Here is a 72089-nt window from a genome sequence, read left to right as displayed (position 1 = left end):
TGGACTAATTTCTCGTCTCACATACTATTCCCCTTTAGTTGGCCATTTACTCAAAATAGCATGGCAATTACCAGTTAATAATGCATGGAAATGGTAATTGTGAGAAATTGGGATGTTAGTTGGGGGGAGTGTGAGCCCTTCTCAAGCCACAGCCTATGTTAGGGTGAACCACAAATAGTCACTAAATTAACCTGTACTTCACCCACTGGTAGTTTGGCACAAAAGCAGTCAGGCTTAATTTAGAGGCCACGTGTAAAGTACTTATACAGCGCACACACAATAATAAAGTAAAAACACAGCACAAGAAAAATCCCACACCAATTTAAGAATGAAGAGTACAATTTAATAAATTATTTGACACCAAAATAACAAATATCCAAGCGGTAGAACCGGAATTGTGATAGATTTAAGGCAAGTATAGCACCTAAAAGGACAAAGCTCCACTCGTAGTTATCTGGTCATGCACCACTGGGTGATAGTAACAAGTTCAGGTCAACTGCGATGGAGCGTGAGGCAGATGCAGGGATCAGGCTAGACAAGCTGAAAAAGTTACCTTCTTAAAGTCCGGCATGAAGAGTGCATGGTGGAGGAGGCTGCGACAAGCATGGAGAGTGACACAGATGGTCGTCTGTGTAGCACAAACAGCTGGCCGGTCATCGCTGATGTTCGTTGTAGCATAAAGAGTCAGGTTCACGGGAGCTTTGCAGTCAGTGGCGGTCAGCACGGGTAGCAAGATTTTGGAGTGAACCGGCCATTTCACGTTTGCGAAGAGCCCAAAACTTCAGGATTTCTCCTTTTCTTCCAGGAGGAGCTCAACAGTTGTCACAACAAGGGTTCAGGACATGAAAGGCACATCTTTGGGAGCAGGAACTCACTCCAGCAGAGGCCACCAGGGCTCAGGTAAATACAGTTGCAGTAGGTCAGCCGGGCAGCTGCAGAGAGGCCTCTGGAGCTTGGTGTGTCCCTGTAGTTCAGAAGAATAGAGGAGGTGAGCTAACTTGACCCAGGAGCCACTCAGGTAGCCTAGGATGAAGTGAGCAAGTCCAGTCTTCCTTCTCATACAGCAGGGCAGGCTTCAGACTGCTGGGCAGTCCTTAATCTGTAGTGTCCACAGGTTCAAGAGTGTACAGAAGAGTTGATCCGAGGGTCTGTTATTTATACCTGATGCTAGCTTTAAAGTGGGAGACACTTCAAGACTTCCCCCCACATCTGCGTCTGGAACCTACTGCCCCTGCCCTGGCTCCACTGGGTCTGGGATCACAAAATGCTAGTGTGAAGTTCTCTTTGTTTGGGCTGAGGGAGTGTCTTTGAAATGCAAGTTTGACAGGTGACAGCTCCACCCCTCCCAACAAGTCAAGCTGGCCCATCATGCCAATACCCAATTTCTCTATTTTGTGTCTGTCTGGGAGGAATGCACAAAGACCAACTGCCAACTACACCTTGCCATGTGACCCAGAAACAGACTCCAGGCACCAAAGGGATAAAGCAAGAAATTGCCAAATTTCTAAAAGTAAAAAGAACAATTGATGGGCAGAATTCAGAACAATGTCATACATTCAACCCAGTACAGAGATTTGGACCAAAATCCATTGGTTTTTTGCTCCCCTTGCCATTACAGTTTGAACCCAGCCATATGCAAATCAGTCTTGACTCTGCTCCCTATGGGAACACGTCAACCCAAACTGCCAGGCCAGGTCCTCCATGAACTGGAAATAAGCATCCCGGGACCGGTTTCGGAGTTTCACCCCTCATCAGCCAGGCTAGCTTGACTCCAGTGGCATGGAGAGCACAGGGACCCACATCTGGGCATACCCGTCCCACTCGGGGTGACGAATGCAAAATTAACAATTGATGGACAGAATGCAGAACAATGTCATACATTCACCCCAGTTCACAGATCTGGATCTAAATCCATCATTTTTTTTGCTTTCCTCCATGCCATGTCATCTGTGTCTCTTTTGCTTAACTTTCTAAAAGTGGGATTTTCAATATTGTGACTTCAAATCCGACTTCACCATTAAATAGGGTTTTAAATTACAATTCGTTTGAGGGTAAACATGATATTTCTACCTGTTGCCAATCAAAAGTTATCACTTATTAAATGTAGTAAGGTAACTCAATGCTATCCTATGGGAGAGGTAGGCCTCACTGTAGTGAAAAATGAATGTGTGAGTTTTTCACTACTAGGAAATGTAAAGCTTAAAAATGTATGTCCACCTTTTAAATACAATGCACCCTGACTCGCGCTTACAATGCACCCTGACTCGCGCTTTTTAGGGCCTAACCTTGTGGTGACTTAAATGTATTAAAAAGGGAGATCTAGGCATGGTAAGGGGTATATTTTATTCCACAAAAGTAACCCACGATCAAGTGAACGATGTTCACTAGTTCTTATACTTAACCCTAGACGGTTAGGTATGGGAAGATCCTATATGAAGCGATTAGTTGTTAACCACTAGACAGTGGGGAAGTGTGGTAAATAAATAATTAATTACCGGTACTATTTTTCTATGCATTCAATAAAACAGATAGCTCAATAAATAAGAGGCAGGATCCGGGATATCTGAGTTTAACAGGCTTTAATCAGGCATAAGGGAAGGGACAGGATCGGAACAGCCTGAAATAGAATGGCACGAGTGGCAGCTGCAACGTCTCATTAACAGTACATAGTATATATAGGAAAACATTATAATTGTATTGAATACAGTAGGCGTAACAAGTGACAAACGTAAGATAAGAATACATGGGCGTAAAAAGAAGGCATGTACAAAGACATGTGATGAGAACGTCACAGAAGTGTCATAAAGTGGGTGGATACATGGAGGGGGCTACCTGGGCAGCTGGAACCTTTAACCTAGTGGTGCGCGCAAACGGACCATGACGTGTAACTGGGGAGAACTGGGGGCTCTGACTTCTGCACTAGAAGAGGAGACTAAAGTCTGAGATGTCAGGACGACATGTACCTATAGCATATCTGGTATCTGGTGTTTGGAGTACATGTTGATAGAATCTAAAAGTTATCAGAGCAAAGGCTACTTGACACTAAGGCTGGTGCATGCATATATTCTACATGTATTGCGTGTGCTATGAATCTTATATGGATATTAATTCAGTAATTCTCTTACATGGAGACAGGAACACTAGACTATAGCTGAAGATGTTTATGCGGTTCGTTAGCTTAGGAATGTGAAGACGAAGAGCTGAACTGATAACTAGAGGCATAACATATTCTTGGCAGACAGGCAGGCAGAGCCAGGCCGGGCACCGCTCTGCGCGGCAGGAAGTAAGTGAAGGGTCAGGGATGCAGGTGGGGGCTGCATCGCTCCTCGGAGTGACTTTAGGAGACTGGAGCTTGAGTCTGGTGTTCAGGCCCTTTGAGGCCTGGAAACGGGGACAATGCGGTGAATTAACGTGCACAACGTAAAACGTTGGCAACATAGGCCTAATACTCGTTGCTTTCAAGAGAACTGGAAACTGACATACTAACGTTGGACACAACTATAATTGCGTCTTTAATCGGTCATAGGGGGATATATGCATATCGATCATGCACATATAACATAGGATGGGGAACACGTAGGCACATATGACAAGGCAAAATTCAATTTTCCTCATTCCCTCCTTGTGCCGTACGTTTCCATCACGAAACATCAATATTCATGATACCATCTATCTGTTCATAGAGCATCATTTGCTCGTCTCGAATTGTCTTGGAACGGGACTTTGGACTTGGAATACAAGAGGTAGCGCACAAGCCGCAAATCGCAGGGCCACATTGTAAACATAGGCAACAACTGAATATGACTATTACTACTATACCCATGAATGACAATACTTTCCATCCCCAGGCAGATATTATACTCCAGAGCCAACCGGACCATGTCCAGGTGCCTGGATTCTGGTGTAACTGATGGGCAATTTTATGAAGTCTGGTTATAGCTGAATAAACAGACGGTGCGTTATTAGGAATGAAAATGCAGCAACTAGATCCGATGACTCTACAAGCTCCTCCCCTATCGGCCAGTATGACGTCAAGGACGAGACGATTTTGGAGCACGACAAATCTCATAGCAGATTGCTCTTCAGTTAAGTTACCTAGAGCGGAAGTAGTCTCATTCACTACTGCTTCAAGGGTTCTGGTTAACCTACGTATTAGCTTACTATTCTGGACAGGACCTATGAAGAAAAAGAAACCTTTATTGAAGTCTTGATATTGTTCTAATGCAGTTTCAGTTTGATCGACAATTGGGGACTCGATCTCCCTTCTATGTCTGACGTGTACTAGATGTGTATTTCTGTGATAATCGGATGGGGCTAGGAAAACTGGTGGCAGTAGGAAGGCAATGTAACATGTTCCATCCCAATCTTGGGGCAGACGAACATATGCGGTCTGACCACATACAAAATAAGAATGACGTGAGGCTTTGAAAGTAGATTTCCCACTGTCACTATACTCGACCATAGTAGTACAATCACTGTGTCCTACATGTACTGTACCATTCTTTCTGACACATAATTCGCCTTTCACTGGTAGAACTGTAATAGCAGGCAAATCTGGAGTAGTCTCGGACTGAACATTCAAAACCATGAAATTCGAGGAATAATTACCTAGATCATATACTTCATTTTCTAGATCTAACCCTGTTCTATGGGAAAGACCTTCCTTGTCTGGGAAACATGTTCTATTCAGAAGGGACATATCGTTTGAGGATGACGTTAACGTGGACCATGCTCCACACGAACCATTATGTGAAAACGGATAGGGAAAAAGTGGCAGGACTCCCTTCGATGTCTGAAAAGGGGGGAGTCGACCACACTCCCAACAATTAGTGGCATTGCTAGTCTGGTGTGAATAGTGTAACATACGAATAAAAGTATTGTTGCGCATGGCAAGACGATAGGATAACTCGTGAGGAGGCAGTTCACTAAATGTGTGCTCTACTGTAACATTAGAAAACATATGTACATGTGAATCAATAGGAGGAAAACATATATATAAAACATAACTTATGCCTGTAATCGTGAAACTCAGAAATAACAAAAGTAATAGAGTAACAATGCATCGACTTCGAAGATTCTTTCGATAACGTATTCTCTTAGAGTTTCGACTAACTCTCTCACTATGCGGGTCTATGACTCATACATGTCAGGAACCTGTCTAACCGCTTCACCCGAGAGGGACTTAGACAATTAAACTGGCTGACTTACTAGACCTTAACTTTTCTTTATACTCCTGCTGCGGAGTTTTCTCTAACAGGGGAAGTTTAGAGTCAGTGTCTGGGCAGTCCTTGAGAACGGGGCAGTCCTTGAAAAAAGTTTTTGGACGGAGTCCATGAAATCGCTTCACATGACTGGAGTGCAACCACCCCTTACGACCTTCGACCTTGATTGCCGTCCTTGTTGTTAGCAGAACGAGTTTTGGTTCTTTCCATCGGGGCTCCAGCGGACTTGAACGATCAAAATTTCTAACCAAAACGAGGTCGCCTGGTATGACCTCGTGCGGTTTCACTTGGGTGTTGTCTGGAAAAGCAGCGGCGACCTGTGAACGACAAGAGAGTAGTGCAGACATCAAGGAAGCCAGGTAATCTGTCAGCATATTACTGTCAACATCAGTAATTGTACGGGGCCTAGGTGTACCCCACATGTTTGGGGGACGACCGAAAACTACCTCATAAGGAGACAGACCTGAACGGGAGTGAGCGACCATTCTCATGTAAAAAAGGGCGACTGGCAGTGCTACCATCCAATCTACGCCTTTCTCTGCGCATACCTTTGCAATGCGGATTTTCAGGGTCTGATTATGTCTCTCTACGAGACCAGCTGCTTCAGGATGTCGTACACAATGGAACTTCCACTGGTACCCTAACAGAAGGGATACTTGTTTCATGAGTTCGGAGGAGAATGGCTGGCCGTTATCTGAATACACAACTCTCGGTAATCCATAGCGGGGGAAAAACTCACGAACCAACTGCCTGGCAGTGGTCGCGGCAGTGTAATCTGGGACTGGATATGCTTCTGTCCATCTGGACAAAGCGCATACAACTACGAGGACATACTTGAAACCTCGACATCGATCCATCTGAATATAATCCATCTGGAGGACTTCAAAAGGGTGGTCAGGAGGATGGAATCCACCTTGTTCCACCGGGACACCTTTACCTGGATTGAACTGACAACAGATCATGCAGGTACGCACTTTCTGCTTGGCTGCTGCTCGTAAATGCTTGTTAAACCAAAGGTTCTGAATACTGTCTAACATGGCTTTTTCTCCCAAGTGTGCTGGACTATGTGCGGTGTTAATAATGACTTGAACCATAGAGTCGGGGAGAAACCAAGTGGCTTTTCCCTTCGTCAACCATCCCTGATCTGTCTGGACCCCTCCTTGTTCAGACCATTTCTTGATTTCGTCTGGGGTAGCATGTAACTGTATATCTAGTACGTCTTGTGTAGGGTCCTTAACTGTCATACAAGTCGTCTGAACTGGGACGTCTGTCTGTGTCGTGTTAACTGGAAGGTCTGGAGTCTGAGCTGTAAGCTTGGCTGCTCGATCGGCCAGGTCGTTACCCTGGGAAATGATGTCAGTGACTTTCGTATGTGCCTTGCACTTCATGATAGTGATAGCTGTCGATAAATGTATTGCATCAAACAGAGCTTGAATGAGGGGGCCATGCTGAATCTTGGTTCCATGAGAAGTCATGAAACCTCTTTCTTGCCAGAGTACTCCAAAGTCGTGTACGACTCCGAATGCATAACGTGAATCTGTGTATATGTTTACTTTCAGGTTTTTAGCTCGTATGCAGGCTTGGGTCAGAGCGACGAGCTCTGCTGCTTGAGCAGACAGGGTGTCAATACGATGTGTTTCTATAACTTCAGTGTCAGTAGTCACTGCATACGCGGCTACTAGTTCTCCTGTACTTGTCCTCATACATGAACCATCCACATAAAGTGTCAGGTCGGGATCAGGTAATGCAATGTCTGTCAAGTCTTGTCTTGGCTTCGTCATGGTGTTAACAACTTCCACACAGTCATGTGTGGCAGGATTTGAAGTAACTGAGGGTAACAGTGTAGCGGGATTTAAAATGTTGCAGCGTCTGATTTCTATGTGTGGCTGAAACAATGTCAGTTCATAACCTGTTAAACGTGCAATTGTCAAGTGCTGTGTCTGTGTTCGATTTAAAAGAACTTCCACGGAGTGTGGAACTTGTACTGTCAGGGAGTGTCCTAACACTATGGAATCACTCTGTCTGATAGCTAGAGCTGTGGCTGCAACCGACTTGAGGCACGCAGGCAGAGCCTGGGCCACCGGATCTAATGTGCTAGAGAAATAAGCACAGGGCTTGTATTGTCCTGCTTGATCTTGTGTGAGAACAGATAATGCAGTACCATCACGTTCAGTGACAAAAAGTGTAAAAGGCTTACTGTAGTTTGGTGTCGCTAAAACAGGTGCTTGGCATAAAGCTTTCTTTAACTCATTGAAAACAAGTGTATATTCCTGGGTCCAAGGGAGGACAGTCGATGTGGCTGCCTCCTGTGTCGTTAACTGTATCAGTGGCTTGGCTAGATATGCATACTGAGGAATCCATTGTCTGCAGTAAGAAGTGAGGCCGATAAAAGCTCGTACCTCCTTCTGTGTCTTGGGCTGTGGAAGATATGCTATTAACTGGATACGGTCTGGTGTCAACTGCCTACCCCTCTTGGACAGTAAGTGTCCAAGGTAGACCACTTGCTGGACACAGAATTGCAGTTTCGAAGGGGACACCTTGTGCCCCATCTCGGCCAGGAAATACAAGACTGTAAGTGACGCACGTTCGCAGTCACGTTCAGAACGGGCTGTGATCAATAGATCATCGACATACTGGAGCAGAGCAGTGTCAGTTGGCATGTGAATATTGTCTAGTTGTCTTTTAAGTGCTTGACTGTAAATACTAGGACTTTCTGTGAAGCCTTGAGGAGCTCGTGTGAATTTATAGCTTCTTCCATTTAAACAGAATCCGAAAAGAAACTGGCTATCTGGATGAATGGGGACACTAAAGAATGCGTTCTTGAGATCAATAACAGTAAAGAACGTAGCTTCGGAATCAATGGCAGTCAATAGGGAAGAAATATCTGGAACCACTGGGTACTGGGGTATGATACATTTATTAAGTTCTCGAAGGTCAATCACTAATCGATAAACTGGAGGTGCATTGGGATCTGTACGTTTTAGAATCGGAATGATAGGAGAATTACATACATTGGAGTCAGTTTCTACAACCACTCCTTGAGCAATGAGCTCGTCAATAATTTTTGATAAGGCTGCTACAGCCTCAGGTGGCAATTTGTACTGTCTGATTCGTGGTAATACAACACCTTGCTTCAGAGTGACACGATAGGGTGTAATGTGCATACAACCTACATCAGTTGGACCTTGCGCCCATAAATGCTGTGGTACATTCAATAATCTTGGATCAAAATCACGTAATACATAATGACCTTTAAAATCGCGTAAGAACAGTCTCACTCCTTCTGGGGAGCAGCATATGACTGCTCCTAATTCTTTCAGTGTCTTTATACCAAGTAAATTTTCTGGACATGTTTTCGTGAGTAACAAGTCTGTAGTTCGGGACAATGGACCAACTTCTAGAGTAACTGGTTTCGATATTTCATTAACAATAGGCTTTCCTGAAAATCCAAGGGAAACATTTCTAGAGCCTGAGAGTGGAGCCCCTGGAACCTCGTCATGACTGATGGTAGTCCTACTTGCCCCTGTATCAATCAAAAACTTTCTGTCTTTCCCTAATACTTGACTGTGTACATAGGGACCCTCTTGATCTACAGGAATCTCGATGAGAGGCAAGCCAACCTCCCTCTCTAGGCTGTTTCATGAATACGGCTGATAATCTGGATACTCTGACTGGGCATACTGGTACATCTGCTGGGTAACGTGTTGTGTGGCAGCTATAGGCTGCGGTACTGTAACTGTCTGTTGTGCGTTCTGCGGTGGCTGGGCATTCTGCGGAACATGTTCTTGTCTAGGAGGACGTGGTCTCTCTTTCGTTTTACCTGTAGCTATATTGTGTTTCAGAACTGTACATTCGTTTATATAATGACCTGGCTGTTTACAGTAATTGCAGGTCCCCTTAACGGGAGCTGTAGAATGACTAGCTTGATTCGGACCCCTCTTCTGACTGTCTTGTGGAACAGACTGTGCAACTAGTACTTTCATTTTCGTGTCTTTCATACGTCTCCTTTCATGTTCCTGCTCCTCCCTGATTCTGTTCTGGTGATATTGTAGCATCTGGAGCATTTGTGACGGAGTATTAGCTTGCCAGGTACTTTCGACTTTCAGTACTCGATTTTTAACTTGTGGTAAGGAATTCTCAACTAGTTTGGTAACAAAAAGATGTGGATACGATTCACTACTTGTTTTCAGACCACTATTAATAATGAAACATTTCTCAAATCTAGAATAAAAATCACTAGTGTCTTCGTCTTGTTTCTGTTTACAGGCTGAGATGGCATCCCAGTCTTCCTTTTTCGTGGCTAGTAATCTTGGCAAGACTTGTATTAACAATTCGGGCAATGCTTTAGCTTTATCCCCAAGACCGGTACCTGGAACTCGTGTATTATCTTCAGTCTCTAATGCGGTCCAATCTATCTTTTTCTCCCCCACCTCCCATTCTTTTTCTTTGAGTTTTTCATATATGCCCGCAGGCAACAGGACCTTTAACATTTTAATGATATCAGGATACGTGTATTCTCCCATACGGAGCATGTCTTTTAATTCACGGTGGAACCCTGCTGGATCTTTATCGTGACAGGGTATTAACTTTTTCATTTCTAGAAGTTCTATTTTCGTGATAGGGGTGTAAACAAATACTCGTTCTAGATCACCCCCCTCTCCCTTAACTGGATGTACTTCTCGCAACGGATTCTGTCTGTCTATGTAGAATGATTTTCTTTCTGGGGGTGGAACAGGAACAAAATGTGGATTCAGGAACGTTCTGTATTTGTGGCGCTGTTCTAGAATGACACTAATTAAATCGGTACCTAGACCTTTCCATCTGTTTAGTAGTAACTCGTTCAGTACATCATACAAAGGACCTGGATCAGAATGCTGATCCTCATACAGTGTAATGAGGTGCTGGATCATATACATACCCACCAGACGCTGCTCGGCTGGGGGCAGTTTCAGAAACGTTTGGGCCACTATTTCATCTGGAAACGTGGCAGAATCACTAGTCCATCGAACGGCTGATCGGGCTAGTTCTTGTTCATGCATGGTACTAAGTTCACTATAACCTATTCGTAGTTTCAGAATTTTATCGGTGGCCTGGAATACTTGTTCTAGAGAACACTGTTCTGGTACTGGAGGAGGAAAAACTTTCTTGTAATCTAGACGTGAATGTCTGTCGGAAAGTCTAGTTCTACCTACATACGCTATTCTGTCGGGATTCTCGCTGTCTACCTCTTCACTTGAAGAGTCATTCTCTTTCTCGGGTGCTCTTTTTGCTTCCTCTTTCTGGTGTATACTTATAATTTCTTTACGGATTTTCCTGTACATACTTTCTATACAACCTTGTGTCTTGTGTTTTCCCTCGGCTATATTGTCGCTCCACCTAGTCAGGGCTTTCATCTCGTCTTTGTCTTTATCTGGATAATCCTGTTCTCTTATTAAACAGTTAACCAAGAACTGTAAAATCATACTTTGAATCTCGGCTTTTCTGTGTGCCATAGCTTCGTGAATACTTCCTGGATTCTCCCCTGTACGGATAAAATGATATATTCTGTCTAGATGTTCTTTCATGTCCGGCAGGGAGGCCAAAAAGTTGGCAACCCGTCTTAAACGTACGGAATATAATATCATGTGACCTTCGCCTGGTACTGAATCATATATGCAGTCAGTAAGGTGTCGCTTGAGTTCTGCGTATGTAGTCACTTTTGGCGTACGCTGTAACGCTGCGTCTCTCAGCGTCATTCGTTTTACTTGAGGCGGGGTGGTAGGAGCACCTCCCCCCGCTCCTCCTGAACTGGAATCGTCAGTTAATACTGAACGGGCTGGTAAAGTAACTGGCAAAACGGGCACACGTAATGTGGGCTGGTCCGGGGGTACTGGCACATTAACGGGGTCCCCGGGACCAGTGGCTGGAGGAACAGGAATTACATTATTAACAGGGTGCTGAGGGTGAGCAGGCGGAATAGGATTTGCATATTCTGGGACTGTATCGTCCAAATAGGACGAAAGGAAAATTTCAGCTGCCGTCGGTTTATGACGTAGCTTAGTCGGGACCAATGGTGGCGGTAAATTACAGGGTACTTCCGGGGTTGCCTTCGGCAAGCCCTCGGCAAGAAGAGGATACATACCTTTAATAAGGGCATTTCTCTGTCTGTCAGACTGTTCTGCTCTAACTCGTTCACCTTCTTCTAGAAGTTCCCTTTCTTGGGCTTTTTCTGAGGATTCCCTACTTAATTCTGCTTTTCTGAATTCTTTTTCGGTTCTTCTATGAGATTCTTTGCGCCATAACTCGATGGCATCTTTCTGGGACTGTCTGGCTTTCTTTTTCCATAATGCTTCTTCTACTCGCATGATGCATTCGGCATCCCATGTACCTGATACAGGCCATCTATATTTCTCTTCAAGATTCTTTGTATAATCCACCCATAAATCTAGATATAATATGGCATCTAAGCCATGCTTGTGATACATAAAGTGTCCAGGACTGTCCCTAGGAGGGACAGGAACTGCTTCTTCGAGTAACCCTTTTCTGGTTTTTATCTGACGTAATTTTGAAAACAGAGGCATCTTGGAGTCGTACTTGGACTAAACACAATACACAATAATCACAGTAATGAAATGACAAACAAATCACTCATACCACGACATAGAAATACATTAATAACAGTTTGAACAGAATACTACCTGATACACTGAAAACATAACACTTGAATTTCTCGAGAACGGACTTACTAGAATTACTGGATGCACTGCTAAAACAGTACAGAACATACCGGTCTCATAAAGAGACACGTCATACCGTATCCACCTAGGTGAATACTTCGGACTGGATCTGTGTACCCAAACCCATCGGACCAGGGACAAACTAATGAACCTGTCTAGATACTTCCCCCGCAACGGTACTCACCGGGAAGCAGAAACTGAAGGCCTCGGACTGGACTGGACTGCTACGACGTCTGGTTACTACGCATGCGCTTCGAACTTCGGGCTTCAGAAACAGGTGGGCCTCCGGATACCTCGGACCTTGCTCTCTCGGCTTGGGCTCTGGTCGGGATGAACCGCATTCCTCACCGCCTCGTCTGGATGCCGGACCGCAGTCTCCGTCTCCTCCGTGGGCCTGAGGGAGACTTGATGAATCAGAAATATCTGCACGTGCACGGTAGAGTTCCGTCACGGCTGTAGAAGGGTCAGGGGGCCTGCGTTACATCGCCGGCGCGTGGGGAAGGGGCTCGTCCCTGTTCGGGCGCCATTATGTGGTAAATAAATAATTAATTACCGGTACTATTTTTCTATGCATTCAATAAAACAGATAGCTCAATAAATAAGAGGCAGGATCCGGGATATCTGAGTTTAACAGGCTTTAATCAGGCATAAGGGAAGGGACAGGATCGGAACAGCCTGAAATAGAATGGCACGAGTGGCAGCTGCAACGTCTCATTAACAGTACATAGTATATATAGGAAAACATTATAATTGCATTGAATACAGTAGGCGTAACAAGTGACAAACGTAAGATAAGAATACATGGGCGTAAAAAGAAGGCGTGTACAAAGACATGTGATGAGAACGTCACAGAAGTGTCATAAAGTGGGTGGATACATGGAGGGGGCTACCTGGGCAGCTGGAACCTTTAACCTAGTGGTGCGCGCAAACGGACCATGACGTGTAACTGGGGAGAACTGGGGGCTCTGACTTCTGCACTAGAAGAGGAGACTAAAGTCTGAGATGTCAGGACGACATGTACCTATAGCATATCTGGTATCTGGTGTTTGGAGTACATGTTGATAGAATCTAAAAGTTATCAGAGCAAAGGCTACTTGACACTAAGGCTGGTGCATGCATATATTCTACATGTATTGCGTGTGCTATGAATCTTCTATGGATATTAATTCAGTAATTCTCTTACATGGAGACAGGAAGACTAGACTATAGCTGAAGATGTTTATGCGGTTCGTTAGCTTAGGAATGTGAAGACGAAGAGCTGAACTGATAACTAGAGGCATAACATATTCTTGGCAGACAGGCAGGCAGAGCCAGGCCGGGCACCGCGCTGCGCGGCAGGAAGTAAGTGAAGGGTCAGGGATGCAGGTGGGGGCTGCATCGCTCCTCGGAGTGAATTCAGGAGACTGGAGCTTGAGTCTGGTGTTCAGGCCCTTTGAGGCCTGGAAACGGGGACAATGCGGTGAATTAACGTGCACAACGTAAAACGTTGGCAACATAGGCCTAATACTCGTTGCTTTCACGAGAACTGGAAACTGACATACTAACGTTGGACACAACTATAATTGCGTCTTTAATCGGTCATAGGGGGATATATGCATATCGATCATGTACATATAACATAGGATGGGGAACACGTAGGCACATATGACAAGGCAAAATTCAATTTTCCTCAGAAGGAAACCCTTCCTTTTGTTTATATTACCCTCACACACCCACGTGGTGTCATGCTTCATCATCGAGCCACCTTGACCCCTATAAGTCAGGGTGAGCTCGACTGTATTCCAGGGAGCTCTTGGTGAAAAATAGCCAGGGGGAGTTAAATATTAAAAATCCGCCAGCAGATCCCGGTATCCCTTTATTCGCGGATCAGCTAGGGATATTAAAATGCTCAACAAGGGGGGGTTAATGGGATTTTTGTGGTCCTATGACCCTAGTGCCAACATGTTTCAGTTCTTACTTGGTCAAAAGGTCCTGGACTTTTATCAGGGCAAACAAGGGATATCCTCCCTGGCTCCCTATTCTACATTTATATCTTAAGGACAGAAAGCTGCTCCTTAAAAACGAACCAACCAATTTGTCTTTTAGAAATTTCTTTACTCCATCTGTAAGTGAAAGAAAAAGAGGAGATTCTAGTATAATATATTTAGTATAAGCTCAACACTTCCCATATGTGATGTGCTAGTGGTGACACCCATGCTGTCAGGATGATGGGGTGTGCCAATGACATCCCTCAACATATCTAAATAGTATGTGTTTCCAGTAGCATATATCAATACCACACGCAACTAGGTGGTATATATAGTGATGTGGTGATAGATATCGCAATCTGTCAGTACTCACACTCCTTTGCATGCATGGTCACATTTGAAAATCACTCTTGTGTCACTCCAAACAAACCACACAATGCTTAAATCAATCTCTATGGTTATTCATTCATACACAATTGAGAAAAACAAGGACCCCCTGAACCATAGATAAATGATTCCTAGGACAGGGAAAACAATATTTGAGAAATAACAATCCTAGGCAATGCACATATATAAAGTAAACTACAACAATGTAATCAAAAAAACTACAAACAATAATTATGAGATACCCAAGTGTGCAAATGTATATACATTTAATAAAGAATTAAAAAAGACAATTTATACATTTCATTATAGTACAATACTTAATATGCATTTCCATATAATAAGGACATTAAAAAATATATAGTGGCAGGTAGAACAAAATTCTGTATCCGACGCGCATTTCGGCGTACAACAAACGCCTTCTTCAGGAATTGCCACACAATTCTACAAGAATTAAAAATACATAATATTAAAAATCTTTATAACAATACTACAATTCACATATTTAAATGCATTATATAAGAAACAGAAACACACAAGAGGGCATCTCAAACTTGAAAATAGATATATTTCTTTAAATATGTAAGAGAGAACAACATATATCTATGTAGAATATAGATATATGTTGTTCTCTCTTATATATTTAAAGAAATATATCTATTTTCAAGTTTGAGATACCCTCTTGTGTGTTTCTGTTTTTATATAATGCATTTAAATATGTGAATTCTAGTATTGTTATCAAGATTTTTAATATTATGTATTTTTAATTCTTGTCGAATTGTGTGGCAATTCCTGAAGAAGGCGTTTGTTGTACGCCAAAACGCGCGTCGGATACAGAATTTTGTTCTAAGTCCACTATATATTTTTAATGTCCTTATTATATGGAAATGCATATTAAGTATTGTACTATAATGAAATGTATAAATTGTCTTTTTTAATTATTTATTAAATTTATATACATTTGCACACTCGGGTATCTCATAATTATTGTTTGTAGTGTTTTTGATTACATTGTTGTAGTTTACTTTATATATGTGGATTGCCTAGGATTGTTATTTCTCAAATATTCATTCATACACTTCATGCGCAGCTTTCCCCCTTACCCCTCTTTGGGAGAGTATGTACATCACTGAGGACTCCAGGATCAAAGGGGTAGCCCTTTAGTCAAACTCTGTTGGTGTTTAAGACATACTCCGTAGGAAACAGTGACCGGAGTGGGCGAGGGAGAAAAACAAACAGAGCGGCATACAAAAATGCCATGAATGCATTGTCTCGTAATTCGGATCGATCAAGCCGTACCTGTAAAGTAGGTTTTGTTGCTGCCTGTCCCGTATACATAGAACATATTTTAGATGTTTTTATCCCTTTTAAATGCATCCACAAACAAGCATTGATCAACAAAAAGTAAGTAAACTTTTAAAATGTTTCAAAGAGTCAGTGCGGGTACTCCGCACAGGGTTGTGGGATCAAATCTGGCAAGGAAAATTTCTAGGGGGTCAGAGAATATACTATGGACAGTAACTGGCCACCAGAGTGTTTTTAAATCAGGTTACAAGCTTTACAGGACGACCTCCATAGACATCAATGGAGTGGTCCTGATGCTGCGGATACAGGCAAAAGATGTTCAACGGATGTTCCTGGTGCTATGCTGTCAATGGGGTGAATTGTGGTTGATCCCTCGGTCCACAGGTGCGTTGAAGCAACTTTTACAACAGCACTTGGGGTCCCGCAAAATTCTTTTTGCAACAGTAAAATGTCAGCTACGGCTGGGCTACTCCTCTCGTGACACAGTGGTCACAGCAAATATCCTTGGTGGGAGCTAGTATCCCTCTTGGTGATGAATCCAGACTCTGATAGCACTCCCTGTCTGGCAGACAATTCCTGAGAAGTGGCTGTTGCTTTGCCAGTTTGGACTTCCTCAACGGTGATGTCCCTGGTGGTAAACTGACCCTTGGAGTCACTGCTTTGATCTGGGGCTGGAAAACAACTTTTCCCCAGGCCAGAAGCCACATCACATTCCAAACTCACTAGCCCAAAGTGAAATGAATGAAATGAAAATGTGACTTGTAGAGCGCTACAGCTGCCCTGAGGCATCCAGGCGCTAAATCAGAACAAAGCACTCTTGAGGTTGTTTTTTTTTTTTATTTTCTTTTTCTTTTTAAGCATTGAACAGCAGGGTTTTTAGTTGTTTCCGGAACGTAGTCAGGTTGGGGTTGTTCCTCAGCTGCAGAGGGAGGGAGTTCCAGAGTTTGGAAACATTATACGAAAAGGAGCGTCCTCCTGTTCTGGCTCTGCGTATTCTGGGGATTTCGTCCAGGAATGCTGTTGAGGAGCGAAGGGATTTGTTGGGCCTGTAGGGAGAAATCAGGGGGCGATTGATGTGTGGACCTGTTTCCCAGAATGTCTGGTGGGCGATGCAGAGTGATTTAAATTTTACTCTGTCCCTAATAGGTAACCAGTGCTGGGTCTTTAGACCGGTTCTTACTGAAGTCCTCTGGGGGATTCCCAGCAGCGCTCTGGCAGCACAATTCTGGGTGTGTTGGAGCTTCTGTAGGGTATAGTCTGGGGCTCCCAAATAGAGGGCGTTATTGAAATCCAAACGGGATTGGATGAGGCCCTGTATAATTATCTGTTTGGCCTCAGAACAGAGGAGGGGAAGGACTTTCTTGATCACCCTAAGGAGGCCAAAGCAGGTAGCTGAGATCTTAGTGGCCTGTGTGTTAAGACTCAGAGACTTGTCGAGCCAGACGCCCAAGCTTTTAATGTTGTCTCTGGGGGGTGGGGCCATTCCCATGCTTGATGGCCAGATCAGCTCTATGGAGGCGGGGGAGGCTGGACCCAGGATCATCAGCTCAGTCTTATCGTCGTTTAGCTTTAGGCATGAGCTCATCATCCACTTCTTTACATCCTCCAAACAGGCCGCTAGGTCTGGTGGCGACTGGAGGCCGCTCTTCTCAGCAAGGGAGACCACCAGCTGGGTGTCGTCCGCATAGGAGATGATCTTGACACCATGCGGACGAACTACCTCAGCCAGTGGCTTCATGTATGCGTTGAAGAGCGTAGGACTCAAAGAAGAGCCCTGGGGAACTCCACATCCCAGGGGGCGAGTTGATGAGCGGGATGTGCCGTCGAAGACCTGAAAGGTTCTGTCAGATAAAAAAGAGTTGAACCATATCAGGGCGTCTCCGGTCACTCCTAAGTCGGCAAGGCGGGTTAGCAAGATTTTGTGGTGTACCGTGTCAAATGCGGCACTTAGATCGAGGAGGATCACTGCAGCAGGTTATGTCCTTCCCATGGTGCTGCCTCTCTTCGTGCAGATTCAAAGGCAGCAGGGAAGTCCTCTTCAGGTCCCCTCTCCAAATCCATGTCCATGTGTACTGAGGTTCAGGGTGTGAGGGGTACCCGTTTTATCCCAGGAAAGTGCCCCAACAGGACAATTCCGTCACTAGCCAATGGGCTAGTAGGTCCCCTCCACTTTGGTGACAAAGTTCCAGTGATGTGTGGTATTTGGCAATCTCTGAGTTCAATATTCTTGCCCCTCTCAAGATGTCTGAACCTTCTCTTGACTGTCAGGAGCTTGGTAGCACACTCCAGAGGTGTTGCTTTCTAAGGAGTACACCATCCTAGGGAAAATTGGTTTCGGTTTGGGGACAGGTTTTCCCTCTCTGCCCCAATGTCTAGCTTGTCTGGAGGAACAAAAGGCATCTGATTTGGGTGTGTTGTTACAGAAGGCCCTTCAAAGGCAGCTTTCCCTTTTAAACTTGCCTTGTGGGCTAACATCCTGAGTAGCCTTCCAGGGAGATGAGATCACAGTATGGAGCTTGGAGTTTGGAAAAAACTCAGCTAGAGTTTACAAGCGCGCTCATCATCCCAACTTTGTGCATACTGGAGGGACGACCTGCTCATGTCTCAGCGAGTGGGTGGTGTTCAGTAACTTCCGGTTATAGAGAGGTGCGTGTCCATAACTCCCTGTTTCATTATACATGCTCCCGCTGTCAGACAGTCAGGGTGATGTCCACTCACTGCCGGTTGCATTGGTCATGTGGTCTACCTATGTCTGGGTGAGTGGCGTTCAGTGATCAGGGCCCTAGAGCAACACATCTGCAGGATACAATTTCAATGGAAGATGAGGTGATCTAATCTTGAGGACATGGGCTGCCACTGAAGTCTTTACTGCAGCGTGGTGCTCGCCTGGTATGTGCTGACTGCTTTATCATAATTTCTAGTTGCCAGACTGCACCGTGTGTCCTTGCGATGTGCTTCCCCCATGAACAGCACCATTGTGCAGCGGGTGTGTTGATTACATGGGTTTCCTCGAAAGTGGAGAAGAAGTATCCTAGGTGCTAGAGCTGACCTTGTCTCAAAATCCTATGATTCTGGGCAAATTACAAACTGTATGGTACTGCAAAGGGACCACTGTCAGTAGTACCGGCTCACGAAGTGTTGTGTTGAAAAACGAGCTCTATTCCTCACTGAGTGCGGAAGGTGCTGTAATAAAAGAGCACTGCCCCTCCCTACCAGCTCTATGATATGTTGTGCTCACATAGCTTCCCCCCTTTTGTACAAGCCAAAGGAGGTGGTGTGCTGAAAGCGTCCCGTCCTCTACCGATTTTACCAGCAACAAAGAGTGCTGTGCTCAAAGCGCTTTGCCCCTTCCTTATTTTACCGGCCACACGCTATGCTCTTGATCCAACCTCTTCCCTGCCCTGTAGTAATGACTTCAAGTGGTGCTGTGCTGTCTTTAAAGCACTCTGCCATCTCCATATTTTACCCGCCACGTGGGAGACTACATTGGAAGAGGCCTGCCCCTTTTCTGTACACATTCTCCTGGGAGGGTTATGCTGACGTGGCCTATCCCCCTCCCTCTTGTAATTACCACAGGAGGAGCTGTGCTGATGGTGGCCTACCCATCTACTATTCTGTACAGCATGTTATACTCTCTATAAAGTCCGGTGTTGAAAGCGTCCTGCTCCCTTTCGACATGACTAGTTGTATGGCATGTTGTATTCACACAGCCTACCTCTCTCCATTTTAGCGGCTCCATGATATATTGTGGCCATGTAGTCTCCCCAGGGCCGGTTCTAGGATTTTCGGCGCCCTGGGCAAAAAGGGACTGCGCGAGGCCCCTGAAATTTACATAAGTGACACCTTCTGTAGGGAAAGCTGCTTTGTGCAGACTCCACCCGGGCTGCAGCTCCTTCTTTCAGCCACCCTCAAGCGCCTCTTATACAGCCCATTTCGGACTGAAGGTGTGAGAATTGCTTGGGGACTGAGAGTTAAACCTGTGTGGGTTAAAGTGCTGACAAAGGGCGTCCTGCAGAGTCTCTGAATAGGCAGCCTGAGAGGTGCCCCCCTCCCGTAGGCCCTCCCACACCATCCCTTAGAGGCCCAAGATGGGGGGCACCCTCGAGCCCAATTGTAAAGAGACGCATTTCTTTCACTGTGATTGGCAGGGATGGTGGGGTGTTACCATTGTGCGGGGCCCCATCCTGGTAGGCAGAGTGCAAGGACCTGGGCAGCTGCGCACTCTGCCCATGCCTAGTGCCGGCCCTGAGTCTCCCCCATGTTGTACATGACACAGGGGGTGCCGTACGGAAATCGCCATACTCCCTCTCTATTCTAACAGCCACAGGAGGTGCTGTTCTCGCTCGTCTTACCCACTCCCCATTGTACCGACCGCATGAGACAGTGTGCTGAAAGCGCCCTGTCCTCTCCCTCCTTCTCAAAGCGCTCTCCCTTCCCTTTTACAGCCACAAGCGGTGGTGTGCTGACAGAGGCATATCCCTCTTTACAATGCATTTTACCTCCATGGAGTGCTGTTTTGAAAGTGCTCTGCCACCTCCCTGTAATACCAGCTGCGTAGGGTGTTGTACTCAAGCAGTCTGTGCCCTCCATGTTGTACCAGCCATAGGAGGCACTGTGCAGATGGCGGCATACCCAACCCTGCAGTTCAGTAATCAGTACTCCTCCGTGAGCTCCTGTGCTGACAGGTGCCTATCCTTTCCTATGTTGTCTACTCATGAAGGTTCTCTTCAAAGTGGCAGAACCCTTCCCTGCAGTTCCAGCGCCGTACTAGGGGTGGCCGAGCAATGCTCTGGATGCTCGCTTAACTCTGCGGAATTCAGTGGAGTGAAACTCCGCGAACTTCGCCTAAGCCTAGGTCACACATCACTATGCGGCAAATGCCTTTGTTCCCGAGCCTGGGACTCTTTCACAAGTCTCCCCAGGTGACGAGAAAGCTGTCTGTTGGCCAGGGCTTGTGCAAAGTCACTGAACCAGCTGGGGCACAGAGTGGCAACTTTTTAAAAGTGTCTCAACTGTAATAGTGACATTAATCTGGACTTGGACATAAAGTTGGATTTAACGCCATCATTAATTCGATACCTTACAGTACCCAGTTAGGTAGTCCCATTCAGTAGTTAGTATGCTGGTAACCCTGTGTTGGCCAATGGGGCTACTATCATTCATCAGCAAAAGGACAACTTTTAAGGTGTTTTGCTGCTAAAACATATACAATCCTATATGTCTTGCTTAAGAAGATAAAGCTCTCTGCCAACGGGCTCAAAAGGACTTCTTTAGGGGAGACTTACATATACTTTAAAGGGAAGGGTGGATTTTCTGATAATAGTAAGGGCAAAGTCAAACTAGCAGTGTACACACTGCTCTTCCAGTCTGCAGTTGAAGTCTGGTGACCATTTTGTCCTTTCTCACACTAAGGGTAGCACAAACAGTGCTGCAGCCCTGGGTGGACACCCTGCCTTCCAGGGTGCCCTTGGTACCCTGGGTACCATATACTAGGGACTTCTAAGAAAATGAATACTTGCCAATTGGGGACATTCAATTTGACATACCTTTTGCAATGGGTCAGAATATTGGCACTGCGGTCTGGTTAGAAGGCCTCAGTGCACTATCAGAGTCGAAAAACCAGTAGCTAATAGTCCAGATGGGGAAAAAGTTGAGGGAAACCTGCAAAAGGACCTGTTTTCTTACAACCTCCACATAATGCCACCGATTACCAAACTCTTCATTAGTAGCGAGAAGCACTTTATCATTGATTGTATAATTGGGTTCTGCCTCTTATAATGTTCTGGAATAGTAAGCCGTTGGATGTAGATATCCAGTCAGTTAATTTCTTTGAGACTAAATAGCACCAAGGTTGTTGGCTAAAGTGTTGAGTCCACTATAAATGGTTGATTGCAGTGAGGATACTGTAGAGTAGGAGCAAAGGTAAATGCATTTTTTAAGCATTTCAAATTCTGTTTTGGGTAATATTCCAATTGAATGGGGAACCCCTTTATTTAGGTCAACGACAAAACAATCTCTGAAACAGTATGCATAAATAGTTGATGGAAATTCAAGAATCCAAAAATCTCTGTATATCTCTTACACTCTTCTGATGAAGCCAGTCTTTTATGGTTGAGATCTTCTTCAGGCCCATTTGGCTTTCAGATCCAGAAATACAAAATCCAAGAAAGGATACAAATGCCATTTCAAAGCAACATTTTTGTAGTTTCACTGTCAAAGAATTTTCTCTCTGTCGTTGTGTTACCTCGGCCACTTGCTTCTGGTAATCCTGTGAAGTTTCAAAGAAGATCAAAATGTCATCAAGATATATAACAACAAACATGTCAAGACTGTCCTGAAGTTGCAGGGATGTTACACAATTGAGCTTGAATGCCATCTTCCATTTGCCGTCTTTTCTTATCCTCACCAGGTTGTACGTCCCATGCAGTCCCAACTTAGAAAACACCTTTGATATCTCAATTAATTCAACAATAACTGAAATAAATGGTAAAGGGTAAAGGCTATTCTATAATATTTCAGAACTCGTGATAATCCACACAGGGGTGCACATCTCCATCAAACCTTGGTACAAAAATAAAAATAGGTGTCCCTGCTGAAGAGTTACTAAAAGGTTTTCATTCAAACAGTCCCAAAGGACTGCAAACCACCTTGATATTTAAAGGGTATATCTACCCCGGAGGAATGGGAGCTTAGGGTATCAAATCAATAGAAGAATGTGAAGTGGTCCTGTGTCCTCAACGTTTTTACCGAATGAATCCCAAAACTTTTATAGGCTAGAGGACTTTTACGCTCTTCCTTGGTAGACCTTACAGAACAACATAATAAGGAGTGACCATAAGATAGTCCTTGTGACCACTGTAGAGTGCCTTCTGGCCTGTGCTTTACAGTGTTGCCGCACATCACCTCGAGGGCCGGGTGAGCATGAGGGGATAAATAAAGGGGGAATGCCCCCTAAAGGCCACTCCCAGGATACCATCAGTGTGTCTCTGGGTCCCGTATTTCCCGTGCTACGACTGAGGCCTACCTGCATGTCCACATCAGAGTGGACGCCTCAAATGGCAACGAGGACGGTTACAACCCAGCTGATGCCATCTCTTGCAGCTCACCCGGAGAAGTGTGAGAGCTGGTCAAGCTGTCAGCGAGGCAGTCCCTGAGTGGAGTGTCGGCCCCGAGATCTGGCCTCCGTGTCAGCCCTGCGATAAGGCCTCTGAGTAGGCCCTGCCTCCTGCTTCAGAAAGACCTCCCTGCTGCAGCAGAGCGATAACGGTGACACCTGACTCCCTCCTGAGGTGCACGATGGCAACACTCCTGTAGGCCCCTGCACCAACGAAGGGTGTGATGCTGCACCACCTGCTGGTGCATGTGTGCACTGCACTGTTTTCTTCTGGATGTCAGACGCTACCACATGTCCCGAGAGTGTGCTTGGGGACAGATCTACACGTGTGTGCTCCTTAAGTGGCAGGACGTAAGTGAACTGCAGTGTACACGGTTAGGGAGGAGCATCCAGAGTGCCTTGCCTACATTGGACAGCTTGTTGGTGGGCATTTGAAAGGTGCTTGGCAAGTGGACTGGGTGGCTGCAGTCTGGACAAGCCATTGCGCTGAGAGCAGGGTACCCTCAGTGAACACTGCTCTGTCAACCCCTGCAGTCTTGACAGTCCATTGAGTGGAGAGCAGGGTACCATTCGTGAACACTCCTCTATCAACCCCCAAGTAAGATTGCCATGCGCAGTATCCCAGGCCCAAGGCTAAGGGAAGCCTCCTGCCCATGGGGCAATGCTTGCACAATGTCTGAGCAGCAACAGGACTGTGTCCCTCCTCCACCCGGTCTCTATGCCCACTCATCAGTCATAGTATTCAGTGAGCTACTGGACCTGGCGACTGCTGTACCCTGGGTTCGGCAGCAGCAACACTATTTCCATACCACCCACAAAATGGTTGGCACGGATATGAGATTGCTGTGGCTCCACTTTAGTGGAGTGGAACTGTATGACCTGTTTGAACACCTATCCAACACAGGTGGAGATGAGGTCTTTGATGCTGCTGTGGTATCCTTGAACCAGCATTTTGACCCCCAGCTCAACACTGAGCTATGAGTGGCTTAAGCTGCAACTAGTTCGACAAATGGAGGATGAGTCAGTGGACGTGTTTGACGTATGCCTCAGACAGCTAGTGAGAACATGCTGCAACATTGACCAGCCAACTGATACAGGGCTGCAGGACAACGATCCTGTGGCAACTCATTCGGCTCCAGCCGGGGATCACCCTGGATTCCAACCTGGTCCTGGCATGGTCGCATGAGCTAACGAATAGCTGAGCCAATTGCATGGAAGTGACTTTATTGAAGGGGCAACCCCACCTGACATGGCTCACATTGTGAAGGTGAAGGAGGAGTAGAAGGACATCATCCAGAGGCAACCAGCTCACCCACTTGATACCAATGCTCCACATCAAGAGGGCAAGTGTGGTAACTGTGTCCTTGAGCACCGAATGCTAGACATCCGCACCAGAGCGGGGCGTGGGTCCTCTTGCTATGGGCGACTAGACCACTTCATTTAAGCGTGCCAGAGCGATGGGAAAGGGCCAAAGATGGAGTACAAAGTCAAGGTGAGGGCAGCACTGCAACAGCTGTTGATCACAGAAGAGAAGCCTGAGGGACAGGCGTCAAGGGGTAAACTGAGACTGAGATCAAAAATGACAGTGAGGTGTTCATCATCTCCTTTGTTGGCAAAGAAGGAAACCGGAAGTGCCTGCCTTCCATGTGCATGGTGGAGATCGAAGGCACATTTGTAGGACCCTGATAGATACTGGAGCCTCAGTCAATATCATAGACACTGCCCAGTTAGACAGAATTACACCATGCCCAAGCTGGCTCCCCCCAAAGCGAGGATATACACTTATGGGGGCACGGATCCGCTGCCCTTGGTAGGGGTAGTAGAAGTGGTGGTGGTGAGTGAAGGAAAGGCGACATGGGCCCACATCCATGTCACAGAAAGCAACATCAGCACTCTCTTGCGCTGTTATATGGTAGAGGACCTGGAGCTTGATTTGTTTGTGAGGCAAATCCACAAATCTCACTCCACCACCATAATGCAGGAGTTTTCTCAGCTCTTTGAAAGGCTAGGACAGCTCACCAGTGTGCAGCTGTACAAGGATGATACCGTGAGGCCCACAGGGCTCCGACACCAGAGGTTGCCCTTCCAATTGTGGCCGTTGGTGGAAAAGGAGCTGCGGAATCTGGAGTAACAAGGGGTGATTGAGAAGGTTACTGGCCCCACGCCCTGGGCATCTCTCCACTGGTAATTGGGCCAACGCCCTAGCAACATGGGGCTATTCAGTTCTTTGTGAACATGCAACTTCCGAATAAGGCAATTCGCTGCGAACATCAATTCATCTCTATTATGGATGACACTGTGGCAGTCCTAAATTGCGCACAGTGGTTATCTGAACTTGACCTCAATGCCGGGTACCACTTACTGAAACTGGCCAGATGTTACATGGACCCACATTGACCTCCAGAGGTACCATGTGGAAAAGTCAGCCCATAACGCACCTGATGCCCAGGCTGCTGGCGCAGGACGCCTCTTAGTTCCCATCTTGAACAATTACGAAACAAAAAGAGACGGGCGCTGGAAGCAGGAAAACAAGAATAGAGTTTTATTTCTCATGAGGAGAGCCTGTCATTTCAGACACCCGCATGGTGTCTACAGGGTGTGCTCTCTCCTCCCTACCCACCACACACACACCAGTTTCTCTGAGGCTTCGTCTTTTATACACATGTTTATGATGCACAAACATTCCTTATTACAATAAAGACGCTTTGAAGTAGGAAAAGGCATGCTTGGAATCCCAGCTTCAGGCCTATTCCCATACCAGTCGCTCAAATGTCATCCTCCCCTCCTGAATGTAACAAGAGATTGTGATCTCTCAGCCGGACATTCCTACCGGACACGAGGGCAGGAGGGGATGATCAGATCAAAGGTTGGGCAGGCGATAAGATCGGGCACGTTGGTTGGTGTATCACGGTTTTGTTATGCTGGGCAGGGAAAAAGGGGGATGTACATCCACGAGGCTTGGTCTTAGGACTTGGGACCGGGTCGAGAGGCCAAGTGCAGCCGGGGGGGGGGGGGTTGTCAGCTGAGGGGAAGGGTGTTCTTGGGAGGAAATGGGGGGGTGTGGGTCAAGCAGGAGTGCTACTTCTAGAGCAGGGTCACGCAGAGGGAGAGGGTCTTATGGCCGATGCATGAGCAGTGCGCGCGGGGAGGGGTGCCGGGGGTTTAAAAAACGGGCAGAGAGGCCATGGTGCCTAAAATGGCTGTCGTGTACGTGTGTGCATGGGTCTATGCTGGCGGGATAACACAGTCATTGTTTAGCGATATCCGTTCTGCTTACAACAAGGGGTACAGTGAACACAAATGAACGCCGCTTATGTACATATACATTGCCATTTTCAACAGTCGCCGCTTTTTTACATAAGCTAGTTCAGTTCTATACAGTCGATACGATAGGCGGAATGCGGTACATGTGAATTTACATTTGTCGGGTTATTCATACAAGTCTAGAGATCGGTATAATACTTAGTCGGGGTTAATAAAGAAAAAGGTTCCGACACATTATAGAATCAGGTTCTGACTTTCTCTCCGGTGACATCAACATACAGTAAAAAGTGCTCTGATACCTTCGGGTCTTGTCAGTGCTATAAGAGACTTTTGGAAAACTAAATACATGAGTGACCGATGAAACATTTTAGAAAGCAATACAAAATGGTTGAGGGAGGAATTCAGTTTGACACAAGCAATTAGTCAAGGGGGTGAGTAGAAAGTTCAGGAAGGGGGGGTCTTCGTCACAATGTCTTTTTAACAGAGTCCGTCTTCTTTCGTTGGCGCTGTTGAGCACCGGCGGTGGAGCTATAGGTCCAGCTCGGATTCATCCTTACGCGTTGCAGGGTGCGATCAGTCCTCTGCTGTTAGATCACAGTCCTGTTTCCTAACTAATTTTCTTAGGGGTGCCTCATGCTGGGCACCTGCGTGTCTTTCTTCTTCCGTGGCAAAACCTTATTCTATAGTCAAAAGTTATGCGAAAAGGGTGATGTTGTTGAATAATCAAGGGAAGAGAGGGCGGAGTGGGATCAGATCTTTGAGCACACCAGGGGACCACAAGGAGCAAAGGATGACGAGCAGGCAGGCCCATAAGTCGGGCTCAAAAGGGACGGGGACTTCAGGCACGAGTGGGTCAGCAAATCGAGGGCTTCAAGGCAGCCCTTCATTCCTTAATCTGCCGAGTTTGAGAGTGGTGCCTCGTCCCGCGTCGCGTTGCTCTGTGGCTCCACCTTTGGCGGAGGTCACACGTGCTTCATGATCTGTGGCCAGGCTGTGCGTCACGTCCAGCTCCTCTCCTCCGGTGATTGTATCTTTGAATGGGTACAAAAACAAGTTTTTAGAAAAACTGGCAGGAGAAGACATTTATACATCTCAATTCCGTCCCCAATCCTAAGTAGGTGGGGGATAGGTTCATCGGTCACAGTCAGAAGTCATCACTTATGGAGTATGTAGGAGGGCATTTCCATTGAATTCGTAAGCCTATTTGGCGTTCATTCGTGACGTATGTGGAGAGAAATTGGACTCCTATCGACAGTGTAATATATCAAACTCGAAATCGAGTCCTTAGGTAGAGACTCGCCCTTTTTCTTTTTAACCCAAGTCCTGACAATCTTACATTTCCCTTCGGGGTCGGCTAACTCTTGCAAGCAGGGGGTTATCATCATGAGAGGGGGGCAGAGGTTACACATGCTTTTCTTGGGGAGCGACCGTTAATCAAGGTCATCAATTACGCTTCGGGGGTAGCTGATATGGAGCTGGGGTCAATCGGGAGAAGCGGGGACGCTTTGGACAGGGAGCTGGGGTCAATCGGGAGAAGCGAGGACGCTTTGGAGATCCGCACTTAAGTGCAGAGGGGTGAGGTAATCTGGGCATTGGGAATTGCATTTCTGACGAACTGACAAACAGAAGACCATTGACGTTATAGTCCCCCTATAAAAGGGCCAGATTAGGGGACATCAGTCGTCTTACCTGTCCTTTCTTTCATTACCAACTCGGGTTCTATCGTTTTGCAGAAAGGAGAGGTAGTAATATGGCAAGTTACAATCGTTTTAGTTTCTGTCAATTTTGCCGAACACCTTTGTGTTCGAAGAGACCCAATTAGGTTTGTGCCGGGGGCGCACAACGTTACCACACAAGGGAGGAGGGAACAGGGCGACCCTGAGAGAGAGAGAGAGAGAGAGAGAGAGAGAGAGAGAGAGAGAGAGAGAGAGAGAGAGTCCGCACTCTAAATGGACCATTCGGTACACGTATGACATGGAGAGAGAGAGAGAGAGAGAGAAACGTGTACAATAATGGGCCATTCAGTGCGCACACAACACAGAACAGCAGGGGTTAAGTAATACAGAAACACAGGCAGAGGGATGCCGTAGATCCATACATTACGTACACACAAACTCAGGCGAGGGAGACAGTACATGTATTATATACAAAAATCCAAGACAAGACATATTACAGTTATTGGCCATAATGATCTCTTCCTGTATGCTGCGCATCCTTAGCATCCTAAGCTCTTTTTACCTTTTTCTTCTCTTTTATCGTCAGCTGCCTTTACTGGTCGTTTTGGTTGTACACACTTACGCCTTTGGCAATTGGTCAAGAACTAACCTGGTCGGGCTAATGTGTTTCCAGGCTGAGGCAACAGTGGGTGTCAGTTGTGAGAACAATGGGGCAGCTTTGACTTTCATGTCTATGAGGGTGCGAAAGGAGGTAGTAAATTTTAAACACTGGCAACATTCCTAGTCCTCCAAGCGGAGGGTACTTGGGTAAACCTCACCTCAGAATATTCTTTAAACTTTCCCTATTTAGTTATTTGTAGGATGTTTATTCATTAGTGCACGTCATTTTTGGTTGTATTATTCGGGGTGCCAAGCGAAGTCATATTTTGTAGTTTCCGCTTCAGGCTGTCCTCCCAAGCGCTAAGTTCAGGGAGAGAAATAGCCATTGTTCGCTCGTCGTGTGTAAGCACCATAATCGCACCCCTTTTTCCCATCTCTTCGTCCGCTAGATCACCATTTTCTTCCGATGTGACCTGCAGAAAGACGGAAAAAGAAGGGGGGCGGGGGCAGCATTTTAAAAACACATCAGCGCGCATAAACTCGAAAAGGCTTTTACTTACTGCATACTCGGCCTATCTCCACGGGATGCAATCCTTGCCAACTTGGCGTTTGAGCCCAGGTGGACCGTTTAGTGTGGGAGAGATGATTATCGGAAGCCTGTGGATAGCATAGGTCGCCCAAGTGTGGTATTACGGATCGTGTGCAGGGGGGTGGGTCAGAACAAAGGGCAGTCGGTGCAACGTGGGGGGGCGAGCTCGTGCTCTCCTTTGAGGAAAAGTGATAACCTACAGCGGTACGGTGTCGTTGTCGTTCATACGGGGGGGTCAGGTGGCACTCCTTCGGGGCGACTTAGGGGCATTCCTAAAACAACTCTCCTGACACAGGTAGCATATAAAGTATTGGCTAAATACCAGGATCTTTAGCGGTTGCTTTAGGCCGTGCAAAAATATGCAAAATACATACAACAAAAACCTGGACCGTTCAAACTTGCAATATTTCTGCGTACCATACTTTTCAACCCTTAACCAATCGAGCTGAGCCATTTCACCAGTAATTTAGTTATATCGGAAATAGTGGTCATTTATTCGAAACTTACCAATTTACACGTGACAACTACGTACGTTTTTTTTTCAAAAATCTTTAATAAAAATGTCGGTGCATTTTTTTAAAAATCTTTAATAAAAATGTCGGTGCATAAATACGGCCTACAACCCCGTGGGCCGGCCACGGAGCAGGCTGGAATTGTTCATAAAATCATATCGAAAATTCAGTGTGAGCGAGTATCATAAGTGTTGAAATTCGACCCTTCAATAATCATGATGTGCCAAACTTAACAACAATTCATTGTCCGAATGTTCAATCAGTACCCATCTCACTTCAATTCATTGTCCGAGCACATAATCAGTACCCCTCCCATATCAATTCATTGTGGTTAAAAAAAAAACTGCATACATATTTCATGACACCAAGGCTGAGCAATCGGGGTACAACAAGGAGTTGAAAGTTTCATTTGTACCAGCGCCATTTTGGGAGCAGCCAGGCAGATCCAGGCATAGTCAAAATCTCCACCAACTCGTGGTTGGCCCAGAGCCTCTTTCGGCAGTCCAAAAGTTCCGTTAAAGGGTAACAGAAAGGATCGGCAGTATGAACCATCAGTCAAAGGGGGAGGGAGGCAACAATTTTTTCTACCGGGTCATACTGGGTTTTCACCGGATCTGATCCGAACTGTAGTCTGCAGGATTTTAGTCATTCAAACTGAGGCTGGCGCCAGTATGGGAGCGCCGACGTCTCGCGGCTACATTTTCATCGTTCCGTGGGCAATCATGGCATTCCCTATCGGGGGTGTCTGCGGGGTTCGGGGGCGCCCGTGGCTTTTATAGAATCTTCAAAGTCGAGGAGAACACTTATGATGGTGGGACTCGTTTCTTAATCAACAAGCAGCCGGGCCATCTCTTCACGCCGGGCCCGCTCCAGCACGGTCGATCGCCATTTTACGAGTGGGCGAACCCTTGTCGGGTGAGTGGAGCGTTGGGGGTGCCGCTGGGGGCCTCCACCTGGGGAGGTGGGAGAGGCTCGTTCGCGCCGCCTCTCCCTCCCAGCGCACCCCACGCCGTTTTTCTCGGCGCTAATATACATGATGGCCGGACCAGGCGATGAGAGGGGTGGGGTCGGAGGCATAGGCAAGACATCCCCCCCCCCGGTGGCCTGCAAGGCGCCGCTTCAGGGCCGAACGGGGAGCTTCTACCAAGCTGTGGCTGGACCAGGAGATGCGAGGGGGGGGGTCGGTGGCATGAGCAAGACATCCCCCCCGTGTTGTCGCAGCCATTATTGAAGAAAGAAGAGGGGACGCCCGGATCCCGTCGGCCTCGGCTTTTCTTCTGGCCCACCTTACTCGACGACCTCCGGCCGACGGCTGGCAGCAGGACCCGCCCTACACGTGCCGAAGATCTCGTCTTCCGGATGGGCGTAGCCGCGAACCTGTTGCACTTCGGGAGTTTCCAGAATGGGGGTAGGTATCTGCTGATTTGTATCTATCTCATGTTACCGTTATTGGGGCGTGGCAGGCGGTGGGGCAGACACGTTTGGAGCAGTGAGGGGTGGTGAAGCCTGGTTGCCTTGTGGCTGCCGTGATGTCAAGCTTGGCTTCTCTCACCATTTTCATGTTTCTTATTACGGGCTTATTTCTAACGTTTCTTATTTCTAGCGAAATCATGTGTTTTATCGTGAGCTATTTCTAACGTTTTCTTATTTGTAGCGAAATCAAAAAACTCGTCAGTGGCCTACTGATTTTGCTTTCTTATTTCTTTCTTCCCTTTTCTACCTAGCGTGTTTCATGCTAAAGTTTCTGTTAACAGGATACGATGATTACTTCATTATTATTGCATATGTCCTTTTTATTAGGGGTGCCCTCTGATCAAGCCAGATGACCTACCTCTAATAAATGGTCCGGGTGGAACTAGTTTACCAATCAGTGGGGAGTAGATAGGCCCGAGAGATTACAACGGGGGACAAAGGTCCGCATTACCTACCCTTCACTACTTGCAAAGATTAGACAGAATATTTCCTTTCTATGTTATTTGCGAACAGACAATACCTCAAGAGAACTATTCCTTGAACAATAAATGTCCAGACAATCAATCAATCAATGGGGAGAAAAAAACAGGCATGACGGATTACAACGGGGACAAAAGTCTGCATTACCTATCCTTCACTATCTGCAAAAGGGGGGCAGAATATTTCTATTCTTCCCTGTTTGTAGACAGAGAATATCTCAAAGAGCAATAATCGATAAAAATCGATAATCAAACAATCAGTGGGGAGAAAAATAGGCATGACGGATTACAATGGGGGACAAACGTCTGCATTACCTATCCTTTACTATTTGCAAAGAGAGAGGAACGTTCCTATTCATCGCTGTTTGCAAATAGAAAAGGTCTCAAAGAGAACCAATACTTCAAGTACAATCAATCAATCAATCAGATGGATAAAGCCATCCTACCAATCGGACGTAAAGACGTCCTACTTAACCTTACCCGGACCGGACCGTGTGGGCAATTCTTCGCCTTCCTTTTTCCAGCGCCCAATCGTTCTCTTTCTCCATGTTTTTACCGCAGCATTCCTGTGGGATTCCAGTCAGGACAGTAGGTCACTTGAGAGAGGTCCGTTTGGAATTGGTGAAGTTCATTCAATCGGCAGCCGGACGAGGGCCCTCTCAAGGCAGGTATACTCCAATCGTTTAGATGTTCACCCCATCGTCTGGACCTCTCTTACCGGACCTTATGTCGCTGATGGGCCCCGCGTTGGGACGCCAATTGTGGAAAAGTCAGCCCATAACGCACCTGATGCCCAGGCTGCTGGCGCAGGACGCCTCTTAGTTCCCATCTTGAACAATTACAAAACAAAGAGAGACGGGCGCTGGAAGCAGGAAAACAAGAATAGAGTTTTATTTCTCATGAGGAGAGCCTGTCATTTCGGACACCCGCATGGTGTCTACAGGGTGTGCTCTCTCCTCCCTACCCACCACACACACACCAGTTTCTCTGAGGCTTCGTCTTTTATACACATGTTTATGATGCACAAACATTCCTTATTACAATAAAGACGCTTTGAAGTAGGAAAAGGCATGCTTGGAATCCCAGCTTCAGGCCTATTCCCATACCAGTCGCTCAAATGTCATCCTCCCCTCCTGAATGTAACAAGAGATTGTGATCTCTCAGCCGGACATTCCTACCGGACACGAGGGCAGGAGGGGATGATCAGATCAAAGGTTGGGCAGGCGATAAGATCGGGCACGTTGGTTGGTGTATCACGGTTTTGTTATGCTGGGCAGGGAAAAAGGGGGATGTACATCCACGAGGCTTGGTCTTAGGACTTGGGACCGGGTCGAGAGGCCAAGTACAGCCGGGGGGGGTTGTCAGCTGAGGGGAAGGGTGTTCTTGGGAGGAAATGGGGGGGTGTGGGTCAAGCAGGTGTGCTACTTCTAGAGCAGAGTCACGCAGAGGGAGAGGGTCTTATGTCCGATGCATGAGCAGTGCGCGCGGGGAGGGGTGCCGGGGGTTTAAAAAACGGGCAGAGAGGCCATGGTGCCTAAAATGGCTGTCGTGTACGTGTGTGCATGGGTCTATGCTGGCGGGATAGCACAGTCAGTGTTTAGCGATATCTGTTCTGCTTACAACAAGGGGTACAGTGAACACAAATGAACGCCGCTCATGTACATATACATTGCCATTTTCAACAACCAGAGGTTGAACTTTGGCATACCCTCAGCAGCAAAGGTGTTTCAAATCACCACCCATGAAACACTCTGTTGACGTGGAAGTGTTAAACATCAGTGATGATATCTTGACCTTTTCGGACACTCTCGATGAGCATAATGTGAGGTTCAGAGCAATGCTGACACGTTTGGCAGATTATGGATTGACACCACACAAGCCAAAATATTCAATCTATGAGGACTCAATCAAATTCTTTGGGTACGTGTTCTCGAGAGAAGGGCTGTGTGCAGGCCAGAGAAAAGTAGAAGCAATACGGATGGCATCAACCCCCGCAATGCCACAGAGGTGAGGAGCGTCAACAGGATGCCGACTTACTGTGGCCAGTTCCTTCCAAACTTGGCCACCCTGTTGGAGCCACTGAGAGCTTTAACAAGCACTGGCGCTAACCGAGAGTGGACTGCAAGCACTAATATTGCGTTTCAACAGGTGTAGGACACCTTGCTAGCAGACACCACCATGGACTCCTTCAACTGATGTGCAAGACGGAACTTCTGGTGAACGCTAGCCATGTAGGGCTAGGGGCAGGTCTCTTGCAAAAAAAAAGTGAGGGATCATGGGTTGTCGGACACTGAAGTTCGATACAATCAGATGAGCTTGCGAACACTGTCACCTGTATTTGTGCGGACAGTAGTTCAGGGTTGTCATGGATCAGAAGCCGCTTATACTGCTCTTCATGGGACCACCTCGACATACCCCTCCCTGCAATGAGCGGTGGGCAATCCAATAATAGCCCTACTAATTTGAAGTGGTATATCGTCCTGGAGTGAACAATGTGGTGAATTATCTGTCTTGCCATTGTGGCTCCACAACAGCACGGTGGTGGAGGATGATGGAGCTGAAGAATTCATATGCATTTGCGTGCAGGATGAATGTCCACAGGCCCTGTTGATTGAGGAGGTAAGATGGTGACCATGTCAGACATTAGCATATCCAACGCCAAGGAGGCACTCCTCAGAAAGCATTGGCGAGATGTCCTAGATGGTGCCAGGTCACTAACGCCCACTTAATAGAACACAATGATCCAGCTCTGGAGGGTCAGGGATGAACCGAACACTAGTACTGATGGGTTTCTGCCACGAGGGAGATGCATTGTGATGCCACAAAGTCTTTGGGCTAGAGTAGTAGACATGGCTCATCAAGGTCACCAAGGTGTGGCAAAAACAAAAGCAATATACAAGATAAGGTCTGGTTCCCAGGCATGGACACCATGGTGGATGAAAAGGTGTATGACTACCACTCATGTACGTTCACCAGTGTTGAGCCACGATCTGCACCTATGATCACTGAAGAGCCTTGTCTCCAACCTTGGATCTGTGTCAGCATGGGCTTTGGGAGCTTATCAGATGGCGGGCTTACATCGGTGATTGTGGAGAGCCACACAAAGTATCAGGTAGTTGCGATGGTGCCGTCCACCACTTTCTCTAAGGGGAAGCCAGTCTTGGAAAAGGTGTTTGCCCTGCTAGGGCTCCCAGAAGAGGTAAAGATCAACATTGGGCCCCGATACCAAGGGCAAGATTTCCATGAAAACTTGTTGTCACTCAATATCAAGCACAGAAAAGTGAACCTGCAATGGCCCCAAGCCCATTGGAAACTTTATGTGCTTGCTGAATTGAGTTCTTCGCATGGGCATGGATCACGGTGAGAGTGCCTCCACAGATTCCTGAGGGCATATCGGCATCCTCCGCATAGCACCACAAACTTTGCACCCATAGATCTGTTGCTTCAGAGGCCTACTAGAGACAGCATCCCAGCAGGGCCTAAATGGCAGCCCGCTACCCTTGACGTGCAAGTGGCTAAGGCGAAATGGAGGAAAACTAACAACTGTGCTAGCCTGGTCTGGTGAGCCGTGGCACCAGAGCTGCTGGTGGGTGATCAGATTGTCATGAGGGATCGCCACCCTGGGTGGAAATTCCAAACCCTTTTTGAAAAAGACATTTGGAATATTGTGGTGGTTATTCAGGGAACCATGGTTAACGTCCAGTGGGGCCACATCACAGTGGCCCAAAATGTTTCCTGGTTCTAACAAGTAGCAGTTCGGCCTGAGGCGTATGATGACAGTCAGGAGGAACTGGGGGAGAGATTGTCTGGGATATACTGCACCATTGGAGGTAGTGCCTGAGGCTAACTGTGCAATCCAGGGGGCATGTCAGTGGCTGGTGGGCCTGTTCCTGCAGGTGATCCTATACACCCAGACACCAACAAGGGTTAGCCGAACTGGTCACCCCGCTGCCTGATACGAGCAGGTGCTAGAGCCACAGATATGGTCTTCACCCTAATCTATCACTGAGTCAGATGCTGCAAGACTATGTATGTATGGTGTAACCATAAGTCAATTTTTTAGTTGATAAAAGTAGGAAGGGATGTAGATTGCCAATTTATTATACAGTGTTGCCCCACAACATCCCAAGGGCTGGGTCCTACCCAAGGGGATAAAGAAAGGGTAGAGTGGCCGATCGAGGCCACTCCTTGTATACAATCAGTGTGTCTATAGGTCCCGTACTTTCCCATGCGGTGCCTGAGACCTACCTGCATGTCAGCATGGAAGCAGATGCCACTACAATCACATAGCCCTATAGCCCTTGTCTGGAAAAGCAATTCTCACAAAACTCTGAGGTTACATCATTATTCTTATTTTAGAGTTTTTATAGCACAAACATGACCCAAGTGGGTATCAGTGAGCTTTACAGAAGATCAGGGTGAGAGAAACAGGTACAGCACATAATAACACTCACAGTAACAACACAGGAAGTAGTAGTATCAAGGTGGAGTGAGAAATTCCCTCTAGTCCAAAAGGGGTAAACAACAAGCCATAGTGACAGGAAACAGATCTCAAGTGCATTATCGGTGCCCGAGTGCAGAGATCCTGGAAGCTAGAGCATGCATTTGTTCATCAATAGCACTTTCACTTGTTTTTTGAAAGACGCAGGTGAAGGGTTAGCTCAGATTTCAGAATGTAGGGCATTCTAGATTTTCAGGGCAATGCCAGTGAAGGTTCGATTGAAGGGTTTCTTCTTCTTAAATTTCTGCAGTTTCAATAGTAGTGACGTGGAGTTTCTTGAGGTTCTAGCGCCACCAGATAGCTTCAGTTTTTGTGCAATGTACCTTGGGGTGTTGGAATGTAAGGCGCTGTGTGTCTTGCAGGCAATTTTTTACTGAATTATTGCCTCAAAATGGAGCCAGTTTAGTTATTTCAAATCCGGTGTGATGTGATTATTATATTTAGATTCAGTAATGAGCCTTGCAGCTGAGTTGAGGGAGGCCGTACTGGGGCCACCTTGGTCTGAACAACTGATTTGAAGTCATCGAAGGGGAGGAAGGGTTTTAAGTTTCCTTAAGATGCTCAGTTGGAAGTTAGTTCCTATGGTGGCTGAGCTGATATGCTACTACATGTTCAAATTCTTGTTGAGCGTTATTCCCAATGATTTTGTGGAATTGTGAAACCTGGGGTCGGGGACAATCGATATTTGCCCGGCGGTATTGCCTCTGTAACCCCCCCCGAATGATTAATCAATGAAGAGGCAGGCGCTGGAGACTGGAAAGCAGGAAACAAGGTTTATTCTCTCCGGAGGAGAACACAACAAAACAGACAGCAGGTATCGTCATGAGGTGCTCTACCCGCATCTCTGAGGCCTGGCCTCTTATACACAAGTTTGTCATTTTATTGCATGTAACACATTCTCGTCAATACTTTGATGTACGGAAAGACATCCCCGGGATCTCCCCCTCGGGCCCGTTCCCACACACATTTACAGTAGAAGTCCCCACCCCGGTCACAACAGGTGATGATTATCGCGCAGCTGGATATTCCGCCGATTCATGGAATGTGGGGTTCGATCGGATCTCATGGGGTGGGGGCTTTTATCAACTCGGGGGTCCTTTGATGAGGGAAGCTTTCTACTGTACGGGGAGGGGCAAGGAATAGTATCGGCAGAGCTGGGTGTCGGCCTGGGAACGAGGAAGACAAACGGGCACACGGGGAAAAAGGGGGTTTGCATCAAAGGGCCGGGATCATGAAAGGAATGAAGGGAGGTGTTGCGCTGGGAACAGGATGGGGTTCTGAGGCAGAGCTGCGCTGAAGAGGGGTTTATGACTCAAGGCAGGTGCGAGCAGGGGGGGTTGGTCAGCGTGCAGGCTTGGTGAGGGCGAAGGGCTATGTCGGGGGCCAGTGGCATGCAAAAAGGGCTGTTCTGATCAAGGCACCTAAAATGGCGGGCGCGCACAACAAAAGTGTGGCATCAGGGAAAAAGGCAAGATGGCGCAGATAATGTTTACCAAACCGTACTAATTTTCCACAGTCCTCCCTTTAACATATTCAAGACATCTTGCTGATCTATTTCCTATTCAAGTCTATTATGGTGGGCATAAGAAAAAGCAGCAGGAACCCAGGTGAAGGAGTCGTAATCATTACATTTAAGATCTCTAGTTTTAGGAGGCGGGTCTATTGATAAACTTTGATAAACTTGTTTGCAGGAAAGTCATAGAAATGTAATACAAAAATGATTCTGTAGCGAGCAGTGAGTACATTGCATACAGGTTATTATATACGGGCTCCACATATACTTGGCTAGAGCATAATCAATACAATGGTGGCTGGGAAAGAAACGAGACGTAGCAGAAACGATGATTGAGGGTGTCAGTGTTCGAAGTAAATGAGTTCTCAGTACTGCTTGTCGTCCTTTGTTGGCGCTGCGGAGCACCGGCGGTGGAGCTAAGGGTCCAGCTCTATTCTAGGTCCCGTGTTGCAGGGCACGACCTTTTCCTCGTGCTTCTGGTCAAAAAGGTCTTTTTCGCCCTGTGTCTTTCGGAGTCGATAGTCAAGAAAGTTCAGATGGAAGAAGAGTGTACAAATAGTCCATAGGGTAGGTCGGAGAAAAAGGGGGATGGAGCGAAGGCCAGACCGAGGACAGACTAGGGGAACGGAAAATTTCAGGTTGGCGGGCTCATGACCGAGTTTAGGGAGCGGGGACCTTTCGGCACACATTTGAACATTAGGCAGGGGCATCAGGTTAGCCCTTTCCTCTCACTTTGTCGGAAATAGTGCCTCGTCCTGCAGCTCCTTTCTGTCGCGGTCTCGCCTCGGCCAACGTCGCAGGTGTTCCAAGATCTGTAGTCAGGCCACGTGCTCCCACATCCGGTTCTTCTTTCCTCCGACAGTCGTACCCTTAAATGAGTTCGAAAAGACAGTCTTTAGAGAATTGGTAGAGTAAGGTAAACACATAAGTCTATTTCTCTCCCAGCTCCAGGCACGAAATGAAGACGTCCGTTATATTAAGGTTCACAAGTAACATATAAATGGCCGGTGATGGGCCTATTGGATTTACGATGACTTTCCTTTACAACTATTTATTACAGTTTCGACAGTTCATCTGATGGAGACCCACCTTCGTAATACAAGCCTGACAAAGCTATACCGTTCTCTAGGGGTTTATATTTAAAAAGGGTGTTGTGAGCTATCAACATGGTACTAATAGGTATCTCGCTGAGGGACGAACATAGGCTAAACATCTTTCATTTTATCAATGCATCCTGCCTTTTAACTAAACATTTTCGCTTTCCACAAGATTCATTGCAATGATTTTCTTCGTTTCGGTCTAATCTTTAACTTTGTAAACCATCATTCTGGTTCCTATGCAGTCTCTCACGGCCTGATTACTAAATTAGAACAGACAGGGGTCTCATGGGAAAATAGCTAGGGACATGGAAAACTGCGATGGGGGGGGGCATCACCTTACTTTTTGGGTTATAAGGGTACTATCGGCAGAAGGCCACAGTTCAGTTGGTGAGCGTTCAGTGGCATTTCTCGAATTCCAAACTCTGAAATTTGCCTATCAAAAATCACTTCTAGGAACCACAGCTGGCCTGCGTTAGTTGCAAGTCGGCTCATCTTTTACAATCGGGGGTGGAGGATAGTTAAAAACTCTTATCTGGGGCAACTGAACTCAATACTGGGTGCGTCCTGGGAAGATGGGAAGGGTTCGATTACCTTTATGGTTTGGGGATTGTGACAATTCGGAACGGGGAAGGTCGCGTCATCTGAGACATTTTATTTCATCATAGGGGCCGCTGACATGTAGTTCCCTTATTACGGGTCAGATTAGGGAACCTCAGTCGTCTTACCTGTCCTTTCCTTTATGGCCAAATCTCGGTTTCATCGAAATATTTTTCGGAAAGGAGAGGTGGTGACACAGCGTTAGGGTGATTGCATTAAAGACAAGTTTTGAGCAAATACTGGCGGTATTTGAAGCCAATTCGGTGGTGTGCTAGGGGTGGCGGTTTGCCAATTTAGGTGCTAGTCGTTCGGAAGAGTGAGAGTGTGGAGGAGAGAGAGAGAGAGAGAGAGAGAGAGAGAGAGAGAGAGAGAGAGATGTGTAACAATAGGCTAGATCAGTGGTTCCCAAACTGTGCGCCGCGGCGCCCCGGTGCGCTGTAATGAGGTGCCAGGGGCGCCGCGAGCACCATGTAGGAAATTGCAGCTACAGGCTGATGGCCCTATGTGCAGTGGCGCAGCTGGGGGAGGGAGGGAGGGGCGGTCCGCCCCAGGCGGCACTATTTTGGGGCCACCATTCAGTGAACAAGCCACACAGAGTCTGATAAAAAAGGCCATAGGTTTGCAAAAAAATCTAAAACTCAGATAGATCACCGAGCTTTCCCGAAGCAAGAGACCCACATGTGGTGTGTGTGCGTGCCTGCACCGATGGGAGCGCGAGAAAGTGAGCTGGCTCGCAGAAGAGACTTCAGTGCATCCTAACTTTCACAAAACAGTCTTTAATTAGGCAGTCACTGTACAAATGAGGTTAGTGAACTTGTTGGCGAAATAAGGCTTCGCACGAGGCGTCTTTCCAATCTTTTAATTGCTGTGGTTCAAATGTTTGCCTTTGTGTGCTTGTGTGGGGGAGCAGTGCTTTATTTTAGTGAAACTTTGATGTCCTAGATTGCAGCTTACTGAGTGGTGTGGAGATGGGTTAGAATACTTAGCAGACACGAAATAAACCAGGGCTGTCACCAGGACTGTAGGTGAGGGTGGGCCTTGCTGAGTCTCAAACCCAGTAGCAATTGAAATCTGTCTTTAAAACTGGCCGCAATCTGGCTCTATATTCATGTCCGTAATTTTACTAGCAAAAACCCTAATTGTTTTCTCAACAATTACTGTAAAAAGCATTTAGATATTCCGTATTAGCGATGCAATCTCTGTTAACGTGTCACATGTTTTACTTTATCTTGCATTCCCTGGGAGTATTTGCTTTTTCAAGGTGTTGTGTTTCTGTAGTGTTTTGATACACCAAATGACTCTTTTATAATGGTGCATATTTTAAGCTGAGACGCCTCCAGATGTCTCAGTGAGCTCGGGTTATGTGTGTGGGCGGTTCAAGGTGCACCATTGAGAGCTCTCAAACTGAGACAGAAGGCAATGCGACTTTTTTACAGTGTCTGCCGTTTGGTTCTAAATGTGTACAGACTGTATGCACCTCCAGTCCTTGGCCTCTCTTCATGGCGATGGCTACAAATGTTCAGTTGTAATTGTGGGAAAGTGCGAGATATGCAGAAGGACGATTGCAGAAAGATGTGAAGGGGAAATGGGCATAAGTGGGTAACAGAGTGGGAGACTTCATAAGAAAGTGGTGTGAAGGGATGAACTGGGTTGTCTGAAGCACTCAAAAGGGCACTGCCCTTTCCATAGACCTTACTATGTTAATTCTCAGGCTCATATTTTCATAATTGAAACATTTTAGATTCTAATTATTCCCAATAATATTATTGTTGTTACTCACTTATCTGCTACTGCTAACAAGCACTGGCAAAGCTAATAGGTCTGCCTTGTTTTGGGTGTGTGCATTGGTTGTGCTGTTACATGTCGGGATGCAATAATAGAAATCTCATAGAGAGGCATACAATTACTGGTCAGGTGGCACGCTCTGTGAAACATGGAGTTCTAGTTTACATGTTTTAAGCCACACCATTAACCAAGTAGGCCATGCCTCTTAGAAAGGAAGCCTGGTTATGCTTATTTGGCCCTGCTCCATTTTGAGAGCTTCCTACACTTTTCATCAAACTTATAACATTGGATATAACAGAAAAGTGGGGACGCGGCATAGAAAGGGAAATATGGCTGAGAGCAAAGGGAGTACAGGAGAGGGAAGGGCACAAGGGACTGTGGAGAGAATATAGGGGCAGTGAACACCAAGCCAGTAGGGTCAGTGCCTAATTAGAGATGGTGGTTGCAAGTCAGGCCCACTGGCAATCATTTTGGGGACCGGCAATTACTTTTCCTCACCAGGCTTTGACCCGGAGCAAGAAAGTGAAAAATCACAAAAGCCAGAAAAAGAGAAAGTGAACAATGGAGAAAAAACGTGAAGAGGGAGAATGTAGTAACCCGCAAGAGAGAATAGGTTTGGGGCCAGGCACTCTGTTGGGGGAAAAAAAACGATGAATTGGGATGCAGCCAAAGTGATTGCCAGTAGATGAGATCAATAATTCAAGCATTCCAACCCTTACAATACCTTCATTGCGTCCCAATTACTTTAAGGAAGACAACTGGGGAGAGGGGCTGGCCTAACGGCTAGGGCGCTCGACCTCGGACCTGGGGATCTGGGTTCGAGTCTCGGTAACGACGCCAAAACCTCCTGTGATTCTGGGCAAATCACTTAATCTCCCCGTGCCTAAAATGAATGTGTGTCTGTCCTCATGTAACGTAACTGGTGCTATGTAAAGCGCTCTGATACCTGATTCGGTTCGGGTCTAGTTCGCGCTATATAAAACTCTGCAAAAAAACAACAAAAAAACTGGAAGTACTCCCGAGGTCGGGCTTATATCCCCCCCACCCGCCCACTGGTAAAAAAATGGTGGGGAGCCACGGCCAACTGCCGAGTAGGTCAAGGGAGACACAGGTCAAAAAAGTTTGGGAACCACTGGGCTAGATAGTACACGTGCAACATAGGGAGCGGCCGTGTATTTAAGATAGATTATTCAGCGCATTACTCGATACAAGACATCGCAGGTCTGTGTTAGTATTTTGTAAGCATGCGGTTCAGGACGGGCGAGCATTAGGTCGGGTACGGGGGGCATGCGTTGAGAAAAAGGAAAAGGGGGCACCATCGTGACGCCCTCCTTGCATTCTTGGTCCTTTGACCAGTTGAGTCAGCGCTTCAGTCACACACAAACGTTCTCTCATAGTTTCATTCACACGCGACATGTGTCCATTCACGCATCATGGATTAAGGGTGATCATTTTTCATCGAGTCATACTATTTGTTGGTTTGCCTGTTACATTAGTAGTTCGTGGATGTGCTTAGGTGCCACCTTGCGGCGCTAGTCTGCTTCGTGTATCAGACATGGCAAGGCTTCAGATCTTCGCCACACCTCGGCTGTGATTTCTGATGTAACCTGCAGAGGGAGGGAAAAGAGGGGAAGGGAGGGGGACAACATTCGCGCATATCAAATACATGGATTCAAGGGTCCTTTACTTACCTCATACCCATCTTATCTCCTCGGGATAGAATCCCTGAGGTTGTGGTTTCTGGAGCCAGGGGGGGGTGGGGGCAGTGTGTCCTTATGGGCTGTGAGTAGGAAAACGTTAGAGAATCAGAAGGACTTAGCGCGAAGTTTCTAGTTGGCAGGTGTATTTAACTATCGGGGTCCTTAAATCTCTTTCAACGCTGTGACGTTCTAAGGTTCTTCAGTTCTTTGGTCCGCTCTGTTCCCTAATACCTTTGAGCGTCGTACCTTATAACATTTACATCGTTTTATTTTACCCTACTTTTACATTCCATCATTTATACCGTTTCGTTTTACCCATCCTCAGGAGTCGAGGTCTTTCTCCACGCGAGAGTTCATGAGTCAGTCGCGTACCTTGAAGGCAGAGTATCGAGTCGTAGATCCGATCCTTCCTCCGGGGCTGGGCAACCATCTTCTAATAACCTTAAAGAGAGAGCAGAGTAGGGTGCACAGAAAAGAACTCTCCCGCCGATCCCATATTTCAAATAAAGCATGCAATACCCGTTCATAGTTTCGAAAACCTTTATTTTTGCAAAATCATCTCAGTACGTAGATTATGAGGGTGCGGTCGTGTTTGGCCGGACACGGAAATGGCTAAAGTGCGTACAGGGGGGGTTGTTGCTTTGCAGCAATAAAAACATTAGAAAGTTTTATCAATTCATTTGTAGCAAACTAAAACCTCTATCAATTGGCTGGGGGTTCGGGGGCATTTATTTCATAATTTAGAAGCATAGTCAGGCTAGTTGCAATCGGATTTCCTATATGCATACCGTGTGCGTGCGTCGTAAGCGAGGTTATACATCAGCTATATATATAAAAAATATAATACATTGTACATTTGTAATCATCATTTTTAACGGGATCCTTTTTACATGTTCGTCGAGTGAGCTCTCCTTTTTTCCTGTCAAGTGTACAAAGGATCATATATGTCTCAGGACATCAAGTTTTTTTTTATTTTAGCAAAAAGAAACACCACGAGGTGTTCGTAAGTTCTTATTGATACCGGCGCCATTTTGGGCGGGCCGGGTCAGTCCGGAAGTAGCATCAGGAAAAAGTTTCCTACAACCGGCGGTTGGACCAGAGTCCTTTTCGGCAGTTTAGAATTCGTGCTAACAGAAGGAGTGGCAATGTCATGTTTATTTCGCTGGCGATCAAGGCAGTTGTCCCTTACCGGAAGCCTGCAGGGGCCGAGGGCTCCGCCGGGGACCTTCGTAGACTCTTCAAGGCTGTGGAGATGCTGTTGGAGGTGGGGGCTCGTGCTCCGGTGGGCGAGCGATCGAGTTATATTGTTGTTCAAAGTTACTCTAGCGGCCGAGAGCCGCCTTCCAGCGGGCCCAGACGCCATTTTGAGGCCCTGCAGCAGTCCCCTCTCGTCGAGTCTGTAAGAGTGGAAGAGACCTTCCTGAGGACAAAATAGGGAATGGAACTCTGTGTTGTGGAAGCGGGATGTTCGGCTGGGGTGCAGCTGTGATGCCCCCACCTGGGGGGCGAGGGAGACTCGTTCGCGCCGTCTCCTTCTCCCGGTGCACTCCAGACCGCTCTCTTTCATGGGCATGCACGATGGTCTCTCCACACCCTGTGCTCCGCAAGGCCCATGCCCAGTGCTACGGAGGTATGGCCGCCTGCGGCGCACATTCGGTGCTGCGCAAGTATCGGTGCAGTCATTGCATGTTCGGTGCTCGGAAAATATGGGCACCGTTGCACGTTCGGTGCTGCGCAAGTACTGGGGCGCCACCATGGTATGTTCGGTGCTACGCAGGTATTGGCACCACCGCCTGGCTGGGGGGGAGTTCGGCGCTGGGCCGGGGGCTGGGAGACCTCCTATCCGTGGAGGTGGGAGAGGCTCGTCCGCGTCGCCTCTCCCTCCCAGCCCAACTTGGACAAATTGTTGTGGAGGTACGTGCAGGACATCCCGCCGCCCAGAGCTGCTGCGGCTGTCACGGAGGGGAAAAGAAAGAGGTGTCTCGTTCTTCTCTGGACCGGGCTTCCTTAGGTTATCGGCTGCAGCCGGACTCAGTTGGCCCCGGTCCCTGGCCATGGGTGGTCGGACCGGGGGGGGACATGTGGCGGGACTGCCTGCAACTATCCAGGGCCGCTGTGGCTGGGCCGAGGAGGCATGTGGCGGGACTACCTGCAGCTACCCAGGGCCGCTGCGGCCGGACTCCGCTGGCCCCTGCCTCTCCTCCGGCTCCCCCATATGTTAAGATTTCCTGACCGAGTGTTGGCAGCGGGGCTCGCCTTATATGGGTTGCCGCCGGTTGGGCGTAGCCGTAACCCTGCCCTACTTTGGAAGGTTCCAGAATGTGGGGGGGGGCGAATGTTCTGTTGACTTTCATTTTCTACAGTTTACCGTTCTTGTTTCTAGCGTTATTGTTTCTTGTTTGTTATGTTAAATAAAAGTTCGTGTTCATCAGTGGCTTACTGATTTCGTTTCCCATTCCTTTCTTTCCAGGTTGTTTCAAGCTAAAATTTCTGTTAACAGAGTTTATGTAACACGGAAGCACGTGTAGAGGGATGACGCAGATTCATACATTACGTACACACAAACTCAGACGGGGAGACAGTAAAAGTACGACATACAAGATCCAAAGACAAGCATAAAAACAGTTATTGGTCATAATTATCCTTTTCCGTCTGCTAATTTAGGGCTAGGCTGGGTTCCCGTCTTTACATTGTCCGACCTAGGAAAACTCGAACATGTCGCTGAAATTGTTCTGGCGAAATCTGTGCCATCGGGCATAATCGAACGTGGTGGTTCTATCTGGTCTGTCCATGTGAGTCTGATTCTTCTTTGTCTCGCGCCTTTTCCCTTTCTGTCGGCCTGTTATTCCTGTCGGCCCTCTATTCCCACTCTTGCTCAGCAGAGTCGGGCATTGTGCTTTCCAGTGTCCGACGCATCTACAAAAGGCGCTTTGGTCTTGCCCTAAGTCTGGCCGTCCTGCGCGTAGTGTCGGGGGATAACTTTCGGGTCGTGGTGCCCAGGGGTTGTCCTGTCGATATATTTCTCTACCTGCTCTGTCCTCGTCTTTTTTTCTGTCGTTGCATTGCCTCTTTGCGCCACATACCGAGACTGTCGAGCATAATAGGCGTTGTCTTATTATTACGAAGGGCTATTTCTAACGTTTCTATTTTGTCAAGGTCAAAGGATCCTACCAGTGGCCACTGTTTGTCTTGACTTTCTTTGGTATACCTGTGCCACAATTTATTATAGGCTATGGTGACTAATCCATAGTTTATGAACATGTCCTTATTAGGGGTACCTTCCAGCGGAGCTAGATGATCCACCTCTAATAAACGGTCCGGGCTGAACCAATTATCAATCAGTGGGGAGAAGACAGACATGACGGCTCGCAACGAGGGACAAAAAGTCAGCACTGCCTATCTTATCACTGTGTGGAAAGACTAGACAGAATATTTCTATTCGACGTTGTTTGCAGGCAGTGAATACCTCATGAACCAATAACAAAGAATAACCAATAACAAGGAACAATCAATAATAAATAAATAAAATAAAGTCAATGGGGAGAGTAAGTAGGGCGCAAAAGTCTGCGTCCTCTACCCTTTCACTATCCGTAAAGAGGAATCTGTTATTTCCTGTTTGCAGACAGAGAATCTCCAGAAGACAATCCGTGAACAGTAGTTCGGGGTCAAAGAACCCAGTTAATCAGTGTGGGAGAGGGAATCTCCCGAAAACCGTTAATAAATAATAGGATTCAGTGGGGGAGAAAAATAGGCACGACGGCTGCGTTACCTATCCTTCACTGTTTGCAAAAGGGAAAGAGCCTACTGTTTCTCCGCGTGCAGACAGTGAATCTCCGAATAAGTTAACAAAGAGTAATACTAGTATTTTCCGAACGATCAGTCAATTATTTTGCAGTTTGTCGTGCTTACACGACCTTACCCGGACCGTATGGACAGTTTCTTGTCTTCCGAATCCAGCGCCCGTTCGTCCTCTTCTTCTCGTATTTCTCACGGCACTCCTAATGGTTCCCAGTCAGGACCGTAGATCACTCGAGAGAGGTCTGTTCGGAACTAGTGAAGTTCGGATGATCGGCTGCCAGACGAGGGTCTATTGGGCAAGAGCTCTCCCGATCGTTGCAGTCGTTCACTCTGTCGTCGGGACCTCTCCCACTGGATCCACGAGTCGCTGATGGGCCCTACGTTGGGCGCCAATTGTGAAACCTGGGGTCGGGGACAATCGATATTTGCCCGGCGGTATTGCCTCTGTAACCCCCTCCGAATGATTAATCAATGAAGAGGCAGGCGCTGGAGACTGGAAAGCAGGAAACAAGGTTTATTCTCTCCGGAGGAGAACACAACAAAACAGACAGCAGGTATCGTCATGAGGTGCTCTACCCGCATCTCTGAGGCCTGGCCTCTTATACACAAGTTTGTCATTTTATTGCATGTAACACATTCTCGTCAATACTTTGATGTACGGAAAGACATCCCCGGGATCTCCCCCTCGGGCCCGTTCCCACACACATTTACAGTAGAAGTCCCCACCCCGGTCACAACAGGTGATGATTATCGCGCAGCTGGATATTCCGCCGATTCATGGAATGTGGGGTTCGATCGGATCTCATGGGGTGGGGGCTTTTATCAACTCGGGGGTCCTTTGATGAGGGAAGCTTTCTACTGTACGGGGAGGGGCAAGGAATAGTATCGGCAGAGCTGGGTGTCGGCCTGGGAACGAGGAAGACAAACGGGCACACGGGGAAAAAGGGGGTTTGCATCAAAGGGCCGGGGATCATGAAAGGAATGAAGGGAGGTGTTGCGCTGGGAACAGGATGGGGTTCTGAGGCAGAGCTGCGCTGAAGAGGGGTTTATGACTCAAGGCAGGTGCGAGCAGGGGGGGTTGGTCAGCGTGCAGGCTTGGTGAGGGCGAAGGGCTATGTCGGGGGCCAGTGGCATGCAAAAAGGGCTGTTCTGATCAAGGCACCTAAAATGGCGGGCGCGCACGACAAAAGTGTGGCATCAGGGAAAAAGGCAAGATGGCGCAGATAATGTTTACCAAACCGTACTAATTTTCCACAGAATCAATAATGTGTGGAATGCAATTGAGAGCTGTTAAATGTTTCATCCATTCAGCAATGTCAAGTGAATGTTTGAGGGGTGCGATTGAAATGAATTCTGTTTTAAGAGTATTTAGTTTGAGGTGGTTGCAGGCCAACCAATTTTGTTCTTTTTGTAAAGTTGAGTTAAGAGACCTAATATCTTCAAGGGAGGAGATTTTCAGGCAAAGTTGGGTGTCGTCAGCGTACATCTGATACTTGATGTTTGTTGATTTCAGTTAACGGCTCCATGAACAGGTTAAAAGAGTGGGTGAGAGCGTGGAACCCTGCGGAACACCTAATGTGACAGGTGTGTGGTTGGACAGGGAATGATTAATCTTTATACTTTGGAATCTATTTTAGAGGAAGGAGTCAAACCAGGCAAGGACCGGACCAGAAAGCCCCATCCAGCATTCCAGTAGTTCAAGGAGGTTGTCATGATTGACCATATCAAATGCTGATGAAAGGTCAAGGAGGGTTAGAAGGCAGGAATCATTTTAATCAAGCATTTTTAGCACGTTATCAACTATGTGAGTTAGGGCCGATTCAGTGCTGTGGCCCTGACAGAAGCCCAATTGGTCTAAGTGATGGAATTGATCAACGTGATTGCATAGCTGGGTATGGGCACATTCCTCAAGGAGCTTTGAAAGAGTTGTGATGTTGGATATAGGTAGGAAGTTATTTAAATTAGTGTGGTCCACCACAGGTTTTTAAAAAATGGGGGTTATCTGTCCAGACTTGAGGCAGTTTGGTATAGTGCCTTGAGGTAATGAAACGTTTACTATTTTGGTCCAGAGTGGGAGAAGAGAGGTTTTAACCTCACTGAAGAGATTCAAAGAAAGCGGATCGCTGAAGTGGTTAGAAGGTTTCAATGTTGACAGGATTTTTAGTATGGTAATTTCATCAATGGACTTGAATGAGCTCAACAAGGCATTATTTTTAGGGATGTGACCTGGATGCTCAGGCCCCAAAGATGGGGGGGGTGCGGGGGGTGATCTAAGAGAGCCCCAGGAGGAGATCCAATGCAGATTGTACATCACTTTTAATCTTTCCTGTCTTTCCCAGGAAGAAGGCGGCAATTTCTTGGCAGTTAGGCTGCAGCTTAGTCCCAGATAGAGGGTTGTGTTGCCTGTTAGATTGCAATTTAACGAGTTCAAACAGGTTTTTTTCCTGGCATCGTCCAACTGTTTCCTAAAGAAGTTTGGTTTTGCTCTACATATGCGTTTGTTGTAAATGCTTCTTGTCGATGTCAGATGCTTAAGGTACCGACACCTGCGGACACCGTGTGTTCGGAAGCTCAACGGGAGGTCATCGACGCCCTGCATTTCTGAAAGGTACTGTTTGCAGGTCTTTCCGACACCGTAGCTGGATTTGTTTGGTTACGACGCCGTGATAACCCCAGACGGAGCTAACGACATCAAGGAACTGTGTTTTAACGTTATTTTGACAACAGAAGATTTTAAAGTTCTGTATTGTGGACTTTTTATTGCTTTGTTCTTGTTTTAAGTATATAAAAATATTGGATATTTTTCTAAATTGGTGTGGTGTCCTTTTGTAGTGCTTACGCTGTATAACTGTTGGTTATGTGCAAATGCTTTACACAATGCCTCTAAGAAAAGCCTGAGTGCTCATGCCAAGCTACCAAGGGGGTGAGCAGGGGTTATTTTAGGAGTGTAACTTCCTTATCCTGACTAGGAAGAAGGGTCCCTATTTGGACAAAGGTGCAAGCCCTTGCCAACCCATTTCTAACAATTGTTTAGCTAATTTAAGATCGTAAATTCATAATGGATAATCAGTTTATCCAGTTTAAATACAAATATAGAAAACACAAATAAACAAGCCTTGGCAAAGCCAGTAGGTCTGAAATTGGAGGTCAGTCTTTTGTTTTTGTCAATGCGTGACTTGTTTAGGCATGGCTTTTGTAAAACCATATCAGTGTTGGAGCTGCTGGGCCCTCACCATAAAGTGATATTTAAAATAAATACAAATTAAAAAAAAGAGTGGGTGGTGAAAACATGCTGTGCCCATAAAGTGGTTACTTTATGAGCTTGTGGTTCCCTTAGAGTTTGTTGTGCCTGACACCAGTACTATATTATTATTTATACCTGTTGAGGCAGAGTATTTTTCGCTCCTCAGTGGGTTTTAGCATTAAAGTCCATCTACAGAGTGAAAGCCTCTTTGCCGTCGTGCTAGGATACCCAGTACACTTTGTTCACTGTGAGTCTCAATGTCAATGCGCAGGCAGTAAAGACAGACTTGGGCCACCTATGCCTGGAAGGTGGTAGCATTGTTTTGCAGTAGGATGATGACCTCCTTGTGACATCTCCATCACTTGAGGCCTGTGAAAGCTTGTGAAAAAGACACTGCAGCTCTGCTGATCTACCTCCAGAAGAGAAGCCTCATTGTCAAAATGCCAGCTCTGAAAAAAAGCGGTAACATACCTGGGTTTTGTGATATTCCAAGGTACACGCCGCATGCCACCTGACAGAATAAAATTGTTTCAGGGCATTCAGCTCCTGCCCACCAAGAAAGGAATGATGTCCTTCCTGGGGATAATGAACTGCTGCCTCCAATGGGTCCCTGAATGCAAATGCTATGACTAATGAACTTGAAAACTGTTCCAAGAAATTGAAGACACATTCTGAACTGCACAAGCAATGGTGACTGCCTGACTACAAACTGCCTTTCCATCTCTGTTTCAGAGCAAAATAACATTGCAAATGAAGTGATGTTGCACATGGTGTGCTGACACAGCTGGAAAAGAAAGGCCTGTGGGACACAACTATGTGACTTTGCTTACTGCAGTGATTGGGGGTCGGCAGCTGGGTACACAGACATAATATCGACTCCAAAATATCGTTTGGACATAATATCGACTCCAAAATAACGTTTGGAGAAAATATCGACAGGACAGAATATCGAAGGCCAAAATATCGTTTTTAAGGTAAGTGAAGTAATATCGTTTTTAAGGTAAGTGAAGTAATATCGTTTTTATTTTTAGGGTTCAGGGTCAGTTTTGGGTTTTTGGGTAAAGGGGTATTTTTAGGGTTCAGGGTCAGTTTGGGGTTTTTGGGTAAAGGGGTATTTTTAGGGTTCAGGGTCAGTTTTGGGTTTTTGGGTAAAGGGGTATTTTTAGGGTTCAGGGTCAGTTTTCAGTTTTTGGGTAAAGGGGTATTTTTAGGGTTTAGGGTCAGTTTTCAGTTTTTGGGTAAAGGGGTAGTTTTAGGGTTCAGGGTCAGTTTTCAGTTTTTGGGTAAAGGGGTATTTTTAGGGTTCAGGGTCAGTTTTCAGTTTTTGGGTAAAGGGGTATTTTAGGGTTCAGGGTCAGTTTTCAGTTTTTGGGTAAAGGGGTATTTTTAGGGTTCAGGGTCAGTTTTCAGTTTTTGGGTATTATTTTATTATATTTTGTTACTATATATATATGTTTAATAAATATGAAATAAAAAGATATTTATTTAACTTTCATTAATTATTTAATTATTATAAGTTAATTTAAGTAATTTTAAGTATATTTTAGTAATTAATTATTAATATTAATTTAATTTAACACTGTTTTTAGTAAATACGATATTTTTTACAACTATATTTTTGTAAACGATATTTTGTACTCGATATTTTTGTACTTACCTGTTTGTACATACAAACTCGATATTTTTGCTGTAGATATTTTTTCCTCAATATTTTGGGTAGTCGATATTTTGGTAGTCGATATTCTTTCAGTGATCCCGGCAGCTGTGATGGTAGACTATACTTGTATTGTCTAGGTGCCACATTTGGTGCGGTTGCATTTGGTATGGTTGTTGTTGTTGTCTGGATCGACACAACATTTTTCTGCTGGCAGGCACACAGGTTATAATGGCACCATGTTGTCTAATTGTAATGTCATAATAAGAGACCCACCTGTTAATTTGGCAAAAGTATTACCTGCAATAGGTTATTCTAATGAGATCCATTCTCTTAGAAACAGATAAGACCCCTAAGTAAGTTGGTGTTGAGATTGTAGAAATCGGCGCCATGCCAAAATTAGACACCATTAGAAAAGGCAGACTACAGGAGTGGTACACTGATGGTTCCTCCAGCAGACTGATAGACACTGATTACACAGCAGGGTATGCTACAGCAATAGCTGAAGTGCAGCCGCCCGCCATCCTAATGGGGGCCTAAGTTAGCCAAAGGTGATGTCATCGCTGACACAGCATTAAATGAAAGCATGTTAGGCCTACCAGGATGAGATGCCTGTGTCCCCACACAGTATGTTCCTTTCCCTTACAAGACTGGAGCAGGGACCCTCTGATATTGCACAAGGGAGGATGAATGCACAGATGCATGTTGTTTCCCAGTGAATGGATTTAAATATTTGCTGGTGTGGGTGGATATGTTTTTTAAATGAATGGAGGTGTATCCAACAGGCAAGAACAATGCCGCAACTGGGACGCAGTGCTTCAGGAAAGCCATCTCTCCAAGGCTAGGGATCCACCAAGGCACAAATAGTGATAAAAGGAGATCACTTACTGACTACATTTATGCTTTTTGGGAATAAAGTATACCATGCATACCCTATACCACCCTCCACGGTTGAGGTCAGGAGGAGTAAATAAGTGCCAAATAATAATTTAAAAAATGGATTATTCGTAAAGGCAACAGATGGACCCGGCCTGAAATGACCTGATGCTCCGACTTTAGTACTGCCTGCAATGGAGCAAAGACTTCTAAAGCGATTATGGAGACATGGTCATGGTGAGAAAAATAAAAGCTGTTTCTTTTAGTTCTAGGTGGACTGGACCACAGACAGTGAATCAACGCCATGAATGTATTGAGGAGACAAGATTCAGGGCAGCACCCCAAAGCCTGAGAGCACGGTATAAGAAAGTGATGACCATCTATCACCAGAGGACCTGAGCAACACAGCAGTCAAGAAGAGGACAGACCAGACCATTTCTATGATCCATGGGGGCCCATCATAAAGTGTCAGAGGGACGCAACATCAACTGATTCTGTTGAGTGAAGTACACAACGCAGTCTCGAAGAAAGGTGATGGACAATGCAGGGCAGGTCTGTGAAACCGCCCCTGAACAAGACAACTGCGGACCAGGAGGAAAAGCAGATGACCGCTCACTGCGTGCCTTTAAATTACTGACACTTGCTGAAAGTGCCCAGGAACTGAGTGACTAAGTGACACTGTAGCCTTATGCATTGCATTGAGCAAACAATATTTGTTGGACACCTAATGATGAGATTGCTACCGGTATCACAACAGCCTGCTGATATGATAATGATCTCATCAAGATGTATCAATGTGACAATATATGCATTTTATGCAAACACTGTGTAATGCCATCCAAAGATATGTAACTAATGTTTCCTTCATATATACATATATATATATTTTGGTTTTACACTAATGATGGATAGGTCTATCCAAAAGGGAGGATTGTTGCAAAATATATGTGAATATCCATACAAATTCATGTGTATGCACTTCAAAAGATATCATGCTTAGATTTATCACATTAACATAAGGCCTGGAGCTCCAGAGGGCTTCCTATCTTACCTTGACTGGACAAGCTTCTACAAGCTATTCTGTACCCCCTTAGAGGTCACTTTGCCTGTCCTGACTACATGGTATTTCTTAATCTGGTTGTGCAAGTTGCTTACACAGTGCCGAGCCAGCCTTTCTGGTCTGCCCATATCTGACTGTTTATCATTTGCATGGTGCAGACATTGCACATCCATGTTAGCCATATTTGGCTTGGTGTTTTATTCTAGTTCCGCTGACATGGCATTACTAAACTATATAGCACCCAGAAACCAGCCACTCTGGGAAGAAGCGGTCTGAGAGCCCCTAAGGCAGGAGACCTGACTTTTTCCTTGCTAATTAGCAATCATGTATGCTTTTGGTACCAATTAATACAGTTCAATCTGTTTCTGTGCAAACCTGCTATGTCTGGTGAGTTTCATTCATTAGCTCCTGGGAGGGTGCCAATATTTCCACCTCAACTAACCCCTTTTCAACTTTTAGCTTGTTCTTCCCTGAATTCCTAGAGCACATGGATTGCAATAGACTTACCTATCCACACACAGTGTACTTGATTCTCTTCAATAAGGTTTTTGTAGTCTTCAAATTTTCATGACTGGCCTCTCTCATGCCTCCAATTGCATTAATTCTACACGACAACCATCTCTCAGGTCATTGGCCCTGTCTTTATTCACTCCTCTTTCAGGGGACATACCCCAAGACTCTTATTTGGGATCTCTATCTTCTTATGGAATCATCATCTCAGAGTGACATCATATCCTCCTATTCATTCAATTTAACACCCTAATCAATCTTTCACCTCTAATATCATTACTGCAGCAGTATACCAACTACATAATATCTGAAGAATCTGTCCCATCTCCTATTTTATAGTGGTAAGTCCATCATAAACGTGCTACTTATTACTTATTGCTCATGAGCGAACAAGACTACTAGTGTAATCTAGATCATACAAATTATGATTTTTCTCCCCTCAACAAGCAGCAACCAACCATGCCTCCTGAGTGCTCTTTAGATTCCCTTGAACTCATCACAGATGACAGGTTGGTTGGCGTTCTGCCAGTGACAGAGCCAAATGCAAGCCTTTCATCTTGTTGTTTAGGTTAATTCATGAATGTTCCCATATTATTTGTCTGAAACTCTCCCGCACTCACATTCTACACCTCTTTGCTCCACTAACCTTTATCTCCTCATTATTTCTAAAGAACCTGGACAGAATCTCCGTATCCATCATTCCATTTTGCAGACTTACTACATTGACATGCCCACTCTGTTGAACATAGTGCCATACCTTCATCAAGGGGCAATATGTGTGTCTGTGTATGTCTATGTGTGTATATATATATATATATATATATATATATATATATATACACACACACATAGACATACACAGACACACACATTGCCCCTTGATGAAGGTATGGCACTATGTTCAACAGAGTGGGCATGTCAATGTTTATATATCTATATTCACTGAAAAAACCTCTCTTCGTAGGCTGGTGGGAGGAGCAGGTTGCCCTGAGAGGGGAAAACCTCAAATGGGCTGGTCATATTGTTGTCTGGCGTCGGTATATCGACGACCTTTTCCTGGTGTGGAGGGGCTCCTCCACACAGGCTGAGGAATTTATCTCAGATCTAAACACTAATAATTTGAATCTCAGATTCACAGCGGACATTAGCAAACAGGAAGTGCACTACCTGGATTTAAGAGTCTATATCCATCAAGGCAAATTGGAGACAGGTCTTTATCGCAAGCCAACGGCTGGCAACAGTACCTTGCATTATGAGAGCAGTCACCCCTCTAGTCTGATTCGGAGCATCCCGTATGGGGAACTCCTAAGACTTCGACGGAATTGTTCTTTGGAGTCCGAATTCATTAAAGCGGCACAAGAAAGCATTACCAGATTTCTAGTAAGAGGATACGATAAAACTCTCCTTGATAACACCTATAGGAGAGTCCTGAGAATTGCCAGACAACAACTCCTCACTCAAATGCCCCGCTCTATGGATAATGCAGACTCCAAAAACAATTTCCGCCTGATAACCACGTATTCTGATGAGGTTTCGCAGCTACGACATATCTTGAATAAGAATTGGCACATCTTGAAAACAGATCCTGTCATAGGTAAAGATGTTCCAGAGAAACCCCTCATAACCTTTAGGAAGTCCAAATCCATCAAGGACACCCTGGTACAAAGTCATCTCATGCCACTACCACCCAAAACTGCAGGCACACTGAAGGAAATGAAAGGTTTCTTTCCGTGTGGCAAGTGCAAAGCTTGCGATCACAGCAGAAGGACCTTGTCTTTTAATGTACCAGGATTAAACAAACCCAAAATGATAAACAAATTTATCACGTGCACGACACCCTTCGTGGTGTATTGTTTGGTGTGCCCTTGTGGTCTTCAATACATCGGAAGCACTGTAAATAGTGTGAAGCTACGAATACTTGAACACCAAAGGGCTATTATGAACAAAGATCCAGCATACCCTGTGGCACGTCATTTTGCCGAGAAACATGGAAGTAATAGGGAGCTATTACGCTATTTCGGCATTGACCATGTACCTGCTAATCCTAGAGGTGGAGACAGATTACTCCGTCTCCGTAGACTTGAATCCAGATTCATTATTGATCTACAAACCAAGAATCCAATGGGACTAAACATAGGTGAAGAACTGACAGTACATCTCGGCAAATAAATAATGAAATAATTTATTTACTTTCCGTAGTCCGGATCTTGCATGATGAATCCCAAATCCCACATGTCCCTTACAGTATGGTCTTTGCAATCATTTCCTGTCCTTTCCTTACCTCACTTTTCGCAATCTGAATCTTGTTTTTAAATACAGTTTGTAATTTAGCACTTTAGTGAATGATGCATACTGACTTGATGTGATTAGAATGACAAATGCAAATAGAACTATGTTATTCTAACCAGTGTATGAATAAGAATATCTGCACACACAGATGTATTGCAATCCTTACAGCTTGATTTTCTCACACGCATCAAGAATTTGCATGACCATTCGAATGTTGATTTGTAAATATTACCTGATGTGCTATCTTACTCGTTATTCTCCGGTTAACATTTTATATGTTACCGGAGCTATGCCGATCCACGGCTAGATTGTTTGTATCTCCTATGTTTTTGGAAGCAACTGTGGCAATTGGGCTACGAGAACTATTTCTCTTGGGTTTTACTGCCAGTGCAACGCCGATCCACGGCGATATACGTTAAAGTTTCTGGCAATGGTAATCAGTCAGTACTATACAAACGACTGCTTCATTAATTTTGTAATGATATACGTGGAAACATTGATTGGAGAGTATTATGTTATGTATTTATTTTGTTTAGCATATATACTCGTTTCTATCATGTATAGTACAACATATCTGCCACATTTAACCAATTTTTTGATCACCGTAAGAAACTCTAAAACTCGATGGTGTATGTATTTATAGTCCACCTTTTGTTTCTGTGATTTGCTTTAAACAAGCGTCACTGAGTTAATGCCGGCGACACTGAGGAAGGACTATTGTCTGAAACGCGTCTGTCTTCTTCGTTGCCGTGTGAAGAATAAACATCTTTTGTCAAACCTGGAGTGCTTTCATCCTCTTTCCAGGACGGGAGGGAGTTTAGGAGCTTTCATATATATATATATATATATATATATATATATATATATATATATATATACACACAGAGACATACACAGACACACACATTGCCCCTTGATGAAGGTATGGCACTATGTTCAACAGAGTGGGCATGTCAATGTTTATATATCTATATTCACTGAAAAAACCATAGGTTTCAGCCACGTTATAGTTAGCAATTAGCATTTAAAAAACCTTCTAAATTCACTGAAAAAACCATAGGTTTCACACGTTATAGTTAGCTGGACATTTCACTCATACAAAACAATTGAAATTCCCCCCTTCTAGTTAGTTCAGCTAACTATAACTCGCGCGCCCACAATGCACTGCTGATGACGTAACATATTACATCACTCATGACCTGGTCAGTGATAGTCAAAGGTTTTTTTAAATGCTAATTCCTAACTATAAAGTGTCTGAAACCTATGTTTTTTTCAGTGAATTTCAAAGGTTTTTTAAATGCTAATTCCTTACTATAAAATGTCTGAAACCTATGGTTTTTTCAGTGAATTTCAAAGGTTTTGTAAATGATAATTTTTAAATGTACTAATTGTTATATTTTTTATACTGATTTACTACATTGTTTTAAAGTATTTATTTTTAGATATTTTATTTTTTGAAATTACATTACATAGTTTTAATATAAATTGAAAAAAAATGTTTTAAAAAATATTGAAATTGTAATATATTTTTTTATATATATTTTTTAATTTATATATTTTTTACATAGCAGGCAATGATATCCTATGGAAGGAAATTCAAGTTTCTGGTAAGTACGGTGAAAATTACTTTTCAGGATCAGTACTGGGCTGAAAGATGCAGCACTGAGGTCTCTCCTGATAACAGGTGAGTAAATCGGAATTCGTAGTTCAGCCGATTTTAGAGGAATATTTTAAAGTTCCAAAACTCCACACTTAGAAGAATTTCCAAGTGAAACCAGTCAATGTTAGCATATCGAAGGAAATTCAAGTTACTGTAAGAATGGTTAGTATGATTTTTCAGGATCAGTAGTGGGCTTAAAGATGCAGCACTGAGGTCTCTCCTGATAACAGGTGAGTAAATCGGAATTCGTTCTTCAACTGATTTTAGAGGGATTTTTTAAAGTTCCAAAACTCCACACAGAAGAATTTCCAAGTGAAACCAGTCATTGTTAGCCTAGGGAAAGAAATTCAAGTTACTGTAAGTACGATTAGAATTACTTTTCATGATCAGTAGTGGGCTGAAAGATGCAGCACTGAGGTCTCTCCTGATAGCAGGTAAGTAAATCGGAATTCGTAGTTCGACTGATTTTAGAGGAATATTTGTACGTTTCAAAAATAGACAGAAACTTTTCTGGTGAAAACCACACAATATATTCCTATGGAAGGAAATACAAGTTACTGTTAAGTACGCTGAGATTTACTTTTCAGGATCCGTACTGGGCTCAAAGATGCCGCACTGATGTCTCTCGTGATTACAGGTGAGTAAATCGGAATTCGTAGTTTGGCTGATTTTAGAGGAATATTTTGCTCAATAGTGAAGGAAGGGGAGGGGTCTGATGTGGCATGTGTGCAAACACGCCCTGTGGCGCGTTTTATGTTGGGGAATTAATTTCTCTTCAATCCTGAGATTCCCTGTGGGCCAACTAGCCCACCAGGTACCTCCAGTGTGGTTTTTTCAGTGAATTTCTAAGGTTTTTTAAATGCTAATTCCTAACTATAACAGTTCTCAAACCTATGTTTTTTTCAGTGAATTTCAAAGGTTTTTTAAATGCTAATTCCTAACTCTAACATGTCTGAAACCTATGTGTTTTTTCAGTGAATTTCAAAGGTTTTGTAAATTTGTTATTTTTATTTTTTTGTATACTGATTTTCTACATTTTCTTAAACAGTTTATTTTTAGATATTTTATTTTTTAAATTACATTATAATTACATTATACATTACATTACAAAATATACTTTCTCAGAATGAATTACTTTAGTTTAAATACTTTGCAAATAGGCAATAGACTTTTAAGTACAGTAGTTACAGTTGTTGCAATGGGCAACTTAATTTCAAACACAATGCAACATTGAGGTCAATGTGAATTTCTAGTTAAATGTAATTAATTACTTTTTGGATGACTTTTCTAACCACAGGACTGGATCCTAAATTCAGTCCTGAGACATCACCTGTAAACGGTTGAGTAAAAGCGTTTTGGTTACAGTAGTGATTTTTAAGGAATTTTATTGTATTTTAAAAGATGACACTTAAAAACTTTTTCACATAGAATCACCAATGTTATCCTATGGGAGGAAATTCATGTATCAGGTAAGTAGTGTTAACGTTACTTTTTCTTACTCAATGGTGGATCCTGGTTCCAGCACAGGTGCATCTCCTGTAAACAGTCGAAAGAATGCGTTTAAGTCATGCAGGCAATTTTTAAGGATTTTTTTAGTTTGTGAAAATAGACACAGAAACATTTTTGGTGAAAACCACACAATGGATTCCTATGGAAGGAAATACAAGTTACTGGTAAGTACGGTTAGAATTATTTTCCAGGATCAGTACTTGGCTCAAAGAAGCAGCACTGAGGTCACTCAGGTGAGTAAATCAGAATTCGTAGTTCGGCTGATTTTAGAGGAATATTTGGGGAGCAGCTAACATGCTGCTCTCCATATGGAAAAGCAATCTGCTTTCCTATTTGGAAGGTTCCCTGCTCTCTCTTCAAAATAGGAAAGCAAATAGGAAAGCAGTTTGCAATGACAGGGTGGGAGCCGCGAGGCAAACAGCAGTGTCCCGGGGGTGGGCACCCCAGGACACTGCAGGAGCCGGCCCTGGGAGGTGGCGGTCCCCAGGGCCTTCAAGGGCTCCAAGAGGGGGCACGAGACCACGTTTCTCTTTTTTTATATCGCTAGGATGCGCGGATCCTACGCGCATCCCTCAATTTTAAAAAGACACCCTGAGCAGACAGGGGGTCAGGTTGTGTCTAACCTGCCCCCTTTTTGCGTTTTTCAAATTTTTTGTTTGGTTTCTTGTGCCTGGTTCTACCGAGGAACAAGATGGCTGCCAACACTTCCTGATTTGGAGTGTTTACAGCCAATTAAAAAGCAGCTCGTGCACGGCAGGGTGCATGCTGGCTCCGTGTAGGGTAAGTGGACCCTCCGAGCCCATAGATATATATGTACTTTTAAATGTCATTTTCTCAGAAACAACTGAACAGATTTACACCAAAAGGCACAAGTCTGAACTGAGGACTACCTCATTTGGTGTAATTCCGTTCAGCCGTTCGTGCTGTAGCCGTGGCTAAAGGTCCTATGGGAAATTGCATGGGGAAAACATGTTTTGGGACCCCCCTTTTTTCTCGGCCCCCACTTGACCAATCACGCCCAAACGTTCAAAGAAGGAGCGGAACTGAGTTGACCAAATTTTGGAAAATTTCACACAGATTTATCAATCGGCGCCAAAGTTATTGTCAATAAAATGTTGCGGATTTCCTATGCATAATAGGTCCTCACTATAACTACCTACTGGCGACCACCACTTGGTAATTTATATATATATATATATATATATATATATATATATATATATATATATATATATATATATATATATATATATATATATATATATATATATGTATATATATGTATATATATATATATATATATATATATATATATATATATATGTATGCATGTATGTATTTAGATATATCCCAGTGACGGTCAGCATTGGGTAGTAATAGTTAGGAAAGCATCTTTGTGTTGCTAATAAGTCTGCCCATGTTACACGAATCTCCACAAAACCTACCAAAAAGGTGCAACCTTTTTACTAGATTCTGCATGGATAGTTTTGGGGTGATATGTCAAGTGGGGGCCCAAAATATTGGGTAGTTCCAAAACACAAAGCGTTTTCCATGGACTACTTTAAGAAGCACTACCGCAAAAACTGCATAACGAAATTACACCAAATTTGGCAGGAAGCTAGATCTTTGTTGGCAGATAGTGCTTTTTGTAATTTGGCGTAAATTTGCCAAGTAGCTTTTAAGGGTCAAAATTATTTGCATGTCTGGAGTGTTGGGTCTGCATGAGGCTCAAGAGACTCCCGCGGAAATTAGAACTCTGATTGGTTGCCAGGAAAATCAGGAAAATGTTGCTGGCACTCAGTGTGCAAAACTTGTCCAAAGAGAAACTATTCGCCTAAAATAACCAAGGACTGAAAATGCTAAAGGGCATAGTACCTGCAGCCATCATAATGTGCTGAAAATGTTACAGGTACACCTTCTTCTGAAGATAAACAAGCACATGTACATAGGTTGGTACCTGGTGCAAACTGTCTTTTATGTTATGTAAAAATTGTCATTTTCAGACGAGTCTGTCAATAACTCAAGGCTGCTAACAATACTCCGTATCTACTATGTAGAATCTTTGCCCTATTGGAAACTTTTTCTGAAGAGCCAAAAAGCCTGTGTGGAACATACTAGACACAAGTTGTCAACTGTCATCTGCAGACAGAGTACTCTTCAATACAAAAATGTATAACATGTTCAATACCTCTACACATCTATTATGCATTAGAAGTACATCAATTCTGTAAACACTTACACTGAGAACCTGGAAACATGCTGTGCAAAATTAGGTACAAAATGTATATTGTAGCTACTCGCCACTATGTAAGCTATAAAACAAACTAGCACACTCACTGGATGATGTCAATAGTGTTGCCATCAGTGATGACATCAATGATGTCATTTAAGATGTCATCACTTATGTCCGAAATGATGTCATAGAACATGTCATGAGCAATGTCATATGTCAGGTCATAAGCATTGCATTGTGCGGCGTAAGTTATAGTTAGCGCTGCTATACTTAGTAAATTTCAGTTTTGTTTAGTTCAGAATGTTAATGTTGTCACTGACATGTTCTTCTAACTATAACATTACTTTAACCTTTGCTTTTTTCAGTGAATATATATATATATATATATATATATATATATATATATATAATTTCTTTTTACACTTCAGTTATCTGTTCTTAACAGAGTAGTTTTTTATTAAATCGTTAGCATAAACTGGGTAGTTTGCCATCTAAGTTGGACAGTGCTGCCTAACATGTACTATTATCATACATTTCCCTTAAATTCCTCAAAGTTTGTTGTGCAACATCTTTGAGACATCAAAGCAAAATATCAAAGTGACATTTCTCATGAAATTGCTTGAAGTTCTCTGAAAGTGCTTGGTTTTTCAGCCACAGCTTAATTTGGCAGTAAATATTAAACTCTCCTGTCTACAGAAATTCATGTTCTACAGAAATTCATGGTGACATCTGTGACTGTAGATGCCAAATAACTCCGCAAAGCACAATGTGTCTGGTAGTGCCAAAAGTCTGGAGACTGTGGTCATTCTTCTGGCTGATGTTGTGCTGCACCCCAGTTAGTCAAATAACCAGACTGAAATGACTTGCATGAGCTGAAAGACTGCAACACAGGACTTTATACAGAGCCCTTCCACAAAACTGTGATGCATGTAGTTGTCTTTTGAGAGAATACCGTTGGGCTGTGTTAAGATGGGAATGTCCCCTTATTGTAAACAGGAGTGTATTCCTACTCTGAGTGACATAAAATTCTGGTAAATTCGGGTATTCTACATTTATTGTGTTCAGGTCACATGCTAATTCAATGTGTATGCTAAGGCCTAGGCCTTAACTTGGACTCTGAGGTACAGAGCCTTTTCCTGAAACCTCGAGGGGTGCAGCAAGTGTGCCTTCTGGCTGACATGGCACTACTGTCCATGGCTTGAGTTGTTGACGCTAAGCATTGGTGGCAGGTTATTGTTTTTGGAATTCTAGCACTGGCAGACTTTTTTCTTTGATTCAGGAGGAGTATGGCACCCACTGGTCCCACTTGTGTAAAGTTGCGCTTGTATGAGACATCCAGATCCTTGTGCTGGCATTTTGGCTGCATTTGAGTATGTGTTGTGTAAAGCGGGCTTGCTAGCAGGACTCTGTGTCTTTAAGTGCATGTGAGATTGCGGAGACCAAAGGGATCTATTTAGGATTCCTCTTGGTTTTGCGTGGTACAAGTTGGAGGTTTTGGTAGAGCCACTTAAGGCAGTGGAAATACATTGATTGCAATCCTGAGCTGAAGGGTGAAATCCTAGAGACTAGAATGTGGGTAGATGGAAACATGGGACTGCCATTTGGGTTAAACGTGGTGAAATTAGGGTGAGTCAGTGGATTATGTTGTTAGAGGGTAAGAGGCTTTATGCAGACCCTTCCCTTTTTGTCTTTCCCTGTAAGCAACTTCATGAAGGCTTATGGCAGTCATGCCCAAATGTTTCACAAGTCATTGTGTTCATGATTTGGTTACTCCTGCCTGCAGCCAGCACTGTCCCAACCTGCTGTGAGATATATCACCTTTTAAACAAGCATTAGCAGAGCCAAAAGGTCTCGCCTTTGGGACTAATTAGTGTTGGCAATACCGTTTACCATGCAGTACAGCATCCCTGAAGCTGTGCAGCATGGCTCAGTAAGGGAAAAAAAGTATATTGTGTAATTTTGTAGGCATACAAACCACACATGTGCGTGCTTACAAAATGATGCTTCCTCTTTTTTTTATTTGCCTATCAAACTTAGATCAATAATTAAAAAGAAAAACAAAATGCAAGCACGTTGTTTTTTGAAAAGCGGGAAGAGAGGTAGCAACATGGCAGGGCAAGAAAGCAACACTGTTAAAAGCAGATGGACAGAAGTAACAAAGGTGGAGGTATGGAAGCAAGATGGGGGCAGGTGGTACCTGAAGCAACTCGGGGGCTGGTGGGTGCTACAGAAGCATAAGGGCAGCTGAAAGCAGCACGGAATGTGCAGGTGGGGCAGAACAACCCACAGGGCATGGGGAGCAAACAGGTGAAAAGGTGAGTAATGAGGAGTAAGTACCAAGGGCGGGGGTAAAGAGGAAGGAGGTGAGTGAGAGAAAGAAATGTGGGTATGGGAGGGGAGAAGAAAATGGGTAAAAAAGCAATGCTGGCAGGGGAGCACATGATGGTGAGCACATCACTGTGGAGATGTTTTGCTTCTGATACCTTGAATTCTGGAATACGGGAGTGCAACATGCAACGTGCGACGAGGAGGCGGAGTGGAGCAGTGGAGGCAGGCAGGCAGTGAGGCAGCAAATATCAGTGTTTGGAGCCCGGCGTCTGGAGCCCGTTGCCTCGTTGACATCGGCTATCCCACATCATGGATTAAGCCATGGGAGGACAGCGGGAGTCTGCTGGCTGCCCTGACCGCTTTGGTGCCATGCTGGTGCAGTGTTTCACGGTGCTCGGGCGGACCCCTCCCCCCGGGAGTGCAGCGCAGCCCTGCATGCTGTGGTGTTGGTGCTTTGGTGCCGTGCTAGTGCAGGGTCCTACGGTGCTCTGGTGGAATTCACTCCCCTCAGGAGTGCAGCGCAGCCCTGACTGCTGCGGTGTTGGTGCTGCCCCGTTTGCATTGGTGTTAGTGCTGGTGCCGTGCTCCGCGGCGCTCTACGGAGCTTCTACAGTGCTTTGGTGCTCCTCTAGCGCTCCTCCCTGAAAACTCTTCTTCTTCAATTCTTCAGTCTACAGCTTAGCAGTTAAGCAGGCGGGTGAGCGGTGGCTAGAGCCAAGGTCCCTTCTGTCCGTGCGTAGGTGGCTGGTGTTAGGCAAGTGCGGCTTGTGCATCCAGATTGGTCCACTCTTGCTCCCGCATTATCTACATAATATTTTTCATATTTTAATGTCTAAATCAATGTAATGAGGTCAGGTCGGTTGCACGGGACATTGCCTCTACCCCAAATAAAGCGTCGGAGAAAGGATGGAGTGAAAGGAGACGGTACCCTACATAGTAGTCTAAGTATTCCTGTAGGAGATACAGAACCAAAGTTAGACAATCTAGCAGCACTATCTTTAACTTCACTTGAGGACGCCCAACATCAAAGACATCCTAGTGGGAGTAGTCAATCAACCATTACAGGATATTTAAAAAAGAAAATGGAAAATGAAAACAAAGAACACGGAAAAGGTACCAAAGCCGTTGGAACAGAGGGAGCCCAAGCATCTACAATTAAAGCCGCAATATTGCAAAGCTTTAGATCTAAACTAGGGTGTACGCCTGATATTGACCTATACTTCCCTGGGAATAAGGAAGTGAACAGCAACCGTTTACTAGTTGACAATAGTCCCTGTATTTTACCTACAAGCAACAATGGGGTCTTTTCAACAGAGACCGCAAAAATTAATGGCCCACTTCTGGTAAAAGTTCAGGTACACGCGCCTAGCGCAAATATAGGTGGATTACAGCAAACAAGATCACCCGGTGGACAAGGAGGTATGTAAATGTAAATGTAAAATGTAAATGTCATGGTACTTATAGAGCGCACTGTCACCAGACGGTCACCTTGCGGTGTCTCCTATTCGGCTTCCTGGCGCTGATACTCATACTGCTGTGGAACCCCTCCTGACTTTCCCTGTGAAGTGTCCACTCCTGGGCACAATGAAAGAGTTGGAACATTAGAAACCTAGAAAATGGCAGAAAGTACCCCGCATGTGGATTGAAATTGGAATGACATAAACGAACAATGAAGGACAAAAAACACGGAAAAATAATGAATTAAAAAAATGGAAAATGGAGTATCGGTTTAAAGTAGCCTAAATTGGCGAAATGTTGCTGTGCGACTGGTTTGGGGAAACAAGCGTTTCCCCATCCTTCTTCGTTGTCATTAAGGTGCCACCGGGGCAGGCATAACAATCAGGACGCACGCATTAACAGATTAGGAATGGACAAGTTATGGTGAACAGATGTTTAAATCAAATACAGGTGTGCATCCCACCTCTTTCATTGTTTACAAAATTAGCCCATACCGTTGGGATTGCACCCATAGAAGAATAAGTTCTAAAACAGTTTATTACTATGTATGAATCCACAAGGACGGAGCAAGATTCGGGTTCGTGATAAAAGCAATGTAGCAATCAGGCTGAGCTCTATGACATACTCTGTTTTTTGATAAAAATGGTTTATCAAATGATGTGAAAAATAATGATTGTGGAAAAAATGTAAAAGGATTTTCTAACTTTCATAATATTTTGCACGGTTTTATTTATGTATGAGCACAGGATTATGGGCAATGGAGTTAAGGAAGTATCCAACGGGAGTTTACACGCAGATACGAAAGCGGGAAATAGTGGGAGGGATGGACCAACCAGGTGTAAGGTACTAGAGAGGGTGTGATTTAAATTAAGGTGACACACAGGCTGTTTAATTCTTACCAGAACGGAAACAGGACTGGAGTGGGTTTAGCATCCATGGCAGGTATGTAGTTTGTAAAATGTGACTCCAGGTAAAAGGGGGAAATGATGAGCGTTACGTGAAAGAGGCTTTTTTAAGCACGAGTACGAACACTGTGGTGAACAGAGGAAGTTAAAAGAGGGAGAAACCGGGGTTGTTATGGAGTGAAAGGAGATAAGAGTAAATAGCGCGGGAGAAAGGAAGGGATATATGAAGACGCCGAACAAACACTGAGGGAAAATGAGAGTTAATATCCTGTGTAAAAAGAAGTATGGGGCACGAGGGATGGAAATGTTGTTCAAAAGGGATTGACTGCTTTTGTAAAGGTGAAAGGTGATCAATTATACTGCGTAGGAAGGTTCCTGCATATACCGGTCTCAGGGGAATGTGTTTAAATATTACGTAAACTTGATGATTGGTTAGAATAATGATACGATATAGACAAATGTGCACATGTGATGCTCATTTTTTCATTTTTTCATTATTGTTATTATTGTCATTTGTAGTGTTCCCTGATGAAGGGCAGTGTGGTGCCCGAAATGCATTGGACTTTTAAATAAATATTGCTTTGGACGAACCTCTGCATTTATCGTGTTTGAACTTGAGGTCCGGAGGGCACAGTTGGAACATTAGAAACCTAGAAAATGGCAGAAAGTACCCCGCATGTGGATTGAAATTGGAATGACATAAACGAACAATGAAGGACAAAAAACACGGAAAAATAATGAATTAAAAAAATGGAAAATGGAGTATCGGTTTAAAGTAGCCTAAATTGGCGAAATGTTGCTGTGCGACTGGTTTGGGGAAACAAGCGTTTCCCCATCCTTCTTCACTCCTGGGCACAGCCAGTCATCCTTAGCACTGTTGGGGCCGGTGTGGAGGCTAAGCAAGCTATTGCCCAGAGTTGCAGCATGGGGTCCGTGATTAGAATAGGCACCGAGACGAGAATTAACAGGTCCGAGGAAATTGAGCCTGAGACCCCAATCGAACCCTGGTCCCTGGCCAGAACTCTGCATCTGGGTCTGCCACTCTAATCATTGAGCCACACTCCTCCACCAAAGGTATAATGAATCCTGATTTCTCATCTTCATCAATTTTGGAGATAAAGCCAGTAACTGCTTCCAACGCAAGTTCAACCTCTCAACCACATCGGGTACTAGTCAAAATCTGAACAATTCTGTGATTAATATATCATCCGGTCCTGACCACAATTCAAGTGACGAGGTTTTTATGTCTTCTTCTATTCAGATACCCTTTCTTGTCCTTCCCATTCAAGACACTGTTGGTGGCCGCCAAAAAATGTTAACCGAAGCCTCTTCAAGCCCAAAAGCCTGTAGGGATGTAATTAAAATGAATACTTTCCGCTTAAACCTAGAAACTGGCCTTATTAATAATAACCATTAGCAGACTTTGGCCCCAAATGAATTTGCCATAGAGAATGTGTATATTTCGAATGGTCAAAGCAAGGTCGAGCAAGTCGACTCTTTGATTAATCCTCTCAACTCGGCAGACATCACTATTAGCCAAATTGATGAAAACATTCGGGATGGCGCATGTGCTCCAGGTGAGAAATGAAAAGAGCCTGAAAATGGAATATCGGAAGTCAGCTTGGTAAAATGGACCCCATCATCAATGCTCTTAATAACCATTCAGTTAAACTGAACATTCAGCTGGATTTGTTAAACACTCTGGCTCACTCTGTAGCCGGGATGGATACCACACTACTCCACCTTTCAAACCTGGTAGTTAAGACCCAAACAGACAAAGATAACCAACTGATCTCTTGCACTTGTGCACACATGATTGATAAAATTTCAGAGCTACCATCCCTAGTCAGGTCTAGACAATGTCAGACAGAATTGTGGAAGGTATAGCAGGCTTAATTGATAAAGATCATGGTCATCAACCAGACACCAAAACTTTAATAGGGGGATCTCCAAGTGAAATTAGGAATTCACAGGAAAAAAATGGGTCCAAAAGAAAACCTATAAAAAACATAAAAGGCTCATATAGCCGTAAAAATCAGCAACAGAACACATCATAATCAGTTAAGTTAGTCTTTATTTCGATTATAACAATAATTAAAGACTTAATACATTCTTAAAAGTTAAAAAATACATAATATCAAAAATATGTAAATTTCTATGACCAGCATATAGCTAAAAACGGTCCACAATAGAATGAAACACATATTGTTTAAAAACATAGTTTAAAAATTAAGAAATGTATAATAATATACATAAAACAACAAGGGAACATGACAAACAAATACTTTTCACACTGCTTTTCGATACTGTTGTCCCCTCCTTTGGCAAGGAATTAAATAAACACATATTTCAATTACAAATACATATGTCTAGAGAAAAGTGGAACTACAGTACCAGGCATTGAGACTAAAACATTAATTAAATCTGACAGGATTGGTATACCCTTGTCTTGTTAGCACATCAGTATCCATAAGGAATGAGAAAGAAAGTGTAAATCAATCAGCAAGGGATAACCCTTAGGATTTTGCGGATGGATATGAACCTATTGAGCAATCACTAGTTCCAGACGTCAATCATTCCCAAGTTACCTCTAACCTGGCTACAACTACTAACTCAACACATGAAGGACTAACCAAAAGAGCTAGAAAAAGACTAAGAAAAGCCCATAATAAAAAAAGAAACTAAAGAAATCTACAAATGTTAGTCCGCCAATTGAGCCTAACCCAAAAGAAATGTACCCAATTTTTACATTTTTGGAATATCGTCGGTGTGGAATAACAGCTGAACAAATTCCGAGCACAAATACATCAGCCGCGCCATCTTTTTCTGATGATGCAGCTCATGAGCCCCAACCAATGGAAACATCCAATCCTCAGGTGCTAGGACAAGGCTTAGCACAATGATGGAGTGGCGACAGCAAAGTGCATTCAAAATTTGGTCAGAACGAAGCAGGCCAATAGTGTTCTTTTACATGAAAATATTTTAAACAATATAAAGTCTCCAGTATCTTTAGATCCACTCGATAAAGAAGACACAGAACCAGGTGACAGGATCATTCAAGGCATGCATTCGTCAACTGAAAACTCTGGTAACACAAAAAATGATAAACCAGAGTGTAATAAATATCGTATGTCCTCCATGAAATCAATATTCTCTCCACAGTAAACCTTAAGGGGCCCTCACCATATTTTGAAACGTGGTAATATTCTGAAATTGCTGAATTCAATCCCAGAGCTTAAAGATTTAACATTGGATGACTAAGATTCGGTTGAATTTAAACAAGATCCTAACAATCCCACTAAAGAAGTGTCTTATACGTTTCTAAAATTCTAGATAACAGCTCAACATTTGAAAAATGGGGCATCAAACTACAGAAATGTAATGAAAACCATTATCCAACTTTTTTGGTTCCAAAGCCAATAACAAAAAACCCTGTTTCAATAAATGCTACAACATCTATAACTTAAGGAGGTCACAACAGGGTTTTAAAAGGAGCCACAGGTCCGACATTTAATACGGCTTTGCCATTTGGGATCAAAGTAACAAGCTGCAGCCCAGGTACCCGAGTTTGCAAGGAACTAAATAAAAATACAGGACTAAGTGATGACTGGGACTGGCTTCCAAAAATACTCAAAAGGAAATGCTAGAGAGCAGGAATGATACTTCAAAAGTTCAACACATGAATTAAAAACTTTTTACATTTGCTCCTGACACTAATGGTCCTAAATCCCAAGATACAGTAACATTTTTAAGTGGCTTTGATGTCTTAATGTTTCAGGAAACATGGACTGTGAATAAAGAACCCCTCATTGGATACTATGAGTACTCAAATCTTGCATCCCGCACATCGTTTTTGGTTGTGCAAGCAGCGGCTTATCTACCTACGTGCCATTAAACCTGGATATTAATCATAATGAAATTGAATTTCAGTTAGAATGGCTTCTGTGTAGTAAAATTGATTTCAAGCAACCAATACTTTTTATAAATGTTCATCTTAGTTCAAAAACCATGGTTAAGCCATCCCAATTTACTATGCTCTGGAAAGTGGTAAAAATCTTGTATCATGAATACCCAGCAGCTATGCTAATCATCTCAGGAGACTTTAATACGCACCTGCTTGCCAAAAACCACGCTAACAAGCCCAGTACAGCGCTAATACAAATGTGCCGTACCCAGCTCAACAAATATGATCGTTGGTAACTACATGAAGATGCACAAAACTCCAAAAAGAGTGTGCCTACATTCAAAAAGTCGAGGCAACTCTCTGTCATTGATTATTCCATCATTTTAAAGGAGTTGGCATCCTCTTTTCATGATTACCATGTGATTCCCAGGATAGAAAGTGACAATATTCTGCAAACAATTTCACTGGTCTTATCAGTCGCTCACCTGCCTGATGTAAAATCTATGGAAATAGGGCCAACGGCCTTTAGCTTGTAAAGGCTAGTATGGGACTTGAGAAATCAAATGGAAATATGGGAATTTTTAGAACCTGCGCTAACAGAGAAAGGACAAGGGAAGTCAATGGTTGATATTTGGCCTTGCCTTTGTGCTTCCCTTTTGGATCGCTTTCCTCTTTCAACTACTTCAATAGGGTCCATTATGAGGCCCAAAAAATCAGGATGGTACACAAATAAGTTACTCCAACAAAAGAAAGAACTTAACAAAGCAATAAGGGCCACCTATAAAAAAAAATAGAGCTCTAAAAACTTTGGAATTCACAAACTAAAATGTCTGAGAAGTTCATATAAAAACAAAATATGGAAAGCTAAACATAAGTACTATTACCAGCAAAACAAAAAATTGAAAGAATTTTGGGGCATAATAAATAATGTTAAAAATGGTAATAAAAGAGCGAATAGTGCTAATATCCCCGAATCATGCTGGGTGTCTCTTATTTTTAACCTATATGGGGCCTCTGCAGATACAACTTCTACCAATATATATATATATTTTTTAATTAACCCCCTCGATCATTAAAGAAGATGGAACACTCTGGAATGAACAACATCATATTAAAGCCAACCCACAAGTCAATGAGACAAGTAAGATTGGCAATAAGTAGGATAAGACGGAATGGTGCGCCAGACCCCAACGGACTTCCGAATTCAATTTTTAAAGCAAAGACAGATCTTTGAAAACAGATTTTAACAACTTTATTCAGTGATGTCATCAAAATTAAAAAGGTCCCCGTGTCACAGCAGGGAAGCATAATACAGCCAATTTACAAAATTGGTCCTCAAGAAAATCCAGCAAACTATAGGCTGATCGGCTTAGCAGATGTGGAGGCAAAAGTCTTTTCAAGCTGTCTGTTGAACGACTTGGCAGAATGGGCCACAAAAGAAGATCTTATCCCAACATTTCAAACCGGGTTTTCGAAGGGGTGAGTCAAAGACCAGGAATCTGACTGTATTAACCTTACTTGCTGAAAGAGCAAAGTATAAAAAGCAAAAGTTATACATTAAGGATGCTTTTGATTCTGTACCCAGTAATTTACTCTGGGTTAAGTTATCTGCATGGGGTATTCCGAATCAGCAGCTTGACATGATTAAATTGTTGTATACTAATACATGGGTCAAGGTTAAAGTGGGAGACGGTAGATGTACAACCCGTTGAATTGAAACTAGCAGTGGTCTTAAACAGGGTTGTATCTTGGCACCTTGTCTTTTTAATCTTTTTATGGCAGACTTACCGTCACATCTTAAAGATGTCAATGCCCACTCGCCTATCTTCTCAGGTCAAGAAATTAAGTACTTACAGTATGCAGATGATACTATACTGTTAAGTCACACTGCTATAGGTCTTAGAAGATTAGTTGATTCATTTAATATTTATATATCTATTAACAATTTACAAATGAATACCAATAAGACAAAAATATTGACGATTAGTGGTACAAAACTAGACAAGAGTGCATGCAAGATTAACAGGTTACGTATTGAAACTGTGAAATTTTATAAATACTTGGGGATTACATTTGATGACAGATTATCTTTCTTTTAAACAACATTTTGTCGATCAAAAAGCAAAAGCTAGTACCTTGTCCTATGCTTTTAGAAAGCTGAGAG

The sequence above is a fragment of the Lissotriton helveticus genome, chromosome 4_1 (assembly GCF_964261635.1).
Source record: "Lissotriton helveticus chromosome 4_1, aLisHel1.1, whole genome shotgun sequence".
NCBI classification, from domain to species: Eukaryota; Metazoa; Chordata; class Amphibia; order Caudata; family Salamandridae; genus Lissotriton; species Lissotriton helveticus.
Note: the sequence above shows the minus strand (reverse complement) of the source record.